At 53.3% G+C, this 67,619-nt stretch overlaps 3 protein-coding genes across 8 annotated transcripts; all 3 read left to right on the forward strand.

Annotated features, from left to right (window-relative positions):
* The first annotated feature begins 431 nt into the window (after positions 1–431).
* LOC138824358 (beta-adrenergic receptor kinase 1) lies at positions 432–18,821 on the forward strand. Its single transcript, XM_070018202.1, has 21 exons — positions 432–663; positions 9,847–9,923; positions 11,998–12,071; positions 12,177–12,278; positions 12,395–12,469; positions 12,605–12,666; positions 13,569–13,620; positions 13,918–14,009; positions 14,331–14,430; positions 14,515–14,593; positions 14,677–14,807; positions 15,022–15,116; positions 15,188–15,295; positions 15,503–15,569; positions 15,830–15,930; positions 16,386–16,452; positions 16,527–16,622; positions 16,871–17,033; positions 17,169–17,305; positions 17,383–17,496; positions 17,576–18,821. Exons 1-21 carry the CDS (start codon positions 551–553, stop codon positions 17,738–17,740), a joined length of 2,070 nt encoding a protein of 689 aa, XP_069874303.1. The 5' UTR covers positions 432–550; the 3' UTR covers positions 17,741–18,821.
* Positions 18,822–21,350: 2,529 nt separating this feature from the next.
* Positions 21,351–33,359, forward strand: LOC138824367 (ankyrin repeat domain-containing protein 13D). 6 transcript variants are annotated; one of them, XM_070018224.1, is made up of 15 exons: positions 21,351–21,577; positions 22,124–22,259; positions 22,347–22,489; positions 23,039–23,084; positions 23,165–23,320; positions 23,729–23,918; positions 30,036–30,102; positions 30,491–30,582; positions 30,760–30,821; positions 30,959–31,049; positions 31,936–32,093; positions 32,185–32,331; positions 32,419–32,582; positions 32,661–32,749; positions 33,027–33,359. In XM_070018224.1, the coding sequence occupies exons 1-15, from the start codon at positions 21,488–21,490 to the stop codon at positions 33,238–33,240; spliced, it is 1,845 nt and encodes a 614-aa protein (XP_069874325.1). In that variant the 5' UTR covers positions 21,351–21,487; the 3' UTR covers positions 33,241–33,359. The 6 variants fall into 6 exon arrangements, with proteins under 6 accessions (XP_069874325.1, XP_069874321.1, XP_069874320.1 ...); XM_070018219.1 differs by having other exon boundaries at positions 21,355–21,577; positions 30,491–30,572; positions 30,919–31,049; XM_070018221.1 differs by having other exon boundaries at positions 21,356–21,577; positions 23,177–23,320; positions 30,491–30,572; positions 30,919–31,049.
* An 839-nt stretch (positions 33,360–34,198) lies between these two features.
* On the forward strand, positions 34,199–42,230 carry LOC138824366 (protein phosphatase Slingshot homolog 3-like). The gene is made up of 14 exons (XM_070018217.1): positions 34,199–34,355; positions 34,704–34,741; positions 35,202–35,430; positions 36,606–36,724; positions 36,798–36,869; positions 37,066–37,131; positions 37,240–37,428; positions 37,553–37,646; positions 37,851–37,979; positions 38,067–38,113; positions 39,283–39,429; positions 39,658–39,858; positions 39,944–40,220; positions 41,325–42,230. Exons 1-14 carry the CDS (start codon positions 34,290–34,292, stop codon positions 41,583–41,585), a joined length of 1,935 nt encoding a protein of 644 aa, XP_069874318.1. The 5' UTR covers positions 34,199–34,289; the 3' UTR covers positions 41,586–42,230.
* The last annotated feature ends 25,389 nt before the right edge of the window (positions 42,231–67,619 follow it).

A 67,619-nucleotide genomic window follows, 5' to 3' on the forward strand; every position in this document is an offset into this window, starting at 1 on the left:
CGGGGCGCGGACCGCAGCGTCCAAGGTCGGGTCTTGAGGGCGTTCTGGGGCCGGGGCGGCGGGCGGCGGGCGGCGGGAGGGGTCCTGGTCGGTCCCGGTGCGGAGTCGGCGGTGACGTCCGGAGATGTGGCCCGAGGGCGCGGGGTTCGGACCCGGGGTCCCGGGCGGCTCCGCCTCCAGGGGGCGCCGTCGGCCGCCCGCCCGCCGCCCGCCCGCCCGGCCCCTCGGCGGCTCGCTGGCGCTGTGCGCGGCAGGCGGGGCCGGAGGCGGCGGCGGCGGCGGCGGCGGCGGCTCCGGGGCGCGGGCGGCGGCGGCGGCGCCCGGACTGCAGTCCCGGCGGGAGCGGAGCGCGGAGCCGGCCCGGGCCCGAGCCGGCGCCATGGAGCGGCGCCGCCTGTGAGCGGCGGCGAGCGGAGCCGCGGGGCGCCGAGCGGGGCCGGGCGGGGCCGGGCGGGCGCCGAGGCCGAGGAGCCGCGCGGGCCGCGCCGAGCGCCAGCGGGAGCGGAGCGGAGCCTCCGGCGGCGGCGGGAGAAGCAGCGCCGCCGCCAAGATGGCCGACCTGGAGGCGGTGCTGGCCGACGTGAGCTACCTGATGGCCATGGAGAAGAGCAAGGCCACGCCGGCCGCGCGCGCCAGCAAGAAGATCCTGCTGCCCGAGCCCAGGTGAGCCGCCGGGCCGCGACCCCGGCCCGCCCCGCCCCGCCGCGCCCCGGCCCCCCCGGCGCCGCGCGCCCCCCGCGCGCCCCAGCCCCGCGCCCCGCGCCCCCCGGCCCCGGGCTGCTCCCAGCCCCGCGCCCCGACCGCGCCGCCGCTTCCTGTGTCTCGCTGCCGGCCTGGTTCGCTGTCAGCCCCGCGCTGCTGCCCCCTCCCCCCGGGCCTGCCTCCATGGACCCCTCCCGCCCGGCTCCTGGCACCCCTCCGCCGCCCCTGCTCCCAGAGCCCCTGTGGGGGTCTCCACGACCCGCGGGCCGCTCGTGTCCGTGCGCCGATGTGTGGAGGCTGTTTTTGTTTGGGGGGTATTTTTTGAGGGCGGGGGAGACAAGTCTTCCGAACTCTTGCCTTCTTCTCTGATGGGGGTCACCGTCCGGGGGTTGGGTTTGCCAGTGCTTTCGGGGGGGGGGGCCCGTGGTGATGGAGACCGTGGTGTACCGGTCCTCCATGCCTGGGGTTGGCTCGCAAGTGGGGAAGCGCTTCCTCCGTCCCTGGCGTGCGGTGCCCTCCCCGGGGCTGCTGCTGACCAGGGCAAGTCCCTGCACTTCACAGCTCTTGGACCCAGGCTGGCAGGCACTGATGTCATCCGTACCTGGTAGCAAAGTTTTCACTGAACAGGACACGGGTGCCAAAGCGGACAGGACGTTCGCCATAGCTGCAGCTTGCCCTGCGTTTTGTGGTAGATGGAGTGTTTTCCCATTTGGGGGATGCACGGTGGTGTGGGTCCCCTCGGGATGGGAAGGTGGTAGGACAGGTATGGGGTTGGGTCCGAGGAACAGGTGGGGAAGTTGATGCCCCAGAAGCTAGTGATCTGGCCACCACATCAAGATCTCCAGCATCTAGTACTAGATTCTAGTTTCTCTGCTGTGGTCCAAGCTGGGGCCTAGATGTCCTGCATCTGGGTGAACAGATGGGGACACGCACTGGCGGTCTTGTGATTTGAAGGTTCATCCCAGCAGTCCTCCTTCGTGCTGGAGAGCTGCCTTGCTGGTGCCCAAGTGGCCGGGGACTGGGCCTGTGCTCACTGCCAGGGTCTTACCATGGGACGTTGCTCAAGTCCCTTCCTGTTTCTGGAACTTGATTTTCACCTCTGTGAAGTTGGATGGTGTGAGCTAGGGCTGAGCCTCTGGTGTCCTTGGTCTTGGAAGCAGCAGTGCGGCTGCCTGCGGGGCCGCCCTGCTCAGCCCGCACCACCCCCACCTCTGTGCCTGCTTACTGGGTTTCAGATTGACTAAATATGAGGCCTGGGAGAAGAAAATGGTCTGTGTTTTGAGAAGACCGTTGCCCTCCCCCTCCTTTTTTTTCTAAGACGTTTGCAATCAGATTTCTCAAAACAGGAACCAGATTGACTGTCAGCCGGGGCTGCTCAGGGAGCCACCACAGTTAGACCCAGTGAGTTCTGAAATGCCAAGGCCACGAAGGGGGGAAGGGGATTCAGGTCCAGGGCAGTGAACAGTTCTTGGTGACTGCAGCCTGGAGACCCTTCTGCGAAGTGTAAGGCGGAGCTTTTTCTAGAACTCTCTGTGTTTGGGTAATCTCTCCCCAGCATGCATCACTCCTGATGGGCCCCGCCTTGGGTCGGCTCTTCAGGTGTGTTAAAACCCTGAGAAACAAGCTCTTCCTCTTTGTCTGTGCCCTTTTCTTCCTTGGTGGTGGTGGTGATGTGATAGGAGTAAGAATGGAAATTATAATAATTTATTATTTATTTTGACATCTGTCATCTCAGTTGATCCCCAAACCAAACTTGTGAGATTGCCAAAGCCTTGCCTCAAGTGTAGTAGTTGCTTAAGAATACCAGGGCTGTGTGATGTCTTATCTCATCCTGAGTCGAAACCAGGTGGCTGTGGGTTTTAGGGGAAGGGCAGGCAGCACCGGCTCTCATACAGGGTCACCATCTGCAGCATGGTATTGAGCAAGTTGCTGAGATCTGTTGAGGCCAAGAGCCTCTAACGCTGAACATGATCTGCACAGACCTGAGGCTCGCAGGCCTCCTGGGCTGGAGAGCAGGCGTGTGTGCTGCATGCCCTTGGCACAGGTGCCTTCTGCCCATCGTTACGATTGTGCCTCACTTCTGCCCAGGACTTCCCAAGTCCCCTTTCCTTCACTGAGTCCTCACAGCGGTGGCAAGCAGGCCCGGCAGGCCAAGGCCTTGAGAGCCAGAGTGAGACTTGCCTGGTCACAGAGGAGCCCTGCCTGGGGTTGGAGGTTGTTTCTTTTTTCTTTTCTTTTTTTGCCAGTCCTTGGGCTTGAACTCAGGGCCTGGGCGCTGTCCCTGAGTTCTTTTGCTCAAGGCTAGCACTTGAGCCACGGAGCCACTTCTGGTTTTTTTCTGTGTATGTGGTACTGAGGAATCGAACTCAGGACTTCATGCATGCTAGGCAAGCACTCTACCACTGAGCCACATTCTGGAAGTTGTTCCTTCAATTAGGCCAGTGCGGTTCCCTACTGCATGTTGTCTCTGTCCTCCTCACCCTGTACACCTCTGCCCTTGTCCACAGTTTGTGGGATGGGCCAGCTGACACCCCTTGTCTGGGTTGCTGGGGGTGGGTGGATGGGGTGGGTTGAACAGCAGGGCAGCCCTTGGGGTCATCTACTGTCACAGTTTAGCCCCCTCCCTGAGGGCTGAAGTGGAAAACCAGCACGGCTAGTGCAAGGAAAAGAAGTCAGAGCTGCACACTGGTCCCTCCCGACTGGAACCCTAGCTACTCAGGAGGCTGACATCTGAGGATTAGGTTAGAAGCCAGTGCAGGCAGGAGACTCGGTGGAGCTGTGGCTCAAGTGGTAGAGCACTTGCCTTGAGCAGGAAAGCTCAGGGATGGCACCCAGGTCCTGAGTTCAAGTCCCAGGACTGGCATGAAAAAGAAGGACAAGAGGAGTGAGTTCCATGTCAGTTACAGTCACAAGGTCAGGGTCAGGCAGAGAGGCCGCGTTGGTCACCATGACAGTGCCATCAGGATTTGTTCCCACCTTGGAGTGGTCCATCTTGCCCGCCTCCCCGTGGCTGGTACCCAGGCTTGTGGCTTGGCCAGAGCTCTGCTAGCATCACAGCTCCAGTTTCCCAGGGCTGGGGAACAGGAGCAGTTGGGCATCATGCCACTGTGACTTGGCACAGGGCCTCCCCTTCTGTCACCCATAGAATTTGAGGAAACAGACCCATTCCCCGACTTCTCACAGGAGGAGGCAGCCGTGCGGGCTGGAGACCTGGCTCCCGTGTCTGCTGCGCCAGTTCACATGGGACCCAGGCAGGTCCCTTCCTCTGACCTGGCCTGCCTCCCTCCCCAGGAGCTCCCGGTGCCCCTCTGGCTGGAAGGGTCTGTGGTCTGGGCCTCCTGGGGAGGAAGTGCAGTCTCCGTTTCCCGGCAGCAGTCTCAGTCTTATAATTATCGTCATTTGCTTAATATGACCACGGAGGCCTCGTGTAATTAATCTCTAGGCTCCGGGTTGCAGAGCCCTGTCTGGGCGGTCTCAGGAGGTTCCCCTGCCCTCCCTGGTGACAGTGGCAGCCCCAGATGCCCCATGTCGGAGCCGAGTGCCTCTTGCAGCCTCTCAGCCCCTTGGCTATTTCCTGGTCCCTCCCCCACTGCAGGCGTCCTCCTGCTGCCCTCCTCCTGCTGCCCTCCTCTCGCTGGCTTCCCGCTCTCCTAGACCCTGCCACTCTTCCTCTGCTTGCTGCTGCTTCTTCATTCCTGATAGCTCTCCCCCCCCCCACCCCAGGACTTCCTGCCTCCATCCGTGGGGGAGGGGCTGCTTTCGCCCTTCTTCCTCCCTTCACTTCTCCATCCCCATGCATCCCTTACCCACCACGTTCCACTCCAGCAGCTGCCTTCTCCCCCTGCTGCCCCCCACCCTGCCCCCCAAACCAGAGTATCTCTGGGGTAGTCTCTCTCTCCCTGCAGGCCTTGCAGGCGGCTGCTGCTCCCTAGGATGTCTTTTCCCATCTGTCTCCTCTCCAGAGCTAGGGTTTCAGGGGCTTGCCATTAAGTCGCTGGCTCACCCGCCCTTGCTCCTCAGTAAATGGATTTGAAGGGAGCGTGAGCTTTACAGGTTGGGATCCGTGCTCAGGAATCTGGGCTCTGTCAGCCTGGGAATAATGTGTCCTATTAATGCACAATCCGTCCCTCGTAGTAAATTTCTGGTGACGTCAGGTGCAGCACGCTGCACTCTGCAGCAGCACCTCCTCCCAGGGCCCAGGTTCAGGGCACGTGAGCCCGGGTCCCCGGTAGGTATGGGTGGTTTCCAGCTACCTGCGCAAGGCTGTTACGGAGCAAGCAGCAGGAGCCAGGAGCGTGTGATGGTCTTGGAGGAATACACAGCCCCCACCATGCCTGCCCCATTTTCCTCAGCGCAGTCCCCGCTCCCCGCCGACTCCCAAGGTCACTGTTCTCCTCCGGATAGTTACACTTCACGCCATTTCTAGTCTGTTTCAAACGAGATGTTAAAAGTAAGGCATTCGGCTACAGCTTTCCTGTAAAACAGCATCTGGTGTCTGCATTGCTGTTTATTGCAAAGGGCAACACAGATGCCGCAGAAGTGGGTGTTGATGGCGGCGTGGGAGGGGCAGTTCTCACGGGAAGCCAGGGTGGAGGTGGAGGACAGGTCCCGCGTGGGAACTGCAGGACCAGGAGCCCTGGAACTCACAAGATGGCAGACAGGTGGGGGGCACCGTGTTGGTGTCATGTGCCTGCTGTTTGATCACGCCACCCAAGTGCCTCTTCCTGCGCGTCCTGCAGAGGAAGCTGGGAGTCTGGGTTTCTGTAGCTGTTGGCCGTGGGCTGTGCGCACAGGGCAGCCAGCGCGCGCTGCGCTTTGCCGTGGCTGTTGGTCTCTCCCATTTGGTAGTGGCCCCATGCTTAGGTCCAAGGACACTGTCAGCCCCAGGGACAGTCATTGGGAAATAATCATAAGAAACCCCAGGGGGGCTTCCTCCTGCTGCTTCCCTCTGTGCCAGCTTTCCTTGGAAATGCCCCAGGGGGCACCTCAGCTTCAGCTTGTGAACTGTTGCTTACCAAAACCCAGGGGTCCCCAGCAAGGCCACCCCAGACCTGTCCGGCTGGAGGCCAGCGGCCTCTGCCTTCCCAGCACTCCCATGGAGGGAGACCAGCATGTCTCTGGGTGGGTTTGGAGGTTTCCTCTGCTCACCAAGGACCATGGGCCCTTCCGGTGCACAGACGCTGCCCTGAGCTTGTGTGCAAGCCACCGTGAGGGACCTAGACAACCTGTGAGGCCACTGAGCCACAAGCACCCCATGGCACCAGAATGCACTGGAAGTTCTGCCCCACAGTCTGCACCCCCTTCCCGCCTGCTGTCCTGTCGCCTCAGTCTCTGCTGAGAGAGGAGGTCGTCCTCCTGCCCCCAGGACCAGGCTGGCCTGCTCTGCGGAGCCCTGCCAGCGCCTCAGCTGCAGGGTGCTGGGAATAGGGGGCGGGCACCCCTCTCCTACGGCTGTGGCCGCCCACCCCAGCATCAGACACCTCTGTGCCAAGCGCCTTCCATCCTTGGACAGGGCATGTATTACCCTCCCCCAGGGGGTCACTTCCAATGTGGCCTGGGTGAGAGTGTCACTTAACACAGAGCAGTCGCACTTTTCCTCAAAAGCCTGACTTCCACTTGGGTGCCCATGGACAGATATTGATGAATTTGGAATTTAACTTGGAACAGGTGAGGTTACTCCAAGGGCCAGAGATGAGACATTTCAGCCGCTCAGCCCGGGGCCGGCCGGTGCTCAGCCTTTAGGAGGCCCCTTCCTGTGGGTTCCTGGCAGGTGTGGAACTCAGACCTGACAAGACTGGTTAACATCGGCTCATGTTCTAGAAGTTGTGGCACAGGCTGTGAGTGAGCTGTGGGGTGTCAGGATAAGGGCTTGGGCAGCGCTGCCCTGGGGCCTGGGAGACAGATGGGACCTGGCAGGGGTCCAGTAAGCCTGGTACCTTGGGAGTGTGCCCTGCTACTCCGTCCTCTCAGGCCCCCTAGTCTGCAACTCAGTGTGGCAATTCAGCATTGCCTTAACACCGTTGATCTGCAAACAAGGAAGCTGGACGTTCAAGTCTGTGACCTCTCGGGGAGCTGGGAGAACCGTGTGGAGCCTGGCCAGCTGCCGAGCCCAGGGGCCTCAGAGGTCTCCCCAAGAGATGGGCGCTCCCGTGCCCTCATGTCTGACTACAGTCAGGCACCTGGTTCTCTCAATGATCTAGAGTAGATCGTGGGAGTCACGTGTCCCAGGGTGTGGGGTTGTTGACCTGGATTAGGGGCAGAGATGCCACTCTGGGCATGTCACCTCTGCCGACTCTGCCAGAGTCAGGGAGAGGGTGCTAGAAACAAAGGTGACCCAGCCCAGAGGCTGCCTCCACCTCCCATGCCGGCCCATACTTGCCAAAGCAGGAGCTTGCCCTCGTGACGTTTTTCTTACCTGCCGCTCCCTCGGCCACCAGCCCTGTGGGGATAGACAGGAAACCCTAAAATTGCTACTTTGGGGGCCTTCCCTTCAAGGACTCTGCTTAGGCCTGACTTTGTGTTTGGTTGCGGGGGTGGGGGGGTTATTTTATTTAAAAAGACATCTTTCTTTTTAAGGAAGAAAATGAAGTGCTGTGGGCCCGGGAAGAATGCCGTGGCCATGCCCAGGCGTGGCTTCTGAGGGGAGGGCAGCCTTGAGCCGGGGGTCCTGGCTCCTGCCGTGCCCTGGGCCTGGGGGCAGCGGAGCCCTGGGGTCCATGGCTGTCACTGGCAGGGTCTCATAATATACATTTGCTAGAGGCCGCCTGTGTGTGTGTGTGTCCAGGCCCCAGCCTCCCTGAGCTCCTTGGTGGCCAGGACCTCCTACCAAGCTGGCCTCACTTTGCCAGTTCCCAAGAGGCTAGTCTGGGGTAAGGAGGGCTTTCCAAGACCACTGGGACCCGTCTCCCTGCCATGTCATCTGTGTCCCCGACTAATATCCCATATCTCCCTTCCAACCACCACCATGCAACAGTGACTTCTGTGATATTTTTCCCCCTCACTGCTTTTTTACATCCCCTTCCGTGGAGCAAAGGGTCCCAGAACACAAGAATCCGGTTTAGAAGCAGATTGGCCAGGCTGGGCTTGAGGGGTGTTAGAGGTCGAACTCCCTGGGGTCGCCTTCCAGGTCCCAGGGCTCCACAGCCCAGGGTCTTGGCACCTCCACAAGCCTTAGAGGAACTGCTTGAGGGCCACCCAGGGCTCCAGTCAGCAGTCTGGGCCCAGGCTGTGTCAGTATCATGTGAGCAGCTTCTCAGTGGGACCTGCTGAGTTCCGCCAGTCTTGAGTCCCTGTGAGGTTCCCGAGGCGGGGGATGCATATAACAGGGGGGATGGTATAACAGTGTGAGGACCCCAGGAGGGGAGGATGGGCCAGCATGGCCGTGGGGTACATGGCCTTGGAGCCCCTCTTGGTTTGTAAAAAGCAGCCTCACTTTCCCAGAGGGGATTGGCTCTGAGCTGGCAGCGTGGACATCCTGGGGTCTTTGGGCCCCTGAACCTGGGCTGATGGCTTCTCTTTCTTTTCCTGGCTAGATACCAAGGCGTGGTAGAAGGGGGATGACGAGCTGTTGGTCAGGGCTCTACTTCCTGTAGGAGACAGCTTTTGGAGTTAGGGACTTAGGCTTGCTGCCCTGGACACAGCCTAGCTCTGGAGACTCCCTGGCACCTGAGATCCTGCGCTGCCCTGGGCCCATTGCTCTCTGTCCCGTGGGCCTCTTGCTCATCTTTGGACTGCCTGTTTTTACCTGTCCCCACCTGTCCCCACCTGCCCTAGGCTCTGCCATCCTGTTGTACTTTAGGAACCCTGTGAAGTTCTGCCTTCTCCACACAGCCCCTCCCTACCAAGGGCAGAGCCTCCCGGGCTACCAGGGCCTGCTCCAGGCTTTGGCACCTGTTCTCAGCTATCTCAGACCTGAGGCTTGCCTGAAGGGGCCAGGCTGGATCCCACAGGTCACACCCAGGGTCTTGTGTGTTCCCAGGCTACAGACCTGGCTGGCTCATGCTGTTCCCAGAGACAGGGCAGGGGGGACAGTGCCAAGCACCAAGAGCCCTGCTGTGCGGCCTTCATCCTCATGAGCTGCAGTCTCTGCATTGGAGGCCTGCTGCTGGCCCTGTCATGCTCCGGGGCCTTGTGAGCAGAACAGGCTGGTGTGAGAGCACAGTCCCCAGCCCCATACACACTTCACCTGGACAGGCGTGAGCCACGGGCACCCTGCTTTTTTTTTTTTTTTTTTTTTTGTCGGCTGTGGGGCTTGAACTCTGGGCTTGGGCACTGTCCCTGCGCTCTTCAGCTCAAGGCGAGCGCCCTACCACTTGAGCCACAGCGCTATTTCCGGTTTTCTAGTGGTTTATTGGAGATAAGAGTCTCACGGACTTTCCTGCCCAGCTGGCTTTGAACCATGATCCTCAAATCTCAGCCTCCTGAGTAGTTACGATTACAGGCATGAGCCACTGGCGCCTGGCTTTTTTTTTTTTTTTTTTAACTATTTTTAAGTTGAGATACAATTTGTATGATATAAAATATAAAATCTATCAAATTTAGATATACAGTTAGCCAGGTTTTTGTTTACCCCTTAATACCCATACATCCCTATGTGTGGGAAGTAACTCCGCACCCCTTCTTCACCACGCTGGTCCCTGGCACCCCCAAATCTGTGCTTTGTTGATTGGCCTTTTCTAGATGGATGGAAGAGGCTAAGGATGGAACCCTACAATCCATGGCCTTTTTGTCTTATGCAGTAGAGTGCTTTCAAGGCTCATCCATGCTGTGGCATGTGTCAGGGCCTCGCAACTGAGCAGGGCATCAGAATGAACAATCTGCCATTGTGAGGATGTGCCACGTTTTGTTTATCTGTTCATCCACGGATGGTTAAGACCCGGCTGCTGGGATTTGGCTAAGTTCCCAAAGCCAGCACAGCAGCACTGGACCAAGCTTGTGCAGGCAGTGGGCCTCAAAGCCAGGGGCTATCTGCTGGCCACTACCTTGGGGGCAAGATAAGAGAGTAGGCCCAACAGATGGGGTCACTCCCTGGAAGGGGCCAGGACGTGGAGTTGGAGAGTGCCCTGACTCGGGCTTCTGGACAGGGCAGCGCCTGCAGCCTGGGGACCTTAGGGGCCTCTGCTCACTGTGCTCCTCTGCCGGCAGCATCCGCAGTGTCATGCAGAAGTACCTGGAAGACAGAGGAGAAGTCACCTTTGAGAAGATCTTCTCCCAGAAGCTGGGTGAGTGAACCACAGCTCTGCCAGCCTGGGAGCCCCCCAAGGAGGACTCTGAAGTTGGCTTCCTGCCAACACCCCTAACTCCCCCAGCTGACTTGGGCCATGTGCCCCTCTCCCAGGAAGGACCCTCCCCCTCCACTCAGAGTCCTCCAGGTGGCTCCAAGGGCTGCTCTGGGTCAGGCGGTGACCCTTGCGTCCTAGCCCCTGGCTATCAGCCCTGGGAGGCCCCGTGGTGGGGGTGGGGGTGGGGGTGGGGGCCAGCAGTCTTCCCAGGCCGCCAGGGAAGTTCCTCCTTTGGGGTTTTTGTTTTTGAGAGTTGCAGCTTCCCCTTGGCTAAGCCACAGCTGCTCTGGGCCGTTGGTAGAACTGACAGGAAGAGGCGGGGCGTTTCCTGTGGCGCCTGCCTAGCTGTGGTTGGCCCAGCCCCGCCCCCCATGGGCCACTGAGCAACCTGCCTCCTCTGGGCTCCTCCATCCTTCCTCCCTGTGTCTGGAAGTTTCATGCCATCAGCACCCTTTCCCCCCCCTTCTCCCCCCCCCAACCCCCCCCCCGCCCCGACCCAGAGGGCAAGCTTGGGGTATGTTTAGGGAAGCAGCTGTAGCCATGCTCAGTTCTGATTTAGCTTTCCCAGGGCAGGAGCTCAGCTCTGAACTCTGGAGGTGGCCTGGCGCAATCAGGCCTTGGAGGTCAGCTGGAAGAGTTGGAGTGACGGGGAGCATACAGCTTGGGTTCTAGGCTTGGGCTGTGGCAAACTGGGCAAATTGTCTCACCTCTCTGAACTTAATGCTGTCCTCCTCTGGGAAAGGGGACTCAGGGACCCCCTGCCCACATACCACAGCGACCAAGGAGGTGGATCTAGTGAGCACTTTGCTCTGTTGACAATTCACTTGAAAGCACTGTATTACAAGTCCAGGCTGAGGCTCAGGTTACGACTAAAGTAGACTATAGAGCACTTTGTTTGTGGTTCTGGTTTCAACCCTAATAAATAAATTCTAAAAAAAGAAATGAAGCTAGGTGCTGGTGGCTTCTACATATAATTCTAGCTACTTAGGAGGCTGAGATCTGAGAATTGTGGTTCAAAGCCAGCCTAGGCAAGAGTCTGTGAGACTCTTATCTCCAATAAACTACCCCCCAAAAAAATCCAGAACTGGAGCTCTAGCTCAAGTGGTAGAGTGCTGGTCTTAAGCAAAAGAAGCTTAGGGACAGGACCCAGGCCCTGAGTTCAAGCCCTAGAAATGACACCAAAATAAATAAAATAAATAAATAAATAAATAAAGCCCAGCATAAATGCCAGCACCTGGAAGCGTAGGTCTTTGATTCTATTAAGACAGTTCCCCCAAAGAGGTGTGAGAAACCACTAGCACAACACAATTACCCCTGTGGAACTAGAGCACGAGGAGGAAGCAGAGCGGCCTTCAATCTGCTTTGTTCTCTGGCAGTTGCTCTGGGCTCGGGCTCAGTTCCTGCTCTCTGCTCCAAGGCTTCCCCAGGCACCTGCCCCTGGGTCAAGGAGCCTCTGCCACCTGCCTGACAGCTCTCTCTAAGCCTCAGTTTCCTCAATGAGACTTGCCCTCCTGGTCAGGGCTCTTGTCAGATATGAGGGGGCAAGAACAGGACAGGGATCCTCCCTCACAGCTGCCTCCCTCCTGCTGCAGCCTGACCTGGCCCAGATGGCCTGGGCCTCTGGAGGCCCTGGCACTGGCTCTTTGCACCCGATAGCCCTCGGTGGATGGTGTCACTCACACAGAGGAATAGGGGCTGTGCTGCAGTCAGGCCCAGGGCTTGGCACCATGCTGGGCTCCTGATGGCACCAGCGCCCTTCCTCTCTACCTAGGAGGCTTACCATTTCCAGCTGTGATCTGCAGAAGCAGATTCTAGGAAAAGGGTAGCAGCCTCGAACCCCAGCCTGAGGTCCAGGCATCTTTGGGTTGACAGCCACCTTGGTGGCCATGTTGGAAGCCTCTGTCTGAGGTAGAGACATCATCTGCTGCTGCTTTAGACAGTTCTCCTCAGAGCCCCCTAACCTGCTCCATCTGTGGAGATGGGACAGTCTCTGAGAGTCCCTGATTGTTTTCAGGGTACCTGCTCTTCCGAGACTTCTGCCTGAACCATCTTGAAGAGGCCAAGCCCCTGGTAGAGTTCTACGAGGAGGTGAGGTGGACGGGCTGCGGGGAAGGGGAGGGGCTCGGCCTCGGCCTTGGCCTCGGCGCCGCTTGCCCTGCTGGATGCAGACCATCTATGGGTCCTACTTTCCAGATCAAGAAATATGAGAAGCTGGAGACGGAGGAGGAGCGCGTGGCTCGCAGCCGGGAGATCTTCGACTCCTACATCATGAAGGAGCTGCTGGCCTGCTCGCATGTGAGTGTCAGGCCAGATCCTCCTCAGGCCACCACCACGTGCTGGCTCCAAGTGACAGGGTTAGAAGGGAAGAAAGGGCCCTGTTGAGGATTCATGGCCCCCTCTGTCTTTCCCAGCCCTTCTCAAAGAGTGCCACGGAGCATGTCCAGGGCCACCTGATGAAGAAGCAGGTGCCTCCGGATCTCTTCCAGGTATATGCTAGACTCATTTCCTCTGGGCCCCACACTGCCTTGGACTGTCCAAGGACAGAAGCCTGGGAAGCTGGGGATGGAGCCTGGGCCAATGGTCTGAGGGGCTCAGTCACCAACTTCCAGTTTCCTCCGTAGCCCTACATTGAGGAGATTTGTCAGAACCTCCGAGGGGATGTGTTCCAGAAGTTCATTGAGAGGTGAGTGAGGCTCGGCATAGTAGAAAGGCCAGAAGCCGCCTGTCTAGGCTAGGAGTGGGAAATGGGGCAGGTCCCGCGCTCTTCCACGCTCAGCGGCTGGGGTTTTCTTCCTGCTCCCACCTTTGCACCAGGCTGCTCAAAGCCAATCCCCGGACAACCTCAGTCTTTCTCTCCCACAGACCATCTAATACCTTGGCAAGGCGTCTCCCCCCCCCCCCCCCCCCAACCTGGGCTGAAGAACATCAGGGCAGAGGCAGGTCTGGGCGTGAGAGGACATACTGCTCCTCCTGGCTTGCACAACCAGTGTGAACAGACTGTAGGCAGATCTAGGAAATGACTTTTTGTTGTTGTTCATCCTGCAACTTGAACTCAGGGCCTGGACACTGTCCCTGAGCTTACTTGCTGAAGGTGAGCACTCTTACCACTTTGAGCTACTTCTGGTTTCCTGGTGGTAAATTGTAGTCTCATGGATTTTCCTGCCTGGGTTGAGATCCTCAGATCTCAGCCTTCTGTGTAGCTAGGATTACAGACGTGAGCCACCGGTGCCTGGCCAAAGTAACTTTTTTTTTAGGGGGCTAGCTGCCCAGCCATGGAGTGGATGGCTTCACAGGGACTGAGCTCTGTGTGGTTGGAGGTGTAGTAACAGCTCAGCAGTGAGACATGGTGGAGGATGGAGTAGCAGGAAGTCATGGTGGACTGGAGACCTGTCTTAGCTTCTCTGATCCCAGTAGGACTCTATGGCTCAGTGGCCAAGGCCAGGGCAAGCCAAGCCACAGAGGCCCAGAGAGTTTCCATATCCACTTTCCCGGGATCTCAGGGAAGGGCAGAGGCTAGATAGGTTCATGCTGGCCTTGTTCTGTCTACTCTGAGACCCGCCTGAACCTGGTCCTCATCTCTTTCAGTGACAAGTTCACACGGTTCTGCCAGTGGAAGAATGTGGAACTCAACATCCATGTGAGTGGTCTGGGGGCACTGAGGTGGCTGGGGAGCCGGGGGGTTGCGGGGTAGGGAACGGGGGTGATTCAGGGCTCTGGGGAGCTGGGGAAGCCAGGCCTGGGACAGTGGGAGTCGATCAGAGCTCTGCCTTTAGCACCACAGTGGTGGCTCTGGGGTCAGTGCCAGGATCATAGTGGGAGGCAGCTTTGCAGGTAGAAGACCCTGGCACAGGGTCTGCCCCTGCTGCTCAGGCGCTTCTGCCCTGGAGCTGGGCCCAGGCACCCTGCCGTGACCCCAGCTCTTGCCACCCTGCAGTTGACCATGAACGACTTCAGTGTGCATCGTATCATCGGGCGCGGGGGCTTCGGCGAGGTCTACGGGTGCCGGAAAGCAGACACCGGCAAGATGTGAGCATCCTGCCTGGCTGGCATGGGGTGGGACGGACGAGGGAGGGGTCAGGCTTCTAGATCCTAGAGGGCCCTGTGCAAAACCGCTGTGCAGTGCCCCCTTGCCCCAGGCTCTGTCCAGGGCTCATACCTTGTTCTCTCCCTCTTCCTGTGGGTTCCTTGGGAACCCCTACCTGCCAGCACCCTCTGCCCTCTCGGAACCCCTGGTTTATGTCACATATGTGTCCTGCACCTAGTCTTCCCCACAAGTCCCCTGAGGCAGCTTGGAGCTCTGCCTGGCATGGGGGATGGACTGTAGCTGACCCTCCTCTTCCCCAACAGGTACGCCATGAAGTGTCTGGACAAGAAGCGCATAAAGATGAAGCAGGGAGAGACCCTGGCCCTGAACGAGCGCATAATGCTTTCCCTCGTCAGCACTGGGGTGAGCTGGGCAGCCAGGTGGGCCCCCAGAGCAGCCTTTGGCGAGGGGCCCTGGGCAGCGTCTCTAACCACCCACTCCCCCCAGGACTGCCCCTTCATCGTCTGCATGTCATATGCATTCCACACGCCAGACAAGCTCAGCTTCATCCTGGACCTCATGAACGGTGAGTGCGGTTGTCTGCCCCGGGTGAGCTTTGGCCCAGACCAGAGCCCGAAGCTGAGTGCCTCCCCGGGCTACCCCCTCCAGGCGGGGACCTGCATTACCACCTCTCCCAGCACGGGGTCTTCTCGGAGGCCGACATGCGCTTCTACGCCGCCGAGATCATCCTGGGTCTAGAACACATGCACAACCGCTTTGTCGTCTACAGGGACCTAAAGGTAAAGGCCCCCAGTCTTCTGCACACTTGTCACCCTCCCCTCTGCCTCCTCACCCTTCCTCTGAGCCACTTTCTGGGTTCAGGCTGTGATTGGGCAAAGGGAGGAAGAGTCCACCTGCGGCCTGGTCCTTGGGCACCCATAGTTCTATCCATGAAAACACTTCACTGGTCTCCTGCCTGTGGCAGGGCGGGTAGCTCACTGGTTTCCTCCACAGCCTGCCAATATCCTTCTGGACGAGCATGGCCACGTGCGCATCTCGGATCTGGGCCTGGCCTGTGACTTCTCCAAGAAGAAACCTCATGCCAGCGTGTGAGTGCCCCGCCATCCCTGCCCTTCCCGAGTGCCTTCCCCACACCCACTCACAGCCTCTGCTCCCACAGGGGCACCCATGGGTACATGGCTCCTGAAGTCCTGCAGAAGGGCGTGGCCTATGACAGCAGCGCGGACTGGTTCTCTCTGGGCTGCATGCTCTTCAAGTTGCTGCGGGGGTGAGTGGGCCTTGCTCCGGGGGACCAGATCAAGAGTCCCTCTTCTCCACGCTGGGGAGGAAGCCCAGGAGAGGAGCCTTTGGCTGCCTGGGCCTATACAAGTAGCACCACCCCTCCTTCGGGACAAAACTCATTCATTTCATGCTTTCTACCTCAGTTTCTCCATTCTTGTTCTTTGATCTTCGTGTTTGGGCCTTTCTTACCTAGGCACAGCCCCTTCCGGCAGCACAAGACCAAAGACAAGCACGAGATTGATCGAATGACGTTGACGATGGTGAGCGTAAGGGTCTCAGTACTGGGCCCCAGCGGGGCTGGGATCTGCAGAGGGTGCGAGGGTCGTGGAGTTTCAGTTCTCATCAACCAGCAGAGCTCTCTAGCCATTAATCTCCTTTTGTGCCCTGTGGTGCGGACGTCTTGTCCCTTACAGTGTTGCCTAAGCTCCCACTTGCTGGGGCCAGTCGAGAAGCCTGCGCCTCTCCCTAGTGGGCCAGCGCTTCTGCCTTGCCTCTGCTAACCTGCTTCTCCTCCCTGCAGGCCGTGGAGCTGCCTGACTCCTTCTCCCCAGAACTCCGCTCCCTGCTGGAGGGCTTGCTGCAGAGGGACGTCAACCGGAGGCTGGGCTGCCTGGGCCGTGGGTGAGTGCCCTGGCCAGCCTGTCCAGGGCCTCTGGCTGTGCCCCTTCATCCAGAGGCCCCTCCCTATTTTGGAGAGCTGCAAGCGGGGTCACAGCCGGCCTTGTCTGGTGACCTCAGGTGGCAAGACTGACTGAGTACAGAGCTGCTGGAGCTGGCTGGGCACTGGCTTCCAGAGGCCCCTGTAACAAAGATGAACCAAGACGAGGACAACCCGAAGAGCAGTGTTTCATGTTTGTGGATAGCTGCCAAGTGCAGGGCAAGGTGCTGCAAGATTACCAGTGTTAGAACTCGACAGCTCTGTGGTGTGGCAGCTGCTGGGCTCAATGTTTAGGGACTTGCCCAGCATCACACCGCCAGAATGGCGGAGCCAGGAGTGAATCCTAGGCCCCACGGCCTGGCCTTAGCCTGACTCGGGTGCTGCAGAGCCCTCCTAGCTAATGGGCATCTCCCCACAGGGCTCAGGAGGTCAAGGAGAGCCCCTTCTTCCGCTCGCTGGACTGGCAGATGGTCTTCTTGCAGAAGGTAAGGGTCAGTGTGGGGCTGGGAGGGGCGCCTGCAGCCCTCCACCGTGCTGACACCTGACCTGCTCTGTGCAGTACCCACCCCCTCTCATCCCCCCACGGGGGGAGGTGAATGCTGCCGACGCCTTCGACATTGGCTCCTTTGATGAGGAAGATACAAAAGGAATCAAGGTACTGCCCCTTGCCTGACCGCATGGAGCCCTGGGCCCAGCTTGGGTGGGCTCTTGTCCCTCCTCTGCCCCTGTGACACTTCATGCCAGCCCATGCCACGGGCACTGCTTCTCTCCCCAAACCTCCCTGGGGTTGGCAGGTGGGCCAGACCTTCCCTGCTCCAGGGTCCCGGGCGGGCAGTCCCATGGCCGATGATATTCTGGCACCTCTGTCCGTCCACATGTGTCTGCCCTGTCCACCTCATAAAGTTACTAGACAGCGACCAGGAGCTGTACCGAAACTTCCCTCTCACCATCTCCGAGCGGTGGCAGCAAGAGGTAGCTGAGACCGTCTTCGACACCATCAATGCTGAGACGGATCGGCTAGAGGCCCGCAAAAAAGCCAAAAACAAGCAGCTGGGTCACGAGGAAGGTGAGGCTCTGACCTGAGAAGCAGCGGGTGTACTGTGCGCTGCAGAAATGAGGAGCAGGCCGGGGTCAGGGAGCTCACCTGAATATTAGCCAGCAAAGGCTGCAGGGCTGAGCCTGGTGTTGGCTCTCATGGCAGACTACGCCCTGGGCAAGGACTGCATCATGCACGGCTACATGTCCAAGATGGGCAACCCCTTCCTGACCCAGTGGCAGCGGCGGTACTTCTACCTGTTCCCCAACCGGCTCGAGTGGCGGGGAGAAGGCGAGGCCCCGGTAAGGACTAGTGCCAGGGCTGGGTGCTGGCCTGGGGTGTCCGCTGACCTGCCCTCACACCCTGCCCCGCCCTGCAGCAGAGCCTGCTGACCATGGAGGAGATCCAGTCAGTGGAGGAGACACAGATCAAGGAGCGCAAGTGCCTCCTGCTCAAGATCCGCGGGGGCAAGCAGTTTGTTCTGCAGTGTGATGTGAGTGGGGGTCCTGGGTGCAGGCGTGGGTGTGGGCCGGTGGGCACTGCCCGAGCTGACAGAGCCTGAGTGAATGCAGAGCGACCCCGAGCTGGTGCAGTGGAAGAAGGAGCTGCGCGACGCCTACCGCGAGGCCCAGCAGCTGGTGCAGCGGGTGCCCAAGATGAAGAACAAGCCACGCTCGCCCGTGGTGGAGCTGAGCAAGGTGCCACTGATCCAGCGTGGCAGTGCCAACGGCCTCTGACCTGCCCGCCCGCCTGCCACCTGCCCGCCTTTTGTAAACCTCTAATTTATTTTGTCGAATTTTTATTATTTGTTTTCCCGCAAAGCGGAAAAGGTTTTATTTTGTAGTTATTGTGATTTCCTGTGGCCCCAGCCTGGCCCAGCCCCCAGGGAGGGGCCTGCTTGCCTCGGCTCCTGCTGCCACCAACTCAGCCACTGTCCAGTGCCCTTTGCCCCAACTCCTGGGCTGCCCAATCCCAGTGTCTTCCTGTTGGGGAGAGCAGCAGCCCCCCAGCAGCCCCCCGCCCTTCCCTGGGGCGAAGCCACATGGAGCTGTGCCACTTAACTCTCCAGGCTGGGCTCTGCCAGTGGCCTGGCCGAGTGGCCTAGCATTCCCCATCCCAGGGGAGGGCACAGCGTAGGGATGCTACTTGAACTTTCCCACCATAGCTCCTCCTGTGACAGGGACAGAGCCCCACCTGTCCTGTGCTTTGGCGCCTGGTGAGGAGAGAGCCCTTGCCTCTCTGGCCCCTGAAGCCTTCTGTAGTGACTGGGGTTCCTGGGCCGTTGTTCAGACTAAGTCCCTGTGTCACTGCTGCTCCCATCCCCTCTTCCCTGGACCCTGTGGGGCTTGGCAGCCCCCTCGTCCTCTCAGTGAGTGCCCAGGGTTAAGGAGCACAGAAAGGCATCTGAGGTTTGGGCTCGCACAGCCTAGCCTGGCTCCTGGGTCTTCGCAACCCTGGGCTGGGTGAGGCTCCTATGCCCAGGACCACAGTAGGCCAGCCTGGGCAGGAGGGTGGCACAGCAAGAAGGGGGCCTGCTGGGGCCAGCCCTCCTTGCCCCAGCGAATGTGTCCTCACCCTTGGCTGTCCAGCCCCACAGCCCACGTCCTGTCAGTGCCACCGCCCATGGCGCCACCTCGCCACCGCATGCCCCCTCGTGCCAGTCGCGCTGCCGTGTGTGGTGTTGCGCCCTCTCCCTGGGCCGGGTCAGTGCCCCCCCCCTTGTCTACTCACTCCCGGGGCGTTTCTTTGCCGATTTTTGAATGTGATTTTAAAGAGTGGAAAATGAGAATATGCGTTTTTATAAAAAATGGTGCCTGACCCCTTGCTGTCTCAGACTCTCCTTGTACCTGGTGACCGTTTTCTGCCGGTCCGGCCCTGAGGAAGTCTTGGTGACAACTCATCACTGTGGCCTGGCCTCCAGCGTGGCCTTCTCTTTGCCTCCCCCCCGTTCCCAGCTGCCCATGCGCTCTCCTTGTTACCCCTTTTGCTCCCAGGATGAAAGGAAGTCTGGCTACCTCCCAGGTGAGGATACACTTGTGGCCATGTTTGGACTGACCGGGGCCGTCTCTGCCTTGCTGAGCACCCCATGTGTCAGGTGGTATGCTGAATGCCTACTCCACCCCAAAAGGACAGCCCCACACTGGCACCTTTCCTTGGTCATCTCTGGCTTTGGTCACTCTTGCCTCACTCTGCAGCCCCCAGCACCTAAGGGGTACCCAGCATCACATGCCTCTCAGTCAGCTTCCTTTCCCCATGTCCCTGCCTCCCGGCCCCTGGGTGATGGGGCATGGGACAGGTAGACCTGCTAGACCAGGCTGAGGCCAGAGCGCAGCAGAGGGGCAGTATGCACCGGAGGAAGGCTGTCCTGGGGCACCTGCTGAGGAAGCAGCCTTGAGCTGGGCCTCTAGCATTGCAGTGGGCGTTGGTGCAGATGTTTTCTTAATTCAGGAGGGGTCGGTCACTCATGAGTGGCTCAGGTCAGTGAACCAGGCCTGGGCCCTTGGAAATAGCAGATGTAACCTAGTACAGAACCCTGGTGTACTTGACTGCAACACGGAACTAAGAACAGACTTGGAGGCAGAACTTGCTGAAGGGTCGGAGCAGGGCTGGGGTCATGCAAGCTGGCTCTAAAACAACTGACTGGTCACTATGCAGGAGGAATAGAGAAAAGCAGAGGACAGGAGACAGTGACCTGGACTTAACTGCTGCTTCTAATTAGGGAAGACATCCTCAGCACAATGGAATAGATGAAAGAGGCCAGATGGAAGAATATGGCCTAAGAAAGGACCGTATTCCTCCAGTGAGGTGGTGGGCATCCAAGACGAGACATGATGAGGCTGTGATACCAGGCAGAGGCAGGACAGCTCACAGGATAGCTGGCCTGAGAGGAAGAGGGTGTAACTGGACTTGGCTTTGGAAACCTTAATATGACTGTGGGTTACCTGGGCCCCTATATGTCTCAAAGATGGCACTAAGGTGACAATAGGAACAGACTCGCAGCTGGGGAAAGATCAGGGTGGGAAAGAGGGCTGGCAGGAAACTGTTCAAGGTTGCAGCAATCCAGAGGGTCTGGACCTGAGAAGGTCCTGCTAGATGTGGGTTTAAGCGGGCTTAGGGGAAAGGACAGCATCTCTGAGAAATGTAAAGAACAGCAGAGCCAGACTTTAGCTCTGAACCTTCAGAAGAAGCTGCTGAGCAGGTGTAGCCCTCCTGGACATTACAGGTGTGGGCCTCATGACGCCAGAGAATGGCCTCATGACACCAGGGCGGCAGGGACCTCAGATGGCTTGGGAGACAACTTCAATGAAAAGTTAGGTAAAAACCGCCCTGACACCCAGGGGAAGGACCCTCAAATCCTTCCCAGTTACACTAGTCATTTTACAAACAGGGACACGGGCCTAGCCTTGGCAAGCCTGGCTGCAGCCTTTCCACCAACAAAACCAGGATGGGGCACCCCAGGCCAGGCCTCCGGGACTGGCCTAAGTGAAGCTGGCCAAGGCCCTCACTCTAGTTCCTGTGCCGGTGGAGGTGCCCACCATTTCAGAACCTTCCTTTCCTGACACTGGCAGCAGCGCGCAGCCTCTGCAAGAGGGTCCGAGATCGCCGTGGATGGTCCCTGCAGAGCGCCCGCACCCCAACCCAGTACTGGCCCCCCCGGTCCCAGGGCCCGGGGCGCGGCCGCCTCCCTCGGCCGCGGAGTGGTGGCTGCCTGGGCGGGAGGGACCGGCGCTAATGTGCCTGCATCTAAGGGGTTCCATCTCCAGAGCGCCCGGGGCGCTGCCTGGCAGCGAGGGGCCGGAACTTCCCGCCTCACACGCACACGAGCTAGTCGGTGCTCCCGGGACTGGGAGTAGGGAGCGGGCGGGGTCTACCGGGGAAATGCGGCGACCCCCAGCTCCGAGAGCCTGGCCACCCGCCGCGCGCGCAGGCGCACACGCGAGCATCAGCTCAGGCCCCCGCCCCGCCTCGGGCCCCGCCCTCCACTTCCGGGCCTGCGGGAAGGGGGGGGTCTGCGCAGAGCCTGGGGCGCCCCCTGCAGGTAGGGCGGAGCTGCGGCCAGGCCCCGCCCCTGGAACGCCCACCGCAGACCCGGGAGGGCCCGCGAGGCCCAACTTGAGACCCCGGCCTGCTTTTCTCCAGGGCGCTCGTAGTCGCCCTAGCGACAGGGGAGCGCGCCTCGCCCACCCCCGGAGCGCGGGCCGGGCTTGTGGTTACCCTGGCTGCGGGAGGAGAGGCGGCGCGCGGCCCGATGCCCCGCCCTGTCCGGGCGCGGCCCCGCCCACCCGGGGCCTGCCCCGCCCTCCCCGCCGCCCGCGCCCTCGCTGTCGCCGCTGCCGCCGCGGGGCTCGCGGAGCCGCGGTGGGTGCAGCCGGGGCGCGGCTCGGAGCCGAGGCGAGCGGACAGCGCCTGGCATAAGCCGAGAGGAGCTGGGCCGCCCCTGCCGCGCCCACCAGCCCGCCCGGGATGCGGCACTGAGGCCCAGCATGGCCGGCCCGGGCCCCACCTTCCGGCTGCACCGGCTCGTCTGGGCGAACCGGCACCGCGAACTGGAGGCCGCGCTGCACAGCGGTCAGGTGAGGCCCCCTCCCGGCCAGTCCGCCTGGCCCCCTCCCGAGTGCAGCGTGCAAGCTGAAGGCCTGTGCCTGCCCTGCCCCGAGCTGCACCCACGCCCGGCCCCGGCCCCGGCCCGGGTCACCTGCCCTGACGCTCCATCCTTTGGCCGCTTCTCCAGCGCCGGGCCTTGTCCTGAGGTTTGCCCACCTCCCACTGCATCATCCCCTGAACTCTCCCGTGTCACCTCTGAGTCAGGCAGAGAAAGGAACCCCACTGAACTCTTCCCATCCCTCGCCTGCATCTGTCTAGCCGGAGCCCTCCATCAGGCCTGCAGGTCTGCTGGAACCGAGAGCAGGAGAGATGGGGCAAGCCCTTCCCACAGCTTCCCTCCCCACCAGTCCCCTGCCCTCCCCAGTGCCCCTTCTCCACCAGGACGCACAAGCCACCTTCTGCCATCTCCCTGGCCTGGCTGCCGCCCTTATATCCCAAAGTGACTCGGGCTGGGTTCAACCTTCTTGCCCTGGCCTCTCTTGCCTCCAGCTGTGCCCTATCTCCATCTCCCTTAGCACGACATAGAACAGGAGGATCCCCGGGGGCGCACTCCCCTGGAGCTGGCTGTATCTCTGGGGAATCTGGAATCTGTCAGAGTCCTCCTTCGACATAATGCCAATGTGGGCAGAGAGAGCCGCCAGGGCTGGGCAGGTACTGCACTGGGCTTTCCTTATGGCCAGCGGTGGGATTGGTGGGAGGGAGGGAGTGACCAGGGGCCAGTGGGAAGGCTTTCCTCAGCAATAAGGTATCCCTTAGTCTTGCAAGAGGCAGTCAGCACCGGAGACCCGGAGATGGTACAGTTGGTGCTCCAGTATCGGGACTTCCAGAGGGCAACACAGAGGCTGGCTGGCATTCCCGAATTGCTCAACAAACTCCGCCAGGTAAGGGCAGGGCCCAGGAGATGGTTAGTTAAGTGTGTGGTGGTGGGGTTTTGTCAGGAGCCATCTTGGTCACCTGTGTGCTAAGCCTGGCTTAGAAGATCACCCAGCCCGTGCAGTATTGCTCCCCACCACTCTCTGTCTGGACCCCCCACCTTTCGGTCATGAGAGAAGAAAAGGATCCCAGGCCATGTGGATGAGATTGGAAGCAAAGTTTTCACTGGCGTGGAGGGCCCTGGCACCAGATGTCTCTATAGAACTTTAGAGATTGGCCTTCCTTGAGAATTCGATTTCTCCAGGGAAGGGCAGCTGGGTGGAGATGGCTTGGGCCACTGTTTTTCCTGGTTCTGTGTATAGTCTGCTCTTCTGCATGCTGCAGAGGGTTGGCAGGGCAGGCCTGGAGGTCCTAGGGCCCCCTTTTCAGACAAAGAGGGGGCAGAGGCTTCCCTAGGGCCTCCCAGTATGCTTGTGGATGGAGGTAGACAAGGAGCCACCAGGCCTTCTGGCCTCCCGCCCAGGCTGGGCCTGATGGATAGCTTTCATTTCTCTCAGGCCCCTGATTTCTACGTGGAGATGAAGTGGGAGTTCACCAGCTGGGGTGAGTGGGGACCACTTATGGCCCTCCCCCTCCCCAGGGACTTGGAGTGGGGCCTTCAGGGAAGACCCCGGTGACCTCAGGACTCCCTGCAGTGCCACTTGTGTCCAAAATGTGCCCAAGTGATGTGTACCGCGTGTGGAAGCGGGGTGAGAGCCTGCGGGTGGACACGAGTCTCCTGGGTTTTGAGCACATGACCTGGCAGCGTGGCCGGAGGAGCTTCATCTTCAAGGGCCAGGGTGAGCTCAGGGGCACTTGCTGCAGGCATGGGATGTCTAGCACCCTCGAATGCTTCAGTGGCTTTCTCTGCACTATGCACATGAGAAAAGCTGAGAGTAGCTGGGTGCTGGTGGCTCACACCTATAATCCTAGCTACTCAGGAGGCTGACAGCTGAGGATCACAGTTCAAATCCAGCCCAGGCAGGAAAGGCCAATTAACCACCAGAGAACAGGAAGTAGAACTGTGGCTCAAAGTGCTAGAGTGCTAGCCTTGAGCTAAAAAGCTCTGGGACAGCATCCACGCCCTGAGTTCAGGCTGAGGGTGGAGGGGAATCCCGGGGCTGAGACTGTAGCCACTCAGCAGCAGGTAGCCTGCTGGTAGACTCAGTACTGATCTGTGTCCCCTCTCTACCCTCCTTTGCTGGCAGAGGAAGGAGCCCTGGTGATGGAAGTGGACCATGACCGACAGGTGGTGCACACAGAGACCTTAGGGATGGCTCTGCATGAGCCTGAAACACTGCTGGCCGCCATGCGGCCCAGCGAGGAGCACGTGGCCAGTCGCCTCACCTCCCCTATCGTCTCCACCCACCTGGATACGCGCAATGTGGCCTTTGAGAGGTCAGTTGGGCCCTGGCACGCCCGGGGCAGCGTGGGGAAGAGGTAACAAAAGTCACAGTGGATGAAGACAGGGGAAGGCTAAGCCCTGAGGGTACGGGTAAGCTCTGAGGCTCCTGGTTGGGGCACCGGGAAGCTGAGGCCCCACCCCAGAGGCTGCTCAGATTGAGGGGTCACTTTGGTACCCTCACATGAGTACCCATTCCTTCCATTAAATGAAAATAGCACATTTTGTCTATTCACTAGTCTGTTCATAGACATTTACATTTTTCCCACCATTTGGACATGTACTGGGGGCGGGGGGCACATGCATGCACACATGGGCTGGTACTGGGGCTTGAACTCTGGGCCTGGGCACTATCCCTCAGCTCTTCAGCTCAAGGCTAGCACTCTATCTCTTGAGCCACAGCGCCACTTCCGGTTTTCTAGTGGTTCATTGGAGATAAGAGTCTCTCGGGGGGCTGGGAAGTTGGCTCAGTGGTAGAGCGCTTGCCTTGCATGCCTGAGGCCCTGGGTTCGATTCCTCAGCACCACATAAGCAAAAAGAAAAAAAGCCGGAAGTGGCGCTGTGGCTCAAGTGGTAGAGCACTGGCCTTGAGCTGAAGAGCTGAGGGACAGTGCTCAGGCCCAGAGTTCAGGCCCCACAACCGGACCAAAAAAAAAAAAAAAAAAAAAAAAAAGAGTCTCTCGGACTTTCCTGCCTGGGCTGGCTTTGAACCACGATCCTCAGATCTCAGCCTCCTGAGTAGCTAGGATGACAGGTGTGAGCCACCGGTGCCCGGCAGGGCCTTGCACTCTTGCTCAGCTTTTTCAGTCACAGCTGGTTCACTAACACTTGAGCCACATCTCCAGTAGGGCTTTTTTGCTCATTAATTGGAGGTAGACACTCAAGGACTTTTTGACCCTAGCTGGCTTCAAACCATCATCCTCAGATCTCAGCTTCCTAAACATCTAGCTAGGATTACAGATGTGTGTGAGCTACTGTCACCTGGTCCATTTAGCCATTATGAATAATGATGCTATAAACACTTGTATACAAAATTTGTATGTACATGTGTTTTCATTTTTCCTGAGTCTATGCCTTATATGAAACTGCTGAACTATGTAGTCACTTGATATTTAATTGTTCAATGAGCTTTTTATCAATGGTGCTATACCATTTCACACTCCTTCCAGCAGTGAAGGAGGGTTCTGATTTCTCCACATTCTCACTAACACTCCTGATGATTTGCATTCATTCACTCTGGGATTATATTGTTGGACTGTAGCCATCATAGCGGATGGAAAGTGGTACCTCATTGTGGTTTTGATTTGCATTTCCCTAATGACTGATGATAAGCATCTTTTATGTACTTATTGGTCATTTGTATATCTTCTTTGGAGAAATGACTATTTAGATTCTTTTTTTTTTTTTTTCACTTGTTCTTGCTGTTCAGATTCTTTTTTTTTTGTCTGTCATGAGGCCTGAACTCTAGGCCTGGGCACTGTCCCTCAGCTCTTCAACTCAAGGCTACCATTTGAGCCACAGCACCACTTCTGGCTTTTTCTGCTTTTGTGGTGCTGAGGAATTGAACCCCGGGCCTCATGCATGTAAGACAAGCATTCTACCACTGAGCCATCTTCCCAGCCCTGTTCAGATTCTTTTTTTTTTCCCGGTTGTGGGTCTCGAACTCTGCGCTTGGGTGCTGTCCCTCAGCTCTTTAGCTCAAGGTGAGCGCTCTACCGCTTGAGCCACAGTGCCACTTCTGGTTTTCTGGTGGTTTATTGGAGATAAGAGTTTCACGGACTTTCCTGCCCAGGCTGGCTTTGAACGGTGATCCTCAGATCTCAGCCTCCCCAGTAGCTAAGATTACAGATGTGAGCCACCAGCGCCCGGCTCCCCTGTTCAGATTCTTTCACCATGATTTTAGTTGGGTTCTCTTCTGCTTTAGTTGTAAGAGTTCTCTATATATTCTAGATATAAGTCCTTTATTAGTTATATGATTTTCTCCATTTCTGTAGATTGTCTTTTTACTTTTTTTTTTTTTTTGCCAGTCCTGGGGCTTGAACTCAGGGCCTGAGCACTGTCTATGAGCTTCTTTTGCTCAAGGCTAGCACTCTACCACTTGAGCCACAGAGCCACTTCTGGTGTTTTCTGTGTACATGGTTCTGAGGAATCAAACCCAGGGCTTCCTGCATGCTAGGCAAGCACTCTGCCACTAACCTATATTCCCAGCCATGTCTTTTTACTTTTTTGATGGTGTTTGCAACATCTTTCTTCTTTTTTTTTTTTTTTTGACACTTGAATTTGGGGGGTTTGAACTCAAGGCCTCATGCTTGCTTGTCTGGCACTTTGCTGCTTGAGCCATGTCTTTTTCCCTGGTTTTCACTGGTGGTCTTAGGAGAGTGTCTTGCTTCCCCACCCATCCTGAGTGTGTGCCTGAGCTTTGGCGCCTACTCAAGGTTTTCTTATATCACTGGGATCACAGATGTGAGCCTCCACGTCCAGGTTCCCTGCTTGGAGATGGAATCTTACAGACTTTTCTCCCCGAGCTGCTCAGAAACTATGATCCTTCCAATCTTAGCCTTCTAACTAGTTAAGATTACAGGCCAACAGGGTCTGGCTAAAAACTTTGAATTTTTGATAACAGTTTTTCTTTTGTTGACCATTATTTTGGGCATACCTAATAAATTCATTACCAAATCTGAGGCCATGGAGATTTTCCCATTTTCTTCTAAAAGGTTTATAGTTTAGCTCTTTCAGCCATTTTGACCTAATCCTTAGGTATGTGAGCCCAACTTAATTCTTTCGTCTGGGACTATCTAGCTGTTTCAGCCTTTGTTAAAAATATTGTGCTCTTCCCATTAATTTTGCCACTGTTGTTAAAAAAAAAAAAAGTCATTTGGCTATAGATCAGGTTGTAGATTTCCCCCCCCCCCCCCGGAACTCTCTATTCTGTTCCCCTGGTCTTTTCTTGTGCTAGGACTTTTTATTGTCTTACTGTTGCTTTATAATAACTTTAACAGAGCTGGAAATGTGGTTCAGTGGTCGAGTGCTTGTCTAGCATGCATAAAACCCTTGGTTCGATTTCTCAATACCACATAAACAGAAAAAGCCAGAAGTGGTGCTATGGCTCAGGTGGTAGAGTGTTAGCCTTGAGCAAAAGAAGCTCAGGGACAGTGCTTAGGCTCTGAGTTCAGGCCCCAGGACTGCCCGCCACCCCCCCCAAAAAAAAAAATGATCAGTAAGAACTTTAACATTGGAAAGCTTACTTTTTAATAGTTACAATTACAGCAGGAGCTGCAGTGTTCGTGAATTCAGAGCTCTGAGCTCTCACTTGGCTTTATTCTACTACTTGAGCCACTTTTGTTTTTTTGAGCTCTTTAGCTCAAGGCTAGCGCTCTACCGCTTGAGCCATAGCACCACTTCCAGCTTTATCTGCTTATGTGGTGCTGAGGAATCGAACCCAGGGCCTCAGGCATGTGAGGGAGGCAGTCTACCACTGAGCCACCTTCCCAGCCCTTGAGCACTTCTTCTTTTTTTTTTTTTTGTCAGTCATGGGGCTTGAACTCGGCCTGGGCGCTGTCCCTCAGCTCTTCAGCTCAAGGCTAGCGCTCTACCACTTGAGCCACAGTGCCACTTCTGGCATTTTCTTTTTGTTTATGTGGTGCTGAGGAATCGAACCCAGGGCCTCATGCATGCAAGGCAAGCACTCCACCTTCCCAGCCCCTGGTCTCAAACTCTTGACCTCAAATGGTCCTCCTTCTTACTTCAGCCTCTTTAGTATCTATCTGGACTTTAGGTGTGCACCACTAATACCCAGCTCTTTCTTTCCTCCCCTCCCCTCCCCTTCCCTCCCCTCCCCTCCCCTTCCCTTCCCTCCCCTTCCCTTCTTTCCCTTCTTTTTCCTTCCCTTCCCTTCTCTTTCTTGCTTTCTTTTATTTCTTTCTTTCTTTTCTTTCTTTTTCTCTCTTTCCTTCCTTTCTTCTTTCTTTCTTTCTTTCTTTCTTTCTTCCTCCCCTTCTCTCTTTCTCCCTCTTTCCTTCCCTTCCTTCCTTTCTTTGTGCTGGTACTGGGCTTGACCTCAGGGCCTAGGCAATGTCCCTGAGTTTCTTTTGCTCAAGGCTAGTGCTCACCACTTGCAACATTTTTTGAGTAGTTTATTGGATATGAGTCTCACAGACTTTCCTGCCTGGGCTGACTTCAAACTGTGAACTGTGATCCTTAGATCTCAGCCTCCTGGCTCTCTGTAGAACTTTTTTTTTGTGTGTGTGTGTGTCAGTTTTGGGGCTTGAACTTGGGGCCTGGGCGCTGTCCCAGAGCACTTTTTGCTAAAGGCTAGTGCTCTACCACTTGGAGCCACAGCACTATATCCAGTTTTCTGGTGGTTAATTGTGGTTAATTGAATTTCATGGACTTTACTGCCCAGCCTGGCTTTGAACCACGATTCTCAGATCTCAGCCTCTTGAGTAGCTGGGATCCCTGGCATGAGCTACCAATACCTGGCTTCTTCATTTTTTTGTTGTTATTGTTTTTTTGTTTGTTTGTTTGTTTTTTGTTTTTGTTAGCCCTGGGGCTTGAACTCAGGGTCTCGGCACTGTCCATGAGCTCCTTTTGCTCAGGGCTAGCACTCTACCACTTGAGCCACAGCACCACTTCTGGCTTTTTCTGTGTATATGGGACTGAGGAACCTAACCCAGGGCTTCATGCATGCTAGGTAAGCACTCTACCACTAAGCCACATTCCCAGCCCCCTTCTTCTTTCTTAACATTGTCATTTACAGCTCTGTATTTCTCTCAAGCCTGACATTAGCTGTGTCCTATGAGTCTGGATATGTTATATCTTCATGTCTGATTTCCCTCTGAATTCATTCCAAAGATTATTTAGAACTGTGTTGTTTACAGTCCACATTTATGAGTTTCTAAGATTATTTTGTTATTTCTAATTTCCTTCTGTTATGTTTGAAAAATAATGTAGATGACATCTATTTTGTTTTATTGAAATTTCTTTCATAATCTTAAAGTGATCTAAGGGACATTTCATGTGCATTTGAGAAAGGTGAAGTGCTCTCAGAAGATTTATAAAAGTCTGGTTTATAGTATTGTTCATGTCTTCTGCTTCGTTGTTGATTACAAAAAGCAGCTCCTCACCGAGGACAGAAAGTATGTGAAAATAAATTAGAAACGGAATTCGTTATTCAATTTTTGAATTGGTCTCTTTTTTTTTTCTTCTGGGTCTGGCTGGCACTTGAACTCTGGGCCTGGGTGCTGTCCCTGAGCTCTTCAGCTCAAGGCTAGCACTCTACCACTTTGAGCCACAGTGCCACTTCTGGTTTTCTGGTGGTTAATTGGAGATAAGAGTCTCGCAGTCCTTCTTGCCTGGGCTAGCTTCGAGCCACGATCCTCAGATCACAGCCTCCTGAGTAGCTAGGCTTACAGGCATGAGCCACCAGGGCATGGCTAGTTTGTAACTCTATTATGAAAATGTTAAAATATGAGCTGGGGGTTTTAGATCAGAGGTAGAGTACTTGTCTGGCATGTATGCCTGAGGCCCTAGGTTCAGTCTTTAGCACTGAAGAAAGCAGAGTAACGGAGGGAGTTAAGGGGAAAAGGAGAGAGGAGAGTAAGGCACTGGAAAGGAAAGAAGAGAGGGAGGAAGAGAGGAAGGAGAAAGGAAAGGATGGAGGGACAGGAAGGAAAAGGAAGGAGGGAGGGATGGGCATAGGGAGGAAGGAAAGGAGAGGGAAGGTGGATAGAGTATTTACTGATCAAACTCAGCTTCAGCCTTATCAACCTTTTATCCATCTCATAGCTGTCCTTCCTCACCTTTTCCCTCTTTGCTTTCTGAGAATATTTTAAAGCACATCTTAGTTCCCTTATCATCTCAACAGTTAAATGTTTCTATGCTAGCAGATATAAGGATATTTATAAACCCAGCCTCAACGCCATTATCATAGCTAATAAAATGAACAACAATCCTCAGTCCTTGTTCAAGCATTCCCAGCTGCCCGGCAGCCTCTTCAGATCCCTTTATGTCTCACCGTGGAAAGAGCCCCTGGGAGCCGGGCAGCCAGGCTCTGTGAGCTGGAGGGAGCTTTGGTTGTGTAGGAGCCTCACAAACTTCTGTTTGGTTTGTTCCAGGAACAAGTGTGGCATCTGGGGATGGCGGTCTGAGAAGATGGAGACTGTTAGCGGCTACGAAGCCAAGGCAGGAGAGGCCACTGGAGGGGGCTGGCTGGGGGTGGGGAGAGGGGAGAACAGACAAGGTCCAGGAGCTTGCCACATTCCTTGCCCCCCCCCCCATTCTCCTGCCCCCATGTGGAGGGAGAGACAGAGTAGCTCTTAGAGCCGGGAAGTTCTGTGTGGCCAGGGACAGGCCTGCTGAGCCCTACCCAGGCTGTGAAGTCAGAGGAAGAGCATTTTCTTCCTGTCGTTCAGGATGTATCTCCTGGCTAGTGACTCCTGGGGCCCAGACCCTGCCATCTGCTCCCTCATCTGTCTCTGGGGACAGGAGGAGTTGGGTGCTGTGCTGCTGAAGCTGGGTGTGGGGAAGTTTCTGAATGCCCAGCTTCCCCATGTCCCCCTCTGCTCCCCAGGTGTACAGTGCCACCAACGTGGAGCTGGTGACACGCACACGCACAGAACACCTCTCTGATCAGGACAAGTCGAGGACCAAAGGTAAACCCAGGTGCGCCTACCTGCTGTCCAGTCACACGCTGGTCTGGGGTCAGGGCCAGAGTATTGGGGACCAGCTGGGAGGCTGTCCCCCTACCCCCCTCAGTAGGAGGGCTTCCCGGTAGGGGGCAGGGGGCAGTCTGGGTGGTAGCCCAGTTTCCCCTCATGGGCTCCGTCCTCTGCTCCCTAGGAGGGAAGACTCCATTCCAGTCCTTCCTGGGGATGGCCCAGCAGCATTCCTCCTACAGTGGGGTGAGCAGGGCTGGGGGAAGGGCTGGGCTGACCCTGGGTGGGCAGGGTACCATCCTGGTCAGCCTGAGGGCTAAGTTTGGTCCTGGGGCCCACCCAGGCTCCTGTGCAGCAAGCAGCCAGCCCCACCAACCCCACAGCCATTTCCCCCGAAGAATATTTCGACCCCAGCTTCAGCCTGGAGTCAAGAAACATTGGCCGCCCCATTGAGATGTCCAGCAAAGTACAGAGGTGAGGCCTGGGGAGCTGGCTGGGGACTTCCTTCAAGGGTGGGGACCCTGCCTTGACACCCCCCCCCCCCACTGATTCCTGTCACACCTGGATCCCTCACAGTGTGGGCCTGCTCCTCTAGCCGGCCTCTTTCTGGAACCACGGCTCTCACTTACCTGTGCTTCTGAGTACGTGTGTGTGGCTTGGCCCAGGAAACTGGTGACGCTTGGATGCAGGATTGAATGAATGCCGAGTAGCACAATCTGTGGGTTTTTGTGTTGTTTTTTAATTCAACTTAATGATCATGGACCAGGAGCCAGAGCATGGCAGAGTGGGAAGGGCCCACAGGCCTGCTATCACAGCTGTGTGTCACGGTAAATGTCTTCCCCCATATGAGTTTGATTTCCCACTTATGGACAAGAGACATCACACTTGCGGGGGGGGGGGGAGGGGGGTCTGATGAGCAGATGTCAATGGTCACAGTGGACAGAGCCTAATGCCTCCAAGACCACCTCACAGAGATCCTCTCAGGCACCAGGGGTGGAGCTGGGATTCAAACTCCTGCAGTCCTGACCCTTGGCCTCACTGGACACATCAGTACCAGAAAGTATGAGGTGCTGGCCAGCTCTGGTAGGGGAGGAAGACAGGGCTGTGGACAAAGCCCCGAAGCCCACAGCCTGGCCCCTGCCCTCCTCATCCAGACCAGATGCCTGGGCACAAAGCCGTGGACACTGATCTGCACCCAGGGACTGAAGCAGTGTGCGCTTCAGGGCCAGGCTGCAGGGCTGCCTCTAGGGCAGATAAGGGGCAGGGAGGAGGGTATCACAGGTAGGTGACAGGAGAGGATAGGCCTTGGAGGAAAGACCACCAGAGGGTCCCTGATTCCATGCTCTGGCCATCTGGGCAGGTTCAAGGCAACACTGTGGCTGAGCGAGGAGCACCCGCTTTCTCTGGGTGACCAGGTGACACCTATCATTGACCTGATGGCCATCAGCAATGCTCACTTTGCTAAGCTGCGGGACTTCATCACCCTGCGCCTCCCGCCAGGCTTCCCTGTCAAGATTGGTGAGAGGGAGGCGGGCCTGGGTATGGGTCTTCCTCAAGGATGGGGGGATTGTGAGGAGCAGGCAGCTCAGTCCCAGCTGTCTCCTCCCAGAGATTCCCCTCTTCCACGTGCTCAATGCCCGCATCACCTTCAGCAACCTGTGCGGCTGTGATGAGCCCCTGAGCTCAGTGAGGGTGCTGGCCTCCAGCTCTGCGGCCTCCAGCTCTGTGGCCTCCAGCACTGCGGCAGCTGTTTCAGGTATGGATGCAGGTAACCGAGGAGGCCGTGCGGCTCTGAGGTGGCTGAGCCTCCGAGACTGAGCGTGCTCCCCTGCTGCCTGTCCAGGGAGCCCTTTCCCATGTGAGGTGGACCCCACTGTGTTTGAAGTACCCGAGGGGTACAGTGTGCTGGGTGCAGAGCGCAGCGAACCCCTTCGGGATGAAGATGACGACCTGCTGCAGTTTGCCATCCAGCAGAGCCTGTTGGAGGCGGGCACAGAGGCAGAGCAGGTGGGACTTGGGCAGAGGGTGGACCTCGGCCGCCTCGGCCACAGGGCTGAGTTGACAGCTTGGGCTGGGGCGTTGCAGGTGACTGTGTGGGAAGCCCTGACCAACACGAGGCCTGGCACTCACCCTCCTCAAGCCACAGTATATGAGGAGCAGCTTCAGCTGGAGCGGTGAGACCCTGCAGCACCCACCAGGTCCCCTGCCTTGGTTGGGCCAAACCTGATGGGTCCTGGGGAGGTCTTGGTCCTAGGACCCCAGCCCCTCATCAGAGCAGGGCTGATCACCAAAAACAGAGAGAGAGGGGGAAACAGTCCTTGAACCTCCCCTTCCCTCCCTTTCTCTGATCTCCTTGTCTCCCAGAGCCTTGTGCCTGCCCCTTTGCTCCTCCTCCCTCTCCAGCCTTCTTGCTCACTGGTCTGTTCTCCCCCTCTTACCTTTGCCTGGAAGAGCTCTCCAGGAAAGCCTGCAGCTGTCCACAGAGTCCAGGGGCCCAGGATCCCCTCAGAACATGCCCCCGTCCCATGCCCCCCCAAGCTTTGAGGAGCAGCTTCGCCTGGCTCTGGAATTGTCTTCGAGGGAGCAGGAGGAGCGGGAGCGGCGGGGTCAGCAGGAGGAAGAGGACTTACAGCGCATCCTGCAGCTGTCACTCACGGAGCACTGAGTCTGGGGCCACTCCCTCCACTTGCTTTTGTAATTTATTTATTTATAAACTGTCTGCTGCTGAGCCTGGAGTCCTGGGGGTGGGCTGGAACTGAGATGGAAATAAAGAGGCCGTCAGCAGAGGACTTGCTCTACTCACTGGGCTAGAGCTGAGGGACAGGTTGGCCCATGACTTCAGACCTAGCCCGAAATCCTAGCCAGGGCCCCCTCAGCCTCTCTTAGCCTCCAGGCTGTAAAAGAGGAGCCCGCTCCACCGCTTGGGCTGTCCACGGGCAGTTCCGGGGAGCCCGCTCCACCCACCCACCCGAGTCCTGTGGTCCTTCCGGCACCCAGCCTGGCCTCCCCCACCCCGTCCCCGCAGTGCAGGCCCAGGTTGCACCCTGATTCCTTCCCCAACTCCAGCGTGCTGATGTGGGCAGCGTGGTCTATCGTGCTGATGTGGGCAGGTCCCTTCCCTCCGCACAGCTGGAAATCGGGCTTAGCCCTGCCCGCCTCCAAGGCGGCCCTGAGAATCCCCGGAACCCCATGTGTCCCAGATTCGTGCAGAGGAGACCCTGCCCACCCTCCAGGAGAAATGTTTGGGTCGCTGAGTCAGAGCCACCGCGCCTGACCTCAGACCGGTGTCCTCCACCGCGGCCACCCCAGGACCGACCTCCGCTAGGTGAAGCGCGGTGGAGACCCCAGACAGCCCGGCTGATCTAATCGGGCGGAGCCGGGGTAGGCGGGAGGCCTCGGGCTGCCGGTGAGGGCGGCGCGGCTCACCTGCGCCGGGCCCGGCCCCGCCCCTCACCTGCGCTGGCCCCGCCCCCAGTGCGGGGGCGGGAGGCGGGAGCTGGCACCGCACAGACGGGAGGGGCGGGGCGGCCGCTGGGCGAGGGCCCGCAGGCCCGGCGGGCCGGGCGTCTGGCCCTTTAAGGGCCGCCCCCGAGGAGGTGCCAGGCCCTGGAGGCTCCGGTCTCCTTCCTGGTCCTGCGGGCCGGGACCGTCCGCGGGGCTGCGGGAGGGGGCCCGCGCCTGCCGTTCGCCCAGCCGCGCCGCCCGGCCTGGCCCATGGCCCTGGTCACCGTGAGCCGCTCGCCCCCGGCCAGCGGCCACTCCACGCCCGTGGGGCTCGCGGTGAGTCCGGCTTTGCCCTGCCCGCGCAGTCGGCTGCCCGCTGGGCCTGAGCGCGCACGTCCTGCCCGGGCAGCCGCCCACTCCTGGGTGAGGTGGGTGGAGGGGTTCCCGGGTCTCAGCCTCTGGGGCGCCCGCCCTCAGCGGGGCCCCGATGCCCCTGCCCCCAGCCCGGGAGCCCCGATCGCCCCCGGCCGGCAGCGTCTGGACTGGGCTCCCCAGAGCCTCCCAGTGGAGGAGGGACTGGCGTGGGAAGGGATCCATGCCAGCCCCCCCCCCCCCCCGCCCCGCACAGCCCGGAGGGGGTTGGGGCTCGCCGTCACTCCCCCGCGGGGGCCGCTTTCTCCGCAGGGCGCCGCCGTCAGGGGCCGAGGCCGGCTGCAGCGCAGGTGAGCCGCTCTCCTGCCCCGGGCCTGGCCCCTGCCACCCCTTACTCCAGATAGAGCCGAAGGAGTCTCCGCCAGACCTTACTAGTGCCGGCCAAGCCACCCTGGCTTTCACCTTCCCCCGGGCACTTCTGCCTCTTTGACCCACTCCCCTCCGCGCTCTCAGACCAGTCGTCACCGGCCCACGAGCAGGATGGGACAAGGCCCGAGGATTTGCCGGTCCCCTGTTAGGTTTACAGCAGACCAGTGGGCAGAGGCTGGAGAACTTGACGCTGACTCTCCCAGTACCTGGGCCACACCCAGAGCCCTGTTAGAGATACCAGCTCCCCACCGCATCCCACCTGTCTGACCCCTGAGAGGGGAATGAGCAAAACATCCACTTTCCATAGCCCTTGGGGACTCGGCTGCTCCCTACCATTTGAGGAGCCGCCAGGACCCTAATGATCTCCAACCATTCTGTCAGGCAGAGCTTTGCAGTGCTCCGTGGGGCTGTCCTGGGACTACAGGATGGAGGGGACAATGGTGACGGGGTTGAGGCTGGCTCTGAGCCAGTGGAGGACGCCCCTGGTGAGGAACCACCCCACAGTGACCAGACGGACGGGCAGGGGGCCCAGAGTCCCTGGAAACAGGTGCAGAGGCAGCACCTGCACCTCATGGTGGAGATGCTGAGGCCCCAGGATGACATCCGCCTGGTGAGGAGCCCCGCGGGCGGCGCTGTAGCTCAGATGTCTGCCAGGGAGCAAGGGTGTAGAGTGGGAACCCTCGCTGGGCTCTGGTGGCTCATGCCTGTCATCCTAGCTTCTCAGGAGGCTGAGACCTGAGGATCACGGTTCAAAGCCAGCCCAGGCAGGAAAGTTCTTGAGACTCCTATCTCCAGTTAACCACCAGAAAACAAGAAGTGGTGCTGAAGAGCTCAGGGACAGTGCCCAGGCCCAGAGTTCAAGCCCCATGACTGACAAAAAATAAAAACAAGTGGGAACTCTCCAGGCAGAGGAGGGGCCACCCAACCTGTAGCTCTCTGCAGCTCCTGCTGGTCACCGGCAATCAGCTGGGAAAGGGCAGAGGACATTTGTTCTGCATGAGTCATAGGGTCAAATTCAACCCACAAGGTGGAAGGCAGTATGCTAAAGGGGCCTAGGTGAAGAGCAGCCCACCCACACAGGGGGCGGAGTCTGCTGGATCTCAAAGACCATCTCCCACCAGGCTCCAGTGGCTCACACCTATAATCCAAGCTACTTAGAAGGCTGAGAGCTGAGAATCATGGTTCAAAGCCAGCCAGGGCAAGAAAGTCCGTGAAACTCTTATTTCTAATAAACCACCAGAAAATGGGAAGTGACACTGTGGCTCAAGTGGTAGAGTGCTAGCCCTAAGCTGAAGAGCTGAGGGGCAATGCCCAGGCCCAAAGTTCAAGCCCCACAACTGACCAAAAAAAGACCATCTCCCAAATTAGGTTGAGATAAGACACCCGTCCTCAGCAAAATGTGAAGTCTCTGGTAAAGCTGGAGCACAAGCCCCCTCTGTGCAATTCAGTCAGTCCATAGAATTTTTGGTGTTAATCACTTCCTGATTGATATGGCAAGTGATGTGATTTTTAAAAAACCTTGCAAGGCAGAAACAAAACCAGGCCACATCTTTCAGTCCCACTCCACCCTTTTACCACAGTCAACCATTATGAAACACTTTGTTGGACCCTGAAGTCCTGAAATTGAGAGCCCCTGGTCCTATATCAGGAAGCTGGGGTGGGAATGTGGGGGCGGGGGGAAACGGGGTCAGTGAGGCTGTTCTGAACCAGTATGTGCCACGAGGGGTGGGGATCAGTGTCTTCCCACCCAAAGTGGTGACTCAGAGCTCCTTCTGTCTCTCATAGGCAGCCCAGCTGGAGGCAGCCCGACCCCCTCGGCTCCGCTACCTACTGGTGGTCTCCTCAGGAGAATGTCTAAGCCAGGAGGAGACGGTGCTCCTGGGGGTGGACTTCCCTGATAGCAGGTATGGTCAGGGACAGGAAGCGGGGGCAAGGACTGAGATGCTGGAGAATCGTGACTCTCGTGTCCCCTGCCAGCTCCCCCAGCTGCACCCTGGGCCTGGTCTTACCCCTCTGGAGTGACACTCAGGTGTACCTAGACGGAGATGGGTAAGAGATCGCCACGGGAGAGGGGCAGGGCAGAGGGGAACAGCAGACTGGGCCTGGAACATGCGTCCTACTCTCAGCAATACTTCAGATTTACTGTGTGATCTTGGGCAAGTCACCTAACCTTCTCTGGGCTTCTGTCTTCTCACATCTGGCAAATGGGCAGGGTTTTTGTCTGAGAACCTGGGGTCTCGTACAGGGGCTTCAGTGTGACATCTGGTGGGCAGAGCCGAATCTTCAAGCCCATCTCCATCCAGACCATGTGGTAAGCGCCATGGTGGCCCAGCATCCTCTTCTGGGGGGGAAGGAAGGGGGGGCCCGGCTGAAGGCAGCAAGGAGGACCTCCATGACCCAGCCTTTCCTCCTCTCCCAGGGCCACGCTCCAGGTGTTGCACCAGGCATGCGAGGTGGCTCTTGGCAGTGGCCTTGTGCCTGGTGGCAGTGCCCTTGCCTGGGCTGCCCAGTACCAGGAGAAACTGAACTCCGATCAGAGCTGCCTCAACGAGTGGACGGCCATGGCTGACCTAGAGTCCCTGCGGCCTCCTACAGCTGAGTCTGGCCAGTCAGTGTGGGGCAGGGGTGAGGGTGGGCTGGTGGAGGAGGTATGGGGAAGGGGTGGGCTGGAGGAGGAGGTAGGGGGGCATGATGGAGAGCATGGGCCCCTAACTGAGGAGTTCCACTCCCAGGCCCTCAGAACAGGAGCAGATGGAGCAGGCCATCCGGGCTGAGCTGTGGCAGGTGTTGGACTCCAGTGACCTAGAGACCATCACTTCCAAAGAGGTGGGCAGGGAAAGGGGGGTGGGGGGACCCTGGCCAGGGCTATAGGTTTGCCCTTCCTGGAGGCCTTTCTAGCCTGCTTTCCTGCAGTCCTGAGCCATCCCCTAATGCCCCCGTTTCAGTAGTCTAGATGGGATGGGTACTGGCCCCAGAGGCCCCAGAGGCACTAGGGATGGGAATCTTCCTCCACTTGGGCCCTGCCTGCAGATCCGCCAGGCCCTGGAGCTGCGCCTAGGCTGCCCTCTCCAACAGTACCGCGATTTCATCGACAATCAGATGCTCCTGCTCATGGCCCAGCAGGACCGGGCTTCCCGGATCTTCCCTCACCTTTACCTGGTGAGTGCAGCTGGGGGCGGGACAGTGCAGCTGCTGTAAGGGGCACAGCTGGAGGCCAAGACCTGGTTCTTTCCTCTTACCCCACAGGGCTCTGAGTGGAATGCAGCCAACCTGGAGGAGCTGCAGAGAAACAGGTGGGCTTCCATGCCCCTCATCCAAGCCATCTCATCTTTCCCTTCTCTCAGCCTCTCCAAGGGGGACCCTGGCCAGCTTCTGGAGTCTCAGATCACCCTCAGATCACTATTTAGTTCTTGCATCAACCCTCCTGCCAAGACAGGATAGTGCCCTTGTTGTCCCATTGGTCAGCCCCTAGTCCTCTCCCTATGTTTTAAAGCAAGTGCAGAAATAAGGCCTCAACTATGCTGAGATCAGCTAGCACTTGGCAAGCAGCACACACGCCTGCACACCTGGCCACATTTCAGGAGCATGCCTTCTCCCAGTTGGGATGTGGCTGCCTGCTTGGCACCTTGATCTCTCCACAGGGGCCTCCGGGATCTCTGCGCTGGTCCTTGTTTTTAGGGGGCTGCAGTTTTAGCTCTAAAGCTGTTTGCTCTGTAGCTGAGTTCTCAGAACGGTGGAAGTGTTAGTGTTGCTGACCTCATATCCTTGGACTCAATGGAGAAACTCACAGAAAAAAAAAAAAAGAAAAAAGATCTGTGAGTCATCTGACAGCGGGGCACTTTTCTTTTCTTCCCACAGTCAGTGCTGCCACTGCCTGACTTTCAAAACTAAGAACAATGCTGGGCGCTGGTGGCTCATGCTTGTAACCTTAGCTTCTCAGGAGGCTGAAGATTCTGGTTCAATGCCAGCCCAGGCAGGAAAGTCTGTGAGGTTCTGATCTCCAGTTAACCAGCACAAAGCTGGAAGTGGAGCTGTGGTAGAATACCAGTCCAAATCGTTTTTGTCAGTCATGGGGCTTGAACTCTGGGCCTGAGCACTTTTCTCAGTTCTTCAGCTCAAGGCTAGTGCTCTTCCACTTGAACCACAGCACCACTTCCAGTTTTCTGGTGGTTAACTGGAGATGAGAGTCTCATGGATTTTCCTTCCTAGGCTGGCTTTGAACTGAGCTCCTCAGGTCTCAGCCTCCTGAGTAGCTAGGATTACAGGTGTGAGCCTGGCTCCCAGCTTAGAGGACCAGTCTTAAGCAAAAAAAGGTAAAAGAACCCTGGCCTTGAGTTCAAGCCCCCAGTACCAGCACAAAAACAAAACCTAAGAACCAAACACAAATGCTCAGGGTCTGATGGGTGCAACACCATGGCCTGTAGGGTCTGGTGTCAGCCTGGCCTTGGGCCCTCTGGTACAGGGTAAGCCACATCCTGAACATGGCCCGGGAGATTGACAACTTCTACCCGGAGCGCTTCACCTACCACAACGTGCGCCTGTGGGATGAGGAATCGGCCCAGCTGCTGCCGCACTGGAAGGAGACGCACAACTTCATCGAGGAGGCGAGGTTGGGTTCCCTGTGCTGTGCTGCCCAGCCCAGAGCTCGCTGGCCGGGCCCCTGTGCTCTCCCCCTCGCCCCCTCTGCCTTCAGTTCTCTTCTCTCCTCTCGCCCTTGGTATCCCTCCTTCCTTCTCCCTCTGCTGGGTTCTGATCTATTAACCCACCCCTGGCTGTGCTGCTGGGGCCCTCTGTGGGGTGCAGGAGCCAGTCTGACCACATACCCCCCCCCCCACAGAGCGCAGGGCACCCGGGTGCTGGTCCACTGCAAGATGGGTGTCAGTCGCTCGGCCGCCACGGTGGTGGCCTATGCCATGAAGCAGTATGGCTGGGGCCTGGAGAAGGCTCTTCTCCACGTGCAGGGGCTCCGGCCCATCGCCCGGCCCAACCCCGGCTTCCTGCGCCAGCTGCAAACCTACCAGGGCATTCTGACTGCGAGGTAGGGTTGGGGGACAAGAGGATGGATATGGGTGCTCAGCGTGGCCGCTGTCTCTCTCAGGGCTCACTCAGTTGCTTCTTCACAGCCGGCAGAGCCATGTCTGGGAGCAGAAAGTGGGTGGGGCCTCCGCAGAGCCGCCCCTGGCCCCCGAAGTCTGCACCCCCTACCCACCTCTCCCACCAGAACCAGGGGGCATCGGGGAGGTGAAGGTTATGGATTTGGAGGAAAGTCCAGTGGGCCCCAAAGAAGAGCCTGGGCTGCGGCCCCGGATCAACCTCCGGGGGGTCATGCGCTCCATCAGCCTCCTGGAGCCCTCCGAGCTGGAGCCAGACAGTGTCCCGGAGGCCGCTGACCTGCCAGAGGTGAGGCTGGCCCGGGAGCTCATCGTAGTGGCTGCTCGCCAGGAGGAAGGCCAGGGAAATCTAGCGCGGGTGATCGATTTCAGGCTCCAAGCAGGTGCCGCATGGGTCCAGTGCAGGCTCCCCTCGGGTCTCCTGGGAATGCCTCACTCCTGAGGCGTCAGCCTTTTTTCTGCCACACTACACAGTCCAGACTGAGGATGGGGACCACACCCTGGGGTGATCCTTTCTGTCCCTCAGAGCAGCTGAGGCCACCCCAGTGAGGGCAGAGGGCCCAGGGTCTGGGGAGCCTGGTGATGAGCCAGGGAATAGGAACAAGACGGCTGTATTGTCCCCACAGCCGCAGGCTGGCTTTGGAGGTGCCTCCAGGCCTGGAGGGGCTGGGTAAGATGGTCTCTGAAGCCCCTTCTGGTCTGAGAAAACACAGCAAAGGACCAAATGGAGAGGGGCCCTGGCCCTCACAGACACACATACCTCCTGAATGAGTACCCCGGGGCACAAGGCTAGGGCAGGAAGCTGGGCCTGGCCGGAAGAAGCCAATCCACATGACTCCATGTCAGATGCTGACAAGAGGCTTACGGAGGGACTGTGAAGGTAGCTTAGTGGTAGAGTGCTTGCCTAGCATGCACGAAGCCCTGGGTTCGATTCCTCAGTACCACATACACAGACAAAAGCCAGAAGTCGTGCTGTGGCTCAAGCACTTGCCTTGAGCTGAAGAGCTGAGGGACAGTGCTCAGGCCCAGAGTTCAGGCCCCATAACCGACATTAAAAAAAAAAAAAAAAGGCTTATGGAGGCGGCACTGGGCTCAGGACCCCCAGAGAGGCCCAGAGGTTTTCAGAGAAGTATGGATGCTGCCAAAGGCACCCCCCCCACACACAGCTACCTAGCTCAGTTCAGGGCCTGGGCTGACTACAATGGTGGAAGGTTGGGAGGAGGAAAGGCAGGTGAGGCTGCTGGCAGGTGCGGGGTCAGAAGGCGGCTACAGTGGAGCTCTTGGGAACTGTGGACTGACAACAGCTGATTTTGTGTATTCATTCAACAAACATTCGGCACCTACCCTTTTCCTGACTCCGACTGCCCTGTGGCTTATGTCCTCACTCATCCAGGTTTTCTCTTCCCATGAGTCTTCAGATGAAGAGGGAACTCAGCACTCAAGAGCTAAGGGAGGCCACCGGCTCCGCAAGGGGCCTTGGCCTGCCCTGAAGTCTCGCCAGTCTGTGGTGGCCCTGCAGAGCGCTGCCCTCGTAGCCAGCCGGGCCCAGGCCTTCCAGGAGCAGGGAGAGGCCAGCATGTGCTCCACGCCCAGACTTGGGAAGGTGGTGAGACAGACCAGCGTGGATGACAGCCGGGAGGAAGGCGAGGCCTGAGCCCTCCCTTTTGTGTACCCCTAGACACTAAATAGACTTGGACAGGCACCCCACATGCCTGGGGACCACATGCTCCTTAGTCCTCTCAGCCCTCCTAAGACCTGTCACCACAGCCTCAGGACTGAGACCCGCCTCCACCTGTCAAGGGCTCAAGACTTTAAGGGGGATGTGGGTAGTGACTGAAGGTGCCTTTTGGGGTGACAATACCCCCATGTTCATTTTCAACTCACCCTAAAATGCTCACCTGCGCCATGGAATCAAACCCAGAGTTTTCAGAGCAGATTTTCTGTCTCAAGCTCTCCACCATGGTCCACCGTCCCCCGCTCCTCCTCTCCTGCCTTCCCCACTGTGCTGCTACAGGCCTCTCAGTCAGGGAACAATGTCCCAAAGGAACCCTAGTCCCCCTGCCCCGGGGACTGGCAGGCCACCTGCCCTGTACACCTCACACCTGGCCTAGAGTCTCCCCCGGTACTCCCTACATTCCTCCCTCTTCTACCCCCACCCACATCTCTTCTCATGGCCCTCACTGAGTCACAGGGCGCCAGGCCAAAAAAAGTCTTTTGCTCCGTGGCCAGTCACTTTTTCATAGTCTTATAGTATGTGGCTTTGTACTGAGAAATAAAAACATTGTTATTTTCCATTTGATGACAATGCCACCTGTCTTTTGATCAGTTCCGCCTCTGTCTGCACGCGGTGCTGAGCCTTGCTAACCTTCCAGCTCAGTCAGCCTCCCAGGGGCCTCATGACAGACCTGGTTGGCAGAGTGCAGTATTTAGGGGTGGGGAGGGAAGAACAGGGAGGAAAGGAGGTGGAGTGTGGCTCAAGAAAGAGGGAGAGGGGCTGGGAAGGTGGCTCAGTGGTAGAGTGCTTGCCTTGCATGCATGAAGCCCTGGGTTCGATTCCTCAGCACCACATAAGCAGAAAAAGCCACAAGTGGCACTGTGGCTCAAGTGGGAGAGCACTAGCCTTGAGCTGAAGAGCTGAGGGACAGTGCCCAGGCCCAGAGTTCAAGCCCCATGACCGACAAAAAAATAAATAAATAAAATAAAAAAAGAGGAAGAACAGGGTATTGGTGGCTCACACCTGTAATCCTAGCTACTCAGGAGAATGAGATCTGAGGATTGAGGTTCAAAGCCAGCCGCGGACAGGAAAGTCCATGAGACACATCTCCAATGAACCACCAGAAAGTGGCCCTGGAAGTGGCCCTGTGGTTCATGTGGTACTTGATCTGAAGAGCTGAGGGACAGTGCCCAGGCCCAGAGTTCAAGCCCCACCACCCACCAAAAAAAGAAAGAAAGAAAAAAGAAAGAGGGAGAGCTGGGCTCTGGTGGCGTGAACCTGTAATACTAGCTATTCAGAAGGCTGAGATAGGTGGTTTGAAGCTCGTGTGGGCAAGAAAGTCTATGAGACTCTGATCTCCAATAAACTACTCAGAAAAACCTGGTAGTGCTCTGGGTCCAGTGGTAGAGCCCTAGCCTTGGGCAAAAGATGCTGAGGGACAGAGTCTAGGCCCAGAGTTCAAGTCCCAGGACTGGCAAAGAGTAGGGGGAGGGGAAGAAAGGGAAAGAAGGAAGAATAAGGAGAGCCAGTGCTATCTCCATTGTCTCTAGGGCAGGGCCTGGGTAAATATTAGCTTTCTATGCACTTTACCGGGTTCCTGGGGAGCAAGTCTACACAGTGACAGGCCTTTGGCTCTGTCGGAATGGCTTAAAGGGAGTTACCTACGAGGAAGTAGAAGCTGTTGCGCCCATCTGGATAAGACCCAGCCTGCTCTAAAAGCTAAGACTCCTTTGGACAATTGATGCCATTTGTTTATTTTTGTTTTTTGTCTGTAGTTGGGCTTGAACTCTGGGCCTGAGCACTGTCCCTTAGCTCTTCAGAGCTCTTCAGCTCAAGGCCAGTGCTCTACCACTTGAGCCACAGTGCCACTTCTGGTTTTCTTTTTTTTTTTTTTTTTTGGGGGGGGGTCCGGTCATGGGCCTGAACTCTGGGCCTGGGCGCTGTCCCTCAGCTCTTCAGCTCAAAGCTAGCACTCTCCCACTTGAGCCACAGCGCCACTTCCGGCTTTTTTCTTTTTGCTTATGTGGTGCTGAGGAATTGAACCCAGGGCCTCATGCATGCAAGGCAAGCGCTCTACCACTGAGCCACCTTCCCAGCCCCACTTCTGGTTTTCTATGGTTTATTGGAAATAAGAGTCTCACGGACTTTCCTGCTGGGGCTCTCTTTGAACTGAGATCCTGAGATCTCAGCCTCCTAAGTAGCAAGGATTACAGGCGTGAGCCATTGGCACTCGGCCTTTTTTTTCTCTTTTGTAGTACTTGGATTGAACCTGCACACTAGGCATTAAGCAAGTACACTGTTGCTTGAACTCTGTTACTAGCCCCCTCTTCTTTTGGTGGCAATACTGACAGGGAGGCACAGAGGTTAATGGATGTCTATGGATGTTGCCAAAGGCATTAGACACATCTGCTTCAGCCACGCCCATAATCCAAAATGGGTTCAGTTTACTGAATAGAGCAGTTTCCCACCTGCACCCCCCCATCCCTTTTGGAATTACCAGGGTGCTTGGTACCAAAGTTATCTTGGTTTGGGGTAAGGAGATGACCCCCAACTCCTGCTCTCAAAGCAAGCGTCAGAGGCTGAGCTGGACTGAGGCCTCCCTGGCTGACATCTAGTGTCCAGTTTTGTTTTGTGTGTCAGTTGTGGGGCTTGAACTCTGGGCCTGAGCACTGTCCCTGAGCTCTTCAGCTCAAGGCAAGCACTCTACCACTTGAGCCACAGTGCTACTTCCAGTTTTCTACTGGTTAATTGGAGATAAGATTTTCAGGGACTTTGCTGCCCCGGCTGGCTTTGAACTGCAATCCTCAGATCTCAGCCTTCCGAGTAGCTAGGATTACAGGCGTGAGCCACTGGTATCCAGCTGTAGTGTCCAGTTTTACAACTAAATCTCTCAGGCTGGGGGCATGAGGGGAGAGGGAGGGGAGGAAGACTCCAAGTCTTGTTCTATTCCAAAGCATCCAGAGGCAGGAGACCTGGATTCTAATCCTGGATCACCACTTCCAAGTTACTATACCTTCAGTATGTTTGTTTTTTTTATGACCCTCTCCACACTTTTTTTTTTGAGTCCGGTCATGGGGCCTGAACTCTGGGTCTGGGTGCTGTCCCTCAGCTCTTCAGCTCAAGGCTAGCGCTCTACCACTTGAGCCACACCGCCACTTCCGGCTTTTTTCTTTTTGCTAATGTGGTGCTGAGGAATCAAACCCAGGGCCTCAGGCATGCAAGGCAAGCGCTTTACCACTGAGCCACCTTCCCAGCCCCTCTCCACACTTTTAAAAACAATATTTATCACTTATCCATTGCCTCCAAACATTCTTCAGAAGAGGAATCAGCACCCTCCCTAAGGTCACAAGGAAGGGTACTAGGAAGCTGGTTCCCTGCTGAGCAAACATCAGCCCTGTCTGTCCTCCTGCAGCCAATCAGGAGTCCCCCAAGGCTGCCCTTTGAGTCCTCTGAGTCAGAGACTGCAGGCAGGTGCAGCAATGGAGTCAGGAAGGATACACAGGTCAGCAATGCCTTCTGCAGTCTGTGCAGTTCAGAAGTCAGGGACAAAGTGAGCATGTAATCCTAGCTACCTGGGAGGTGAAGATCAGAGGATTGCAGTTAGAGGTCTGCCTGGGCATAAAAGTTCATGAGAGGGGCTGGGAAGGTGGCTCAGTGGTAGAGCGCTTGCCTTGCATGCATGAGGCCCTGGGTTCAATTCCTCAGCACCACATAAGCAAAAAGAAAAAAGCCGGAAGTGGCACTGTGGCTCAAGTGGTAGAGCGCTAGCCTTGAGCTGAAGAGCTGAGGGACAGCGCCCAGGCCCAGAGTTCAGGCCCATGACCGGACCCCCCCCCCCAAAAAAAAAAAAAAAAAAAAAGTTCATGAGATTCCATTTCAAGCAATGGCTGGGCACAGCTGCAAGGGGAAGTAAAATGACTTGAGTACAGTCATCCCCAGAAACATGGAAAGCACAAGTAGGGATCGCAGTTTAGGCCAGCCCTGGGCATAAAGCAAATAATAACTAAGCAAAAAAGCAAAGCAAAAAAGCTGGCCAGCCCACACATCATCATCTTGAAAAAGCAGATAGGTCTTTGAATTGCCATTATTTCCAGCAATGAGGAAACTGAGGTTCAAAGAAACAACTACTGCCACGTACTCAAATCCTACCTTTCCAGAGTGGCAATCCAGGAGTCTTACTCAGAGAGGGTGGTTGGATCCTCAGCAGTCTCCCACTGCTTTCACGGTGCTGCTCAGGGAGGGCCTTGTGACCACCCCTCCTCCCTGGTACAATGACCCAACCCCAGAGTCCCCATTCAACTCCCACTTGATCCCTGAGCCTTAGTTTAGCCATTACATTTTAGTGGGAGAAATCGTCCAGCCAACAGGTGTCTACCTTGTGCCTGGTTCTCCCAGTCTGGGTGGGCCTGAGCTAGGAGAAACTCTTGTTAGGCCATTTTTCAAACAGCAAAATGGCCAGACGTCAGTGGCTCACGCCTGTAGTGGTATCTATTCAAGAGGCTGAGATTGAGGCCTGGCAGGAATTACATTATCTCCAATTAATCACCAAAAAGCTGGAAGTGGAGCTGTGGTTCAACGTGCAGGCTTTGAGTTCAAGTCTCAGGGCCGACACACACAGACAGACAGACATGACCTGCTACTACTCTGGAAAAGTCTATGTCTCTTCTCCTTTTTACCTTGCACTCCAGACACAAAGCTGCTTAGAAAGAAAACACCTTTCAGGCAAGCCCTTCTCTCCTGTCCTTCCTCCACTCAGGGGCCACGAAACCCGGGGAGTGAAAGCAAACCACGACACGCGGGCGACATCTTGCGTCCGTTTCTCGGGCCTTACACCGGCCACTTAGAAACTACGTCTCCCAGCGTGCTTAGCGCTCCCGCACAGGCGCAGAAACAGCTCCTCGAGTTTCCATGGGAACCTCGCCCCCCAGAGTCCCGGGCCGTTAGATTTAGTTAAGGGTTTAAGCGGTCGCTCTCCTGAGGTGCGCTGGAACTAGGACTGAGTCTACTAGCCGCTGAGGGGACAAGGTGGGGACAATGAGGAGTCGAAGCCAGGCCGGCCTGCTTTGCGGGGCCAGAGTTCCCAAATTCTCCTGGGCGTCCTGGCGTCCGCGCGCTCCGGGACCTCGGCATTCCGAGGCGAAGGGACCCCGGCGAGGCCGGCGCTCGGCTTTGGCCTGCGCGGCGCCACCCGCCGGGCGCCCGCCGCTGGTCGCCCCCCAGCCGAGGGCCCGAGCGCGGCTGACAGGTACGGGGGCGCCGGCCAGAGGGGAGGGTTGGCGCGGCCCTGGGCGCGGGGTAGCGTCGGCTGACCCCGAGGTCCTCTTCTGTGTAGAATAAGGGGTGTGTTCGATAATTAATAATAGTAATGTGTATGCTTCTATAATAAGGTGTCTTCTATCGGGGTCCTTACCTACGTCCGGGCTCACTGTGGCCTCCGTTACACACCAAGTGCAAGAAGGAAAGGACACTGGGATGGTTTGAGCAAGAATCTCACTTTGCAATATGAGTCCGTGAAATCTGGGCTTGTGACACTGGGAAGAATTATTATAACCCCTGAGCCTCCGTTTGTTTCCTCGTGTGCAAAATGCTAGTATCACCTCCGGCTTTTAAGGATCAAACACAGTAATCCATGTACACTTTTTTTTTGGGGGGGTGGTCCAGTCGTGGGGCCTGAACTCTGGGCCTGGGCGCTGTCCCTCAGCTCTTCAGCTCAAGGCTAGCGCTCTATCACTTGAGCCACAGCACCACTTCTGGCTTTTTTCTTTTTGCTTATGTGGTGCTGAGGAATCGAACCCAGGGACCTCATGCGTGCAAGGCAAGCGCTCTACCACTGAGCCCCCTTCCCAGCCCTGATCATTTATTTTGTGTGTGTGCTGGTTCTGGGGCTTGAACCTCAGGGTCTGGGTGCTCCCCTTGAGCTTTCTGTGCTCAAGGCTATCCCTCTACCACTTGAGCCACAGCTCCACTTTCTGCTTTCTTGGGAGTAGTTAGTTGGAGATAAGAGTCTCACAGATTTTTCTGCCTGGGCTGTCTCTGAACTGTGATCCTCAGATCTCAGCCCTCTAAGCAGCTAGGATTACAGGCTTGAGCCACCTGCACCCAGATTTCTGTTCATTTTTTTTAAAAACATTCATTGGGACACCTGTAGTCCATACCTGTAATCCTAGCTATTCAGGAGGCTGAGATCTAAGAATTGTGGTTCCAAGCCAGCCTGGGCAGAAAAGTCTGTGAAATTCTTATCTCCAGTTTAGCTACCAAAAAGCCAGAAGAAGCGTAGCTGGGGTCAAGTGGTAGAACACCAGCTTTGAGGAAGAAAAAAAAAAAAAGCTCAGGGACAGCATCCAGTCCCAGCATCTCTCTCTCTCTCTCTCTCTCTCTCTCTCTCTCTCTCTCTCTCTCTCTCTCTCTCTCTCTCTCTCTCTCTCTAGTCTTTTTCCAGACTTTGGAGTCACTTTCTAAAAAATAATAATAATATGATGAAGACATTTTCTTTTTTTTGGGGGGGGGGTCTGGTCATGGGGCCTGAACTCTGGGCCTGGGCGCTGTCCCTCAACTCTTCAGCTCAAGGCTAGCGCTCTACCACTTGAGCCACAGCACCACTTCCGTCTTTTTTCTTTTTGCGTATGTGGTACTGAGGAATCGAACCCGGGGCCTCAGGCATGCAAGGCAAGCGCTCTACCACTGAGCCAACTTTCCAGCCCCTGAAGACATTTTCTTTATTTCTGTGATGTCTATTCTCATAGGCAGGATGGTATATCTATCTATCCACATACATACATATATATTTTCATACATATACACACCAATATATGTGTGTGTGTGCTAGTATTGGGGCTTAAATTCAGAACCTTGTGTGCTCACTTGGCTTTTTCACTCAAGGGAAGCACTTTACCATTTGAGCTATACTCGCACTCCTGGCTTTGGGATGACACAGAGATAAGAGCTTTATAGATTTGTCTGCCCAACCTGGCTAAGAATCTCAGTTCTCAGATCTCAGCCTTTTGAGTGGCTAGGATGAGGCTTGAGCCACCAGCACTTGGTTTATAGGCTGATTTTGATGGAGATGAGTGGGGCTTCTTCCTCCAGCCTGGATGCTCAGGGCTAGTGTCTGTTCCTTTAACTGTAGTCTGGATTAGATCATTACTGTTAGCATGTAGGAGAGGGTCCAAGGCCCAGCAGCATGTAGTAGGGAAGATATTTTTCCTTCTTTAAGATTCTTTTGTTGGCTGTGGGGCTTCAACTCAGGGCCTGAGCTCTTTTGCCCAAGGCTAGCGCTCTACCACTTTGAGCCATAGCTCCACTTCCAGTTTTCTGGTGGTTAGTTGGAGATAAGAGTCTCCTAGACTTTCATGCCTGACCTGTTTTGAACTATGATCCTCAGATCTCAGACTAGCTAAAATTACATATGTGAGCCACTAGAACCAAGCTTCCTTAAAATTCTTAGAGGAAGTGAGTACTTAAATGTTATGATACAGTAACAGCTATATAATGAGTGTAGTATATTTATTTTAATCTAGGACTTCCATAGCTTCACAGATAAGCCTTCATTAATCCAACAATCATCTTTTTTTCCAAATATTCCTTTATTGAGATTGATTGCGTAAACTGCACAGTACTGTGGCATAATTATACTTAGCTAAAGTCACAAACACCTTTTAACCTTCACAATGAAATCATCATTATCTTAATCTACAAAGCTTATGAACTCTACAAAACTTAACAATAAAACTATTTCTTCCAGGGCTGGGAAGGTGGCTCAGTGGTAGAGCGCTTGCCTTGCATGCATGAGGCCCTGGGTTCGATTCCTTAGCACCACATAAGCAAAAAGAAAAAAGCCAGAAGTGGCACTGTGGCTCAAGTGGTAGAGCGCTAGCCTTGAGCTGAAGAGCTGAGGGACAGCGCCCAGGCCCAGAGTTCAGGCCCCACAACCAGACCCAAAACCATAATAAAACAAAACAAAACAATTTCTTCCAAATCAGGTGATATATACATTTCTTTCCTTTTGCTTAGTATCAGCTGTTCACTCTTTCTCTCTAATTCCTTCCCCACTATCACTACCCTTGAGTTGTTTAGTTCACTTTCATCAATGTCCAGTGCAGCTGATGGGCCCCTCTGCTATATTTTTTCACCCGTTTTTCTCTGATTCTGTGCCTTCCATCTAGCTTCCCTTAGATGTGCACTGTATACTCCATATATGAGGTAATGAGTATAGAGTCATCTAAAAAAGGTACAACAAATTAAGAAAAGGTCCTTTGTTTCCTTGTCTTTGGGGTAATTTTTGTCTATATTATTTTATGCACATATGAAGAGGTGCTTGGGTATTATAATTTGTGTTAATATTCTGAGTAACACTTTTGGTTTCACTGTGTCTGGGTATCTTGAGTCTTGTTTACTTTGTCATATCTTGTTGTGTTTTTTTTTTTTGGGGGGGGGTCCGGTCATGGGGCCTGAGCTCTGGGCCTGGGCGCTGTCCCTCAGCTCTTCAGCTCAAGGCTAGTGCTCTACCACTTGAGTCACAGGACCACTTCCTGCTTTTTTCCTTTTGGTTATATGGTGCTGAGGAATCAAACCCAGGGCCTCGAGCATGCAAGGCAAGCGCTCTACCACTGAGCCACCTTCCCAGCCCCATCTTGTTGTGTTTTGAATCTAACATCCGCGTATCAGGAGACCATGTGCTGTTTGTCTCTCTGATCTTGGCTTATCTTGCTTAACATTTGTTCTGGTTCCATCCATTTCCCTGAGAATGCCATTACTTTATCCTTTCTAATGGCTGTGTAAAGTCCAACAAACATCTTTGTATAGAAATTATTCCATAGCATTTTTGAATGTATATTATATACCTAGTACCTAGATATATTACATATATATATTTATACATGGTCCAGTCTCATATTTAGTACAGTGCTAGCCAACTGGGAGACTAGTGAGTCAGGTCTTATCAATGGACTGGAGAGCCTGCAAACCTTCTTCCCTGGAGCTGAAGTGAGAACTGCGAAAGGAGGAAACTGAAGTCTATAGTCACGAAGTCTATAATTAGGATGCTTCTGTGGCCCATGTCCATTCTTGGCTCTCATTTTGTATGGCCTAGTACCTAGGTATATGATATATGTAAAGCAGGGATAAGATGTATAAGACAATCTTTGTTCTCAGGAAACAGGATCTGGTAATGATCAATTATTCATCCAGAGCACATATGACTCAAGCAGAAAGTGATGTGTTGTAAGATAGGACCCAGGTAACTAGCCTGGAGATTCTTAGGCAGGAGAGACCATTGCTGAGTCATTATATAATGAGAGAATCTAGGAGGAGAACAGCACTTGAAAGTGTGTGTAGGCCAAGGAGGAGGGAAAAGATATTCTAGGTACTGTTTTCATAGCCTTGAGATACTTGGAGGGAAAGGTTAGGTTTGGGTGAGGTTGGGTTTTGAGATTGATTCATGGCTGGCACCCGGTACACATTAATGAATGAGTAGGAGCTGTGAGTTTCTCACACAGAAGAATTAGGCAGGTTTTCTATCTTACCCTAAACCCTTTTGTTGCTCTTTTTTTTTTTTTTTTTGATCCGGTCGTGGGCCTGAACTCTGGGCCTGGGCGCTGTCGCTCAGCTCTTCAGCTCAACGCTAGTGCTCTACCACTTGAGCCACAGCACCACTTCCGGCTTTTTTCTTTTTGCTTATGTGGTGCTGAGGAATCGAACCCAGGGCCTCATACATGCAAGGCAAGAGCTCTACTACTGAGCCACCTTCCCAGCCCCCCTAAGCCCTTTTATTAGATTTACATGCTCTGGTACAGCCCCATAGAGGAAACTATGAATGGGCAGATGATTATGGGGCAGGGTCCAGTCCCATATTTAGTACAGTTCCAGCCAACTGGGAGACTAATGAGTCAGGTCTCGTCAATGGACTGGAGGGCCTGTAAGCCTTCTTCCCTGGAGCTGAAGTGAGAACTGCAAAATGAGGAAACTGAAGTCTATAGTCATGAAGTCTATAATTAGGATGCTTCTGTGGCCCATGTCCATTCTTGGCTCTCATTTTGTATGGCCCACTCCTCTCCAGAGATATTTCTCTCTTATCTGTAACCTAACTGGCAGTAGGAACTATGTCCACCACACCAGTAGATTACCAAGATATGCAGCTGTTTCAAAGAAATGAAGTTGACTTCAGGAACTTCATTTTTAGGCTGACTTCTGGAGCCCTGCCCTTATCCAGTTCCTGCCCAAAAGCTAGCACTGAAGTCAAACAATCAGAGACAGGTGTCCAGGTGACCTGGAATGGAGGTTCTCTCTCTCCCCCGCGCCGCCCCTCCCCACCCCGGCTCTTTTCCAGAGCTGAGGACCAAACTCTTCCTCAGAGCTAAATCCGCAACCCCTGGAGGTGTCTCTTGCAGAGAGAATAAGTGGAGAAATTGAATGGACCATAGTTCAAGGACAGAGACTATTTCCTTTTCAAATATCTTGAGTCTCTGGGAATCCTCTTGTTCGGTGGGTATAATCACCCTCAAAACGGGGAAATTGAAGGCAGGATATACAATTAAAGAGGGGATAGAGCGCAACTAACTGCCATTATTGTCCTTAGATATGGAGCTGTGCAGGACTTCAGTATGTCATAAGTGTTCCTTTTTCTGGAGACACCAACTATCCTGACCATGGCCCTCGCTCACACCCGGATCCCTGCGCTTGCTTCTCATCCTGTCTCTGCAGTTTGCTCCAACTCCAGGGACTGCAGGTAAGTGCCTGTAGGCATACTGGGATTCCTGTGACTCCTGGCAGCCCCAAGCCTGGGGCTGAACGGGAAGTCATGACAGATCAGTGTCTACCACAGAGGCCTGAACCATCAGCTGTGTAATGGTACTTTGCTGTTTACAAAGCACTGTCATTCCTGTGGAGATCTCATTTCATCTCAGTAACAGCAAGGAAGGTGTTGTGAGTTTTACCTTTCAATCTGCAGGTCTCAGCTCTGGGTTCTGGATCAGAGAGCTAAATGATGGCATTGAGATCAGTGGTCTTTCCTGCCCCTGTGATTGCTGAAGGGATGGATGTCGTGTCTAGCATATGGAGAGGCCATGGTCCTTTCTTAATCATTGTAGCCATAATTTCTTTCCAATTTTCTTCACTTGTCCATCCCAGCTTCTCTGTCACCAGATATATTTGAGGCAATCTTTTTCCCCTATTCCCTTGCTAGACACAAACTACTGTTCTCATGGCAGCAGATCCCATCTGAAAATTATTCCTCTCTTTGGCTGTGCGAGCTTTGTCCTCTCCAAGTAGGCACTCTGAGTAGCTGGGATACTTTGGGATAGTTGGATTCTGGGTTTGTTTTTGTTTTTGCCAGTCCTAGGGCTTGAACTCAGGGCGTGGGCTCTGTCCCTGAGCGTCTCTGTGCTCAAGGCTAGTGCTCTACCACTTCAGCCACAGCTCAACTTCTGGCTTTTTCTGTTTATGCTGTACTGAGGAATCAAACCCAGAGCTTCATATGTGCTAGGCAAGTATTCTACCACTAAGCCACATTCCCAGCCCTGGTTTTATATGTTTTTGATGGTAGTGGAGTTTGAATTCAGCACCTCACACTTGCTGGGCAGGTGCTCTGCCACTTGAGCCATGCTCCCAGCCCCTTTAAAGGACTTAACATCCGGATGGAAGAACAAGCAAAGAGAAGTTGTTCCCTCACTGTATGGAAAGGAACAGTAATAATTTTCCTGGTGAGATTGGCCTGGATTGTAATGACAAACCCCACCCTCCTGGCAGAGCTTGGTTAGGTGTAAATGTTGTGATGAGTGAGGTGCAGGTGTTGCAGAGCTGAGTATATCAAGAAAAGTCCTGCCAGCCTGAAGCTTTTCTTTTAAACACTTAAAAATGGGATGTTGTTTAGCCGGGTTTCACTGACTCATACGAGTAACCCTAGCTACTCAGGAGGACAAGATCTGAGAATTGTAATTTGAAGCCAGTTTGGGCAGGAAAGTCCATGGGACTTTATCTCCAATTAACCACAAAAAGCCAGAAGTGGGGTGTGGCTCAAGTGATAAAATGATAGTCTAAGCAAAAAAAAAAAAAAAAAAAAAAAAGCAAAGCCGGGCGCTGGTGGCTCACGCCTGTAATCCTAGCTACTCAGGAGGCTGAGATCTGAGGATCGAGGTTCAAAGCCAGCCCGGGTAGGAGAGACCGTGAGACTCCTATCTCCAATAAACCACCAGAAAACCGGAAGTGGCGCTGTAGCTCAAGTGGTAGAGCGCTCGCCTTGAGCTGAAGAGCTGAAGGACAGCGCCCAGGTCCATAGTTCAAGCCCCAGGACCGACAAAAAAAAAAAAAAAAAAAAAAAAGCTTGTAGATGGTGCCCAGGCCCGGAGTTCAAACCCTAGCACTATCACACAAAAAAGGAGGGGAGGAGAATGTTGGAGGAATTTGAGTGCCATAGGGGTAGAGTAAGCAAGTTGGGGGCAATAGATGGACTTATTTTGGGACCAATGGGATGTTTGGACTAATAAGCAGAGATTCCCCTGCCCAGGTAGTGCTGAGTATCTTGTGTGTGGCTGGGGCTGACCTAGCATGAGTCCCATAGCACCATCTGCTGGAGGTCCCCACTGTGCCCATCCAAGCTGTGCTTAAGAAGGATTCTGGCTGGGCGCTGGTGGCTCAGGCCTGTAATCCTAGCTACTCAGGAGGCTGAGATCTGAGGATCGCGGTTCAAAGCCAGCCCGGGCAGGAGAGACCGTGAGACTCCTATCTCCAATAAACCACCAGAAAACCGGAAGTGGCGCTGTAGCTCAAGTGGTAGAGCGCTCACCTTGAGCTGAAGAGCTGAGGGACAGCGCCGAGGCCCAGAGTTCAAGCCCCACGACCGACAAAAAAAAAAAAAAAAAAAAAAGAAGGATTCTGTTTCTCGTTTGGACCCCTGTTGGAGTGAGCAGTGGTGATAGGACAACTGGGAGAAGACTAAACTTGGCTGGGTGCCAGTGGCTCACACCTGTAATCCTAGCTACTCAAGAGGCTGAGATCTGAGGATCACAGTTTAATTCCAGCCTGGGCAGAAAAGTTGGTGGGACTGTTTAGTTAGGCAGCAAAAAAGCTGACTGGAGTCATCCCTCAAGTGGTAGAACATTAGCAGCAAGTGAAAGAGCCTAGTGAGTGCAAGGCCCTGAAGTCAGACTTCAGTACCTACACCAAAAACCAAACAAAATTAAAAAAACACAGTAGACTAAGGCATTCCCTTCTCTTGCAGCTCATTCTGGTCTTGAACTCCAACCAGCCTTCTTGTTAGCTATCCCATTCTAGTGTCCCCCTACACACAGATGGGAACCTCAGGGTGACAACTCCATTTCCACATTCACTCAGTTACCACCATCAGGATGTGGTTAAAGCAGCTGCCTTTTATTCCTACATCCTTTACTGCCTCAGTTGCCATTCCCTGCCTCCACCACTGTAATTGCCTCTTATGCTTTTCTGTCTGCCCAGAGCCTAGGGCTGGATTAATAATCCAGCGGTATTACATCACTTCATTCCATGTCTACTGCATTTGCTGGTGATCTCCCCTGCTGCCCAAGTGCTGTACAGACTATTGGTTGGCTCAGGGTGATTTGCAAACTGAAACTAGCTTACCTTTCTGCCCTTTTTCTTCTCTCTCTCTCTGTCTCTCTCTCTGTCTCTCTCTCTCTCTCTCTCTCTGTCTCTCTCTGTCTCTGTCTGTCTCTGTCTCTCTGTCTCTGTCTGTCTGTCTCTGTCTGTCTCTGTCTGTCTGTCTCTGTCTGTCTCTGTCTGTCTGTCTCTGTCTGTCTCTGTCTCTGTCTCTCTGTCTCTGTCTCTCTCTGTCTCTCTGTCTCTGTCTGTCTCTGTCTGTCTCTGTCTGTCTGTCTCTCTGTCTCTGTCTGTCTCTGTCTCTGTCTCTGTCTCTCTGTCTCTCTCTCTGTCAGTCACGGAGCTTGAACTCTGGCCCTAGGTGCTGTCCCTGAGGTCTTCAGCTCAAGGCAAGCACTCTACCACTTGAGCCACAGTGTCACTTCTGGTTTTCTGGTGGTTAACTGGAGATAAGAGTCTCACAGACTTTGCTGCCCAGGCTGGCTTTGAACCACGATTCTCAGATTTCAGCCTCCTGAATAGCTAGGATTATGGGTGTGAGCCACTGGTGCCTGGCTTCTTCTCCCTCTCTTTTTGTGCTGGTACTGGGACTTGAACTCAGGGCCTGGGGACTGTTCATTAGCTTTTTTTTTTTATTGTGAAAATACAGTACAGAGGGGTTACAATTACATTGGCAAGATAATGTGTTCATTAGTTTTTTTACTCAAGTCTGGTGCTCTTACCACTTGAGTCATAGCTTTACTCCTGGCTTTTTGATGGTTAATTGGAGATAAGAGTCTTGTGAATTTTTCTGCAATCTTTCAATCCTCAGGTCTCAGCCTCCTGAGTAGCTGATGTTACAGCATGAGCCACCAGTGCCTTGAAAACACTTTCTAGCTCCTCACCTTTGTTTATGCTGTTCTCTGTAACCCACAGCATCCCCTCTAGCATTCACTGCTCCATTAAAAAAACATTTTTTCTTATTTTTGAAGAATTTCAGACCTACTAAAAGTTAAAAGCATAGGACAGTGACTACTCATATTCCCTATGGCTGGATTCACCAGACATTACTTCTACTTTTCTTTCTTTTTCTGGACCCATTGAGGAAGTTGTAGGCCTTTCATAGACATTTCATCTCTAAATATCTGGGCCCATATTTCCTAATAATAATGATGTTTATCAATATAACCATTAATATACATTTTAAAAGATAATTTTAGTAACATTTAATATACATGTTTTAGTATAATTTAATTGTTATGTATAACATATATAAACATTAAATATATGTATAGCATATATAAACATTAAATATATGTAACATTTGAATATATATGATATATACCCACTTAAGAGTATAATTGTAGCACTAAGTAGATTTTCAATATTAATGTAACCATCATCCATTTCCAGAACTTTTTCATCATCGTAAACAGAAACTCTAGCCACTAAATCATAACCTCCACTCTCCCTGGCACTCCATTTTGCTTTCTATCTCTGTAGTTGCCTCTTTGATTTACCTCCTGTAAGTGCACATACACACCTTGCTTGTATTTTTGTATTATGGTTGGCATGTTTTCAGGTTCATCCAGGTTGAACCATGTATCAGAATTTATTCCTTTTTCAGACACTTTTCCCTTTGTGATGTACCATGTCTTAGTATTCATTCATGTGTTGACAAACATTTGGATTGGTTTAACTTTTGTCTGTTGTGAATAATGCTGCTATGAGCTTTGTTTACAAGTATCTCTTTGGGTCCCTGCTTTCAATTAGTTTGGGTACATACCTAAGAGTGGGGTTGCTGGGCATATGGTGATTCTGTTTGACTTTCTGAGAAACTGCCAAACCGTTTTCCATACCAACCAAGAAATAATGATGCAATTTTATTATCTAGGCTACAGATCATAATTACCTTTCTGTAAATATCCTTAAAGATTCCACTGCAGCTTTAAAAAAAAAAATAGATTCAACTGGGCTCTGATGGCTCACGCCTATCATCCGAGCTACTCAGGAGGCTGAGATCTGAGGATTGCAGTTCAAAGCCAGCCCAGGCAGGAAAGTTTTTTTGTATTTGTTTTTGTTTTTCGGTCGTGGGGCTTGAACTCTGGGCTTGAGCAGTTCAGATCAAGGCAAACACTCTACCACTTGAGACTCAGCACCACTTTCGGTTTTCTGGTGGTTAATTGGAGATAAGAGTCTCATGGATTTCCCTGCCTGGGCTGGCTTTGAACCATGATCCTCAGATCTCAGCCTCCTGACTAGCTGGGATTACAGGTGTGAGCCACTGGCACCTGGCTCAGATTCACAGATTCTTTGGTGATTGTGCTGCTTGTTTTCATTTTTCTTTCTTTGTTTTTGTTTTTGAGGAAAGGTCTCACTGTTTAGCTGAAACTGGTCTCAATCCCATGATCTTCCTATCTCAACCTCCCAAGTGTTGGGATTACAGTTATGTTTTTTTTTTTTTTTTTTTTATCATGCTTAGCTGATTGGCATGTATCTTCATTTTTCAATGTATTCTTCCAGAGCTGGGGATGTAGCTCTGTGGTAGAACACTTGCCTAGCATACTTAGCACTGGGAAGAAAAAAATAGCCTCTTCCTGATGGTTTTTCATCCTATAGATCTTTTGAAAATATCTAAGCTGTTGTTAGGTACCAGTGGCTAATGCCTGCAATATTCAATAATATATTGAAGATTTAAGGATAGGAGTTCAAAGCCATCCCAGGCAAGAAAGTCTGTGAGACTCTTATCTCCAAGTAACCACCAAAAAGCCAAAATTGGAGCTGTGGCTAGAGCCATAGTGGTGGAGTGCTACACTTGAGGGGAAAAAAAAAAAGCCCAGGGACAGCACCCAGGCGGTCCAAGACTGGCAGAAAAACAAAACAATAAAACAAAACAAGGGGCTGGGGATGTAGCTCAATAGCAGATTGTTTATCTACCATTTTCAAATTCCTGGGTTGTATCTCTAACATTAAAAAAAAAAAAAAACCTAATATTTAGTCACGATTACTCATTTTTAGATTTAGAATATACATAGTCCTTTTATATTTTCATCTTTGTATTTTATAAAATACTCTGTAATGGGGTATTTTTTACTTAGAGTTTGACTGTTATTCCCCTCATGGCATTTTTTAAAGTATCATCCTTCTATGTTAAATCTTGTGAATCATTCTAAATATCCTTTCCTAATTATTTTATCAACTATCTGCCTCTTTTTATAGCTTTAAATAAATAATTGGTTTTAAAAAATGCACCAGTGGGAAGTGGCGCTGTAGCTCAAGTGGTAGAGCGCTCGCCTTGAGCTGAAGAGCTGAGGGACAGCGCCCAGGCCCAGAGTTCAAGCCCCACGACCGACAAAAAAAAAAAAAAAAAAAAATGCACCAGTGGCTCTCACCTGTAATCCTAGCTACTCAGGAGGCTGAGATCTGAGGATCAGGGTTCAAAGCCAGCCCAGGCAGGAAAGGCCATGAGACTCTTTTTTTGGGGGGTCTGGTCGTGGGGCCTGAACTGTAGGCCTGAACTTCCAGCTTTTTTCTTTTTGCTTATGTGGTGCTGAGGAATCGAACTCAGGGCCTCAGGCATGCAAGGCAAGCACTCTACCAGTGAGCCACCTTCCCAGCCCAAGGCCATGAGACTCTTATCTCCAATAAACCACTCAGAAAACCACAAGTGGCACTGTGGTTCAAGTGGTAGAGCGCTAGCCTTGTGCTGAAGAGCTGAGGGACAGTGTCCAGGCCCAGAGTTCAAGCCCCATGACTGACAAAAAAAAAAAAAGTCTTTCCAGTCTTATTTAGTGGGAAGTTGAGAGCATGTGACTATCTCATTCCCCAATAATCTATCCATCACTGGTTATTTGTGTTTTCATTTGTTTGTTTGGTTTTATTTTTTTGGTGCTGGGAATTAGATCCTGGGCTTTGTGCATGCTAGACAAGCCCTTCGCTAATGAGCTACCCCCAACCCTTCAAACGTTGGTTCAAGCATCAAATGATAATTTTTTTTTTTTTTGGTCCTTGGGCTTGAACTCTGGGCCTGGGCACTGTCCCTCAGCTCAAGACTAGCGCTCTACCACTTGAGCCACGGTGCCACTTCTGGCTTTTTCTGTTTATGTGGTGCTGAGGAATCAAACCAAAGGCCTCCTGTATACAAGGCATGCACTATACCATGGAGTCACCTTCCCAGCCCCTCAAATGATAATCTTTATCTAAATTATTTTATTGTATAAATTATATCATTATTTCTACATTAATATACATAAACTGTAGTAAGTAGTTTTCCCATGTCTCTATTTTTAGAACTAGTATAGATTCATCTTTAAAAAAAAAACTCAGTACATCATGTCATTGCAATCATTATTCTTTTTTGATGCTCAGATTTCCCTGTAGCAGTTTCTTCAAGTTAGCCCTGGGTTTTCTTGCTATGCTTCTGTTAATCCTTGAGTGCTTTGTTGCTTCCTTTCACATGGCATAATGTTCCAGATATGCATTGTACTTAACCTGACCCAAATCAGCCACTTGTCCAAAGCTACCTAGTTTCTTTAAGTACATACTTAGATCTGGGTTGTGTTATATCATTGTGTTACAGGGTTTTAGAATGAAAAAAAAAAGGTTTTATAATTGAGTTTTAAGACATCTGTTTTAGACTATGTCAGACCTCTTTCACTGTAAATAACTTAAAACTGGGTAATAGCTGGGCACCAGTGGCTCACACATGTAATCCTAGCTACTCAGGAGGCTGAGATCTAAGGATTGTGGTTTGAAGCCAGCTTGGGCAGACAAATCTGAGAGACTCTTATCTCCAGTTAACCAGCAAAAAGCTGGAACTGGAGGTGTGGCTCAAGTGGCAGAACTCTGACCTTGAATGAACAAGCCAAGCAAGAGTGCAAAGCCAGCTGGGTGCCAGTGGCTCATGCCTGTAAGCCTAACTAGGAGGCTGAGATCTGAGATCACAGTTTGAAGCCAGCCTGGGCAGGAAAGTCTGTGAGACTTCTTCTTCTTCTTCTTCTTCTTTTTTTAAATTGTGAAAGTTACAATTACATGAGCAAGATAATGAGTATATTACCTCCTCCTTTGTTTCCCCTTCCCATCCCTTCTCACCTCCCAAGCCCCCCCCCAACCCCCCACCCCCCGTGTGACTTCTTTTTTTGGGGGGGTTCCAGTCGTAGGGCCTGAACTCTGGGCCTGGGCGCTGTCCCTCAGCTCTTCAGCTCAAGGCTAGCGCTCTACCACTTGAGCCACAGCGCCACTTCCAACTTTTTTCTTTTTGTTTATGTGGTGCTAAGGAATGGAACTCAGGGCCTCAGGCATGCAAGGCAAGCGCTCTACCACTGAGCCACCTTCCCAGCCCCCCCCCCCCCCCCCCGTGTGACTTCTATCTCCAATAAACTACTCAGAAAAAGCTGGAAGCAATGCTGTGGCTCAAGTGGTAGAGAACTAGCCTTGAGCAAAAGAAGCTCAGGATCAGAGTCCGGGCTCTGAGTTCAAGCCAGTAGTGGCATTAAACATTTTTTTTCATGGTATATCTTCAAAATTACTAGGTAAAAATATAAAAGGAAATTATTAATTTTCAACAATACTGACTACTGAGGATTGACTATTGAGAAGAAAATACAGTAGGTGAATCCCATTAACTATGGCCTGGAACCTGTGCCTGAGCACACGGCACAGAGGTGATACCTGATCAGAGCACAGTGGTTGTGCTGTGTTGGTAAGGCAAACTTCAGGGGGGAGGCGGTTGAAGAAAGTAGAAGTACAAGACAGGAAGCCACAAAGATAGGGGAGTACCATAGACCTGTGTGTGGGTTCATTATGAATCCTTAGCTGAGAACTAGGCTGCTGGTGTGCAGGCAGGATTTCCTGAGAGAGACAAAGAGTTGTTGCAATTATTGAGGATGGAGTGCAATGGGGACACTAGAGGTCACACATGGTGCTGGGAAAATTTGAGTTCTAGTGGAAGTACCAGAAAATTGAGTCAGAGCGGAAGCATATCATAAATATCCTGGGCATTGACCTGAGTTAAAACTGTGCTGTAGTAATAGGACTGTGACCTAGAGCAGAGGAAGACAAACTATAACCTGCTCAGATCTGGCCACCGTGGGCCAAAACCAGCCATGCATATTTGTTTATATCTAGTATGGCTGATCTTACACTACAGTTACAGAGACCATATGACCTGGAACAACTTAAAATATTTACTGTCTGGTTTTTTTTGTTCTGTTTTGTTTTTTGGTTTGTCATGAGTCTTGAACTGTGGGCCTGGGCGCGGTCCCTGAGCTCTTCAGCTCAAGGTGAACACTCTACTACTTGAGCCACAGCGCCACTTCCGGTTTTCTGGTGGTTAATTGGATATAAGATTCTCATGGATGTTCCTGCCCAGGCTGGCTTTGAACTGTAATCCTCAGCTCTCAGCCTCCTGAGTAGCTAGGATTACAGATGTGAGCCACCAGCACCCAGCTTTCTGCTTTTTTTTCCCTTTCTTTTTTGGTCGGTTGTGGGCTTGGGCGCTGTCCCTGCGCTCTTCAGCTTAAGGTGAGCGCTCTACTGGGGGAGCCACAGCGCCACTTCCAGTATTCTAGTGGTTTTATTGGAGATGAGAGTCTCACGGACTTTCCTGCCTGGGCTGGCTTTGAACCGTGATCCTCAGATCTCAGCCTCCTGAGTAGCTAGGATTACGGGTGTGAGCCACCGGTGCCCGGCTTTTTTTTGGGGGGGGGGCGTCCGGTCGTGGGGCCTGAACTCTGGGCCTGGGCGCTGTCCCTCAGCTCTTCAGCTCAAGGCTAGCACTCTACCACTTGAGCCACAGCACCACTTCTGGCTTTTTTTTTCTTTTTGCTTATGTGGTGCTGAGGAATCGAACCCAGAGCTCAGACATGCAAGGCAAGCGCTCTACCACTGAACCACCTTCCCAGTCCCTTTTTTTTTTTTAAAGAGATTGTTTCTTCACTAATCTGTTCAATAGAGTAAGGGCTACTTTAAAACTACCTAAAAAGCCTAAAACCAAGTCTTAACAGAAAAGATTAGGGGTTGGAAGTATGGCTTGGACAGTAGAGCATCAGCCAATGAGCGAAAGCATCAGGTCAAGAGTTCCAGTCCCAGGGCTAGGAAGGTGGCTCAGTGGTAGAGCCCTTGCCTTGCATGCCCGAGGCAAAAAGAAAAAAGCCAGAAGTGGCGCTGTGGCTCAAGTGGTAGAGTGCTAGCCTTGAGCTGAAGAGGTGAGGAACAGCGCTCAGGCCCAGAGTTCAGGTCCCATGACCAGACCGCCCCCCCCAAAAAAAAAAAGTTCCAGTCCCAAGTGATACAGTCCTTTCCTGGCATACTCATGGCCTTGGGTTCTATCCTCAACAGTGGGGCAAACAAAAGCAAGAAGAATTGTCAGAAATGAACTGCCTATCAGAACACAACTCTGTATTTTTTAAGAGGAACTGCCTATCAGAACACAACTCTATATTCTTTAAGAGAAACAGTATTATTAGAGCTGGGATATGGCTCAAGTAGTTAAAGCATCTGATAGTAAACATGTTGCCCTGTGCTTGCAAACCCCATTACCACCAAGACAAAAAAAGGTATTACCCAGACAAGTCCAGCAAACAATAAAAAAAAATTAGTCATTCAAGAAAGGAGGAAAATATGACCCATAATCAAGAAAAATAACCTAGTCAATGGAAATTTACCAAGATGACCCAGATATTGAAATTAGTAAACAGGACATTTATATGTGATTTAAAAGGGCTTAAAGGAAAATATGGGTGTTAGAGGATTTCAGTAGAACTGAAAGATAACCATAGAAATGCCAATACTGGAAAGGCTAATATCTAACATTTTAAATCCACTGGCTGAGCTCAAAAGAAAATTGAAGAATGATTGTAAAGGACTGACAGAAAAAGAATTCTAATATTGAATGCTTTTTTGGGCTAGTACTGGGGCTTGAACCCAGGGCCTCACTCTCATTTGGCTTTTTCATTCAAGGCTGGTGCTATACCTCTAGTTCTGGCTTTTTGCTGGTTGGTTAAAGAGTCTTACTGGGTGCTGGTGGCTCACGCCTGTAATCCTAGTTATTCAGGAGGCTGAGATCTGAGGATTGTGGTTCAGAGCAAGCCCAGGCAGGAAAGTCCATGAGACTCTTATCTCCGATTAACTACCAGGAAACTGGAAGTGGCACTGTGGCTCAAGCGGTAGAGCACTCGCCTTGAGCTGAAGAACTCAGGGGCAGGGGCAGTGCCTAGGCCTTGAGTTGAAGCCCCCAAACTGACAGAGAGAGAGAGAGAGAGAGAGAGAGAGAGAGAGAGAGAGAGAGAGAGAGAGAGAGAGAGAGAGAGAGAGAGAGAGAGGAGAGAGAGAGAGAGAGAGAGAGAGAGAGAGAGAGAGAGAGAGAGAGAGAGAGAGAGAGAGTCTCACAAATTTGTCTGTCAAATTTGGCTTCAAATCCTCTGGATTTCAGCTTCCTGAGTAGCTAGAAGTGAAACATTAGTGCCCGACTGATTTTTTTTGATGATGTTATTTTTTGTTTTGTCCTTTGTGGAGCTTCAACTCAAGGCCTGGGCGCTGTCCCTGAGTTCTGCAGCTCCAGGCTAGTGCTCTACCACTTGAGCCACAGCTCCACTTCTGGCTTTTTCTGCTTATGTGGTACTGAGGAATTGAACCCAGGGGCTCATGCATACAAGGCAAGTACTCTACCACTGAGCTACCTTCTCAGCCCCAATCTAGAGTCATTTATCAAATGAAAATATCTTTTAAAAAATAAAGAGAAGGGGCTGGGAAGGTGGCTCAGTGGTAGAGCGCTTGCCTTGCATGCCTGAGGCCCTGGGTTTGATTCCCCAGCACCACATAAGCAAAAAGAAAAAAATAAATAAAATAAAATAAAGAGAAATAAAGACCTTATCAGAAAAATTAAAGGTGACAGAATTTGTAGTCAGAGGATTCATATTATGAAAAATACTAAAAGAAGTTATTGAGGCTGAAAGGAAATTTAGAAACTTGTATCCATGGAATGAAGAGCCATCTGGATAAATAGAAAAAATAGCTTTATTTCTTCTTTTAATTTCCATAGAAGATAAATGACCATTTATTACCTTTTATTTATTTTATTGTGCCAGTCTTGGAGCCTGGACACTGTCCCTAAGCTCTTTTGCCCAAAGCTCCACTTCCAGCTCTTTTATGCTTAATTGAGATGAGAGTCTCACAGACTTTTCTACGTGGGCTGGCTTTGAACTGTGATCCTCAGCTTTCAACCTCCTGATTGGCTAGTATTACAGGTGTGAGCCACCAGTGCCCAGCAAAAGTTTTGTTTTTTTTTGTCAGTCACAGGGCCTGAACTGTGGGCCTGGGCGCTGTCCCTCAGCTCTTCAGCACAAGGCTAGTGCTCTACCACTTGAACCACAGCACTACTTCTGGCTTTTTCTGCTTATGTGGTGCTGAGGAATTGAACCAGGGCCTTATGAATGCAAGGCAAGCACTCTACCACTTAGCCACTTTCCCAGCCCCCAGCAAAAGTGTGTATATATATATATATATATATATATATATATATATATATATATATATATATATATATATATATATATATAGCCAGTCATGGGGCTTGAACTCTGGGCCTGGGCAATGTCCCTGAGCTTTTCAGCTCAAGGTAAGCACTCTATCACTTGAGCCTCAGTGCCACTTCAGGCTTTATCTGTATATGTGGTACTGAGGAATCAAACCCAGGGCTTCATGCATGCTAGTCAAGCACTCTACCACTAAGTCACATTCCCAGCCCAAGTTCTACTGTTTTAAGATACATATCCTGACATATAGAGGAGCAAAATATTAAATAATACCACAAAGAGTGGGAGAGTAGATAAAATTATATGGTTAAGGTTCTTGGATGTGTGAAGTATTGAGTACAATTAGACTTGATAAATTAATGATGTCTATTATTTTTTAGAGCAACTAATAATAAGAGATATAGGGGAGATGGAATAATAAGTATATTCCATATATTACATGTTTTTTGTTGTCAACATATAATTATATATTAAAATAAAAATGTATGTGAACATATTAGTTATAGTCATTCCTCAAGAAAAGGCAGGAATGGGGCTGGGAAGGTGGCTCAGTGGTAGAGCGCTTGCCTTGCATGCCTGAGGCCCTGGGTTCGATTCCTCAGAACCACATAAGCAAAAAGAAAAAAGCCGGGAGTGGCGCTGTGGCTCAAGTGGTAGAGTGCTAGCTTTGAGCTGAAGAGTTGAGGGACAGCGCCCAGGCCCAGAGTTCAGGCCCCATTACCGGACCCCCCCCCCAAAAAAAGAGAAAGAGAATAAAGAAAAGACAGGAAAAGCTCAGAATAACAACATGTGAGAGAAGCACAAAACAAATAGCATGATGATAGTTTGATTTTTTTTTTTTTGCCAGTCCTGGGGCTTGAACTCAGGGCCTTGGCACTGTCCCTGAGCTTCTTTTTTTTTTTTAATTTTTGTTTTTTTTTGGGTCCAGTCATGGGGCCTGCACTCTGGGCCTGTGCATGTCCCTCAGCTCTTCAGCTCAAGGCTAGCGCTCTACCACTTGAGCCACAGAGCCACTTCTGGCTTTTTTCTTTCTGCTTATGTGGTGCTGAGGAATCGAACCCAGGGCCTCATGCATGCAAGGCAAGCGCTCCACCACTGAGCCACCTTCCCAGCCCACCCTGAGCTTCTTTTTTTTTTTTTTCCCCAGTTGTGGGGCCTGAACTCTGGGCCTGGGCGCTGTCCCTCAGCTCTTCAGCTCAAGGCTAGCGCTCTACCACTTGAGCCACAGTGCCACTTCTGGCTTTTTTCTTTTTGCTTATGTGGTGCTGAGGAATCGAACCCAGGGCCTCAAGCATGCAAGGCAAGCACTCTACCACTGAGCCAGCTTCCCAGCCCATTGGATATATGAATAGATTTTTTTTTATTTTGGTCGGTCGTGGGGCTTGAACTCTGGGCCTGGGCGCTGTCCCTCAGCTCTTCAGCTCAAGGCGAGCGCTCTACCACTTGAGCTACAGCGCCACTTCTGGTTTTCTGGTGGCTTATTGGAGATAGGAGTCTCAAGGTCTTTCCTGCCCGGGCTGGCTTTGAACCGCGATCCTCAGATCTCAGCCTCCTGAGTAGCTAGGATGACAGGCGTGAGCCACCAGCGCCCGGCTCACCCTGAACTTCTTTTACTCAAGGCCAGACTCTACCATTTGAGCCACAGGATCACTTTCTGCTTTTTTTGTTTATGTGGTACTGAGGAATCGAATCCAAGGCTTCCTGTATGCTAGGCAAGCACTCTACCACTAAACCACATTCCCAGCCCCTGATATTCTTTGTTATAGGTTGAATTATATTCCCCTCAAAAGTTTGAATATTGGGGCTTAGAAGTGCTAAATGGTAGAGGCAATGGTTAGCATGCACAAGGCCTTGGGTTCAATCTCCAGAGCCAAAAAGAAAGTTTGTGAAAGTCCTAACCCTTAGTACTTAGTAACCTCAGTAACAATATTTGTATTTAGAGTCTTTAAGAGTTATTAAGTTCAGATGAGGTCATTTAATACTTTGGTTCTTCAAAAGACTTTACACTGTTGCGATATTGAAAAGGCAAACTATAAACTGGGAGAAAGTACTCATAATGCAAATATTTGACTAAAGATGTGTCTAGAATAAAGAACTCTTAGCACTCAATAATAGGAAGCAAACCAACTTGATTTAAAAATGACCCCGAGATTTGTAAAGATACTTCATTTATTCATTCTTTTCTGTCCTTAACACATCACCACCAACAAACCTGCCTATGTGGCACAAGTCAGCCTCAGCCTCATGCCTGGCCACACACACAAGTCCCTCTTCACTGCCTTTGTTCAGCCCAGTCCCCTGTTCTGGAATGGCATGCCATTCTCTGCCTGCCAATTCTTGCTCACTCTTCAGTAGCTATATACCTTCCATGTCCTTTGGGTAAGTATTCTACAATGCTGTTCCGGCTGAGGTGGGCTGCGGCCAGAGTGTATAAACCTTGGAGAGTTCATTTTTTTTTATTTTCTGTCAGTCGTGGGGCTTGAACTCTGGGCCTGGGCACTGTCCCTGCGCTCTCCAGCTCAAGGCAAGCGCTCTACCGCTTGAGCCACAGGGCCACTTCTGGTTTTCTAGTGGTTTATTGGAGATAAGAGTCTTGGACTTTCCTGCCCGGGCTGGCTTTGAACTTTAATCCTCAGATCTCAGCCTCCTGAGTAGCTAGGATTATAGGCATGAGCCACTGGCGGCGCCCAGCTGGAGGGTTCATTTTACTTGATACTAAAAACTTTCAGAGAGAGAGAGAGAGAGAGAGAGAGAGAGAGAGAGAGAGAGAGAGAGAGAGAGAGAGAGAGAGAGTGTGTTTTCTGGGAATTAAACTCAGGGCCTTATACCTCCATCCCTTTGGGCCTGGGCGCTGTCCCTGAGCTCTTCAGCTCAAGGTGAGCATTCAACCACTTGA

The sequence above is a fragment of the Dipodomys merriami genome, unplaced genomic scaffold (genome assembly GCF_024711535.1).
Source record: "Dipodomys merriami isolate MVZ:Mamm:240054 unplaced genomic scaffold, mDipMer1.0.p SCAF_128, whole genome shotgun sequence".
NCBI classification, from domain to species: Eukaryota; Metazoa; Chordata; class Mammalia; order Rodentia; family Heteromyidae; genus Dipodomys; species Dipodomys merriami.

What these genes read in the sequence shown, in the direction of transcription:
- LOC138824358 (XM_070018202.1), top strand. Translation starts at nt 551, where the DNA reads ATGGCCGACCTGGAGGCGGTGCTGGCCGACGTGAGCTACCTGATGGCC. An exon ending in AAGAAACCTCATGCCAGCGT is followed by an intron (nt 15,117 to 15,187) that starts GTGAGTGCCCCG and finishes CTGCTCCCACAG; the next exon opens with GGGCACCCATGGGTACATGG. An exon ending in ATCGAATGACGTTGACGATG is followed by an intron (nt 15,570 to 15,829) that starts GTGAGCGTAAGG and finishes TCCTCCCTGCAG; the next exon opens with GCCGTGGAGCTGCCTGACTC.
- LOC138824367 (XM_070018219.1), top strand. Translation starts at nt 21,488, where the DNA reads ATGGCCGGCCCGGGCCCCACCTTCCGGCTGCACCGGCTCGTCTGGGCG. An exon ending in GTGGGAGTTCACCAGCTGGG is followed by an intron (nt 23,085 to 23,164) that starts GTGAGTGGGGAC and finishes CGGTGACCTCAG; the next exon opens with GACTCCCTGCAGTGCCACTT. An exon ending in CTTCATCTTCAAGGGCCAGG is followed by an intron (nt 23,321 to 23,728) that starts GTGAGCTCAGGG and finishes CTTTGCTGGCAG; the next exon opens with AGGAAGGAGCCCTGGTGATG.
- LOC138824366 (XM_070018217.1), top strand. Translation starts at nt 34,290, where the DNA reads ATGGCCCTGGTCACCGTGAGCCGCTCGCCCCCGGCCAGCGGCCACTCC. An exon ending in GTGGACTTCCCTGATAGCAG is followed by an intron (nt 36,725 to 36,797) that starts GTATGGTCAGGG and finishes GTCCCCTGCCAG; the next exon opens with CTCCCCCAGCTGCACCCTGG. An exon ending in GAGGAGCTGCAGAGAAACAG is followed by an intron (nt 38,114 to 39,282) that starts GTGGGCTTCCAT and finishes CCTCTGGTACAG; the next exon opens with GGTAAGCCACATCCTGAACA.